The 63,442-nt window shown below is 37.2% G+C and overlaps 2 protein-coding genes across 2 annotated transcripts; both read right to left on the bottom strand.

Annotated features, from left to right (window-relative positions):
• Positions 1 to 8,298: 8,298 nt before the first annotated feature.
• LOC145936477 (uncharacterized) lies at positions 8,299 to 9,051 on the bottom strand. The gene has a single exon (XM_083038734.1). It carries the CDS (start codon positions 9,049 to 9,051, stop codon positions 8,299 to 8,301), a length of 753 nt encoding a protein of 250 aa, XP_082894860.1.
• A 1,229-nt stretch (positions 9,052 to 10,280) lies between these two features.
• Positions 10,281 to 13,335, bottom strand: LOC145936476 (uncharacterized). Its single transcript, XM_083038733.1, has 2 exons — positions 12,428 to 13,335; positions 10,281 to 12,210 (listed from the first exon to the last, which is right to left on the bottom strand). The coding sequence occupies exons 1-2, from the start codon at positions 13,333 to 13,335 to the stop codon at positions 10,281 to 10,283; spliced, it is 2,838 nt and encodes a 945-aa protein (XP_082894859.1).
• Between the last annotated feature and the right edge of the window lie 50,107 nt (positions 13,336 to 63,442).

Raw genomic sequence — 63,442 nt, 5'->3', positions numbered from 1 at the left:
ACAGTTTTATTTTAACATTTGTCGAAGTAAGAACATGCATTGAAAAATGATTGTCCTCACGATGAAAGAAGGGCTTATCTTATTGGGTGTTTTTTTTTTTTTTTTTTTTTTTTTAAGAAAAGGTGTATTCTAATGCACATAGAGCATTTCGTATCAAATATGAACCGCATAGAGTTGCAAGCAAAAATGTTCTAATAAAATTAAAAAAAATTACTTGTTTATATTCATGTAAAGTTATTGTGTATATAATTTATGTACAATACTGTTTATATTTATGTGCTCCATTTCTTTACAAAAATTTTAGTTCATTTTTAATCTTTTAAAATAACCCTACATGCATGTTTTGCAAAATAATTGACAATTTTATGCAATACGGCACTATTCAGGATCGAATTGCAAAAATAAATTTTTTTGTATTAATGGTATAACAAATGATGAAATGCCCGTCAATCGATTTGAAAAAATCGAATAATTTTTAGAAAAGTTCTGTCTAATTAATTTTAAACTCAATTATATAATATTCTGTTTAATCTGTAAACTTGACTTTATTAACATTTTATGTACTGTTTTATAACATAACATATCATCATTTAATGTTTATCCGCTCAGGGTTTACAAGGCGCTTTTCACAAGGAGCGTTCCCGAACCTTTTACAACACACTTCTCCCACCTCTCCATAACCTGGCTAAACCATAGCGACCTTACAATATGCTAACAACCCCTCTCTCCTTTTTCCTTCCTTCTTCCTCTTTCCATTCTCCTTTATCTCCTTCTCTGCCAACTCCTTTTTCCCTCTCTCCTTCTCCTTAAACTCATCCTGCTTTCCTCCTTCCTTTCACCGACTTCGCCTTTTTCCTTTGTCCACAGACCATCTTCCTTGTCTCCTTTTCTCCCTCCTCTCTTCCTTTCCTTTACTCATCCCTGCTCTCCTCCTCTCACACCATCTCCGTTTTTCCTTCCGGCGTTGGAAGAATAAAAATTTAGGAAGGATGACTCTGGCTCAGGCTGCAAAGCGGCTAATTGCGCAAAATTGCGATTTTAATAGCTTAAAGTCATCGGAAACGCAGAATTCTTTTCTAACATCTTGCGAGTCATCACGTTCTCCTTCTCCTTCCTCTTTTTCTTCTTCTTTCGGCCCTTCCTATTCACCTAGGCCCCTCTCACTCCCGCTTATAATCCTTGATGACTCCCCTCCAAATTCTCCTGAACAATTATGTATTCCTTCTCCTCCCCCTTCTCTTGAATATCGTTATTCCCTTAGGTCCCCTTCCCCTCTCCTTATAATTCTCAATGATACTTCTAATTCTCCTTCTCAACTAGAAGAATTTTCCGCGATCGAAACAATCGATCTAACAAACAAGTAGATATAAATATATGTATATGCAATATACTATGAATGTTCCTTTTCTCTCTCATGTTTATTATTGTAATCTATTGTAACGTTAGCTATTTCAAAATATAATCAGCGTATTGTCTGCCGACTAAAATTCAATGTTAACATTGTCAAATACATATATTTATTTATTTGTTCAAATATAATCAAATCTTAATGAAAATTTTAATAGCTGTCTTTTAACCTCCCTGCCTCTCTTCCACCCTCCTTGAGATCACACAAGCTCCTGTTCCGCATAAAAAGAATTAAATTCCCTTACCGAAAAATGATCGCCGAACGATCACTCGAATTAAACAAGGTAAAAGCGACTATCATAGTCATTGACCTGGTATTATGGCCCAACAGCTCGTTCGACCCGAAATCTGATTTCGGGAAGCGGGAAGTATTTGTTACGTTGTGCCTTCCTGGCCTATCCCTCGAAGGTCCTGGACGTAACACATTCTATATATGCGTTTTAAAGACAGAAGAAGATAGATGATTACAGAAGAGCGTTACAGCAAAAAAGCGTTACATTTTAAAGAAAAATTGTAATTTTTTTGCAATTACAGTTATAGTAATTATAGTTGATCATTGATTATTCTTTCAACATTGCTCAGTTTACATTAAATTTACGTGCAACACATTTCTAAGATTCTAAGAGAATTGTATAATTTTCATAAAAATATATATAATGTCAACATTTTCGTAAGTAAAATCTTCTTTTAGAAGAAATTCCTTTTTTTGCAGAAACATTAAAAGTTCTTTGATGCTGATGGAAGGACCTTTCAGGTAATGCATACCTGAAAGGTCCTTTATCAGACAAGGTCTGACATGCAGGTTATACATGTAATCTTATGTTGAATATGGTAGTAGTTTTATCTGTCTAAATCTGTGGAAAAGTGATCAAAATTTGCCTCGAAGAAATCGAAATAAGTCACTTTTGAGAGTAACTTGATTAATGACAATTTTGTTCCAATTATTTACTTACTTATTGTCTCATAATTTACTTTTATAACTTTTTTACTGAAAACTAAGGAAACGTTTCAAAATGAAATAAACAGAAATGCTAAATCTAACATAGCGAAATCGATATGATTTAAATATTAAAAGAAGAGTCAATTTCTTATTATAAAAATTTTTAATTTTATTAGATGTGTATCTGTATAGAGTAGCAAACTCAACATAATTTTGAAGGCAATTTTGCACAACTAATTAAAATTTTCAAGCAAATTCAATTGTACACATTTAAAAAGTACAAAATTGTTTAAGAAACTTTTAATATGAGTCGCTTTGTTTTGTCTTCAGGAAAGGAAAAGTAATGCGAAGACAAATTTTCACATTGAAAAATGCCGGAGCAAACTCGACATTCCACTAGAGCAAACTCGACACTTTGTCTGATTGATCTTTCTGATCGAACTTTCAATTATCTTCTTATAAATTCATATTTGAAAAACAATTAATGTAGATAAACTTGCAATTTTGTCTGATTGATTGTCGCGATTTGCCTTGTACGTTATATTTAAATTTCATCGAGCAGCTGTTATTGCGAGGGTTAACAGTTTGACAGTTGACAAAATAAACAAACTTTATATTATTTATGAAAAATTATATTATTTTTAACATAAAATCAGACAATGGCACCCATGCGTAGCGTTTTTTTAAATATAATTTTTAGTATAAATACATATACAGGGTGATTCTAAACAATCCTTAAAATGTCATATTCCTGATTGAATTCTAAGACGATTTTTCCTTTGCCAAAATTTGATCCGAAGCTTAGTTTTCAAATTATTAAAAGATATAGTTAGCGAATTACGGCACGAGTACGGGCGGTAGGCAGGAGCGGCGCAACTCATTATCCGATGCTGGCGACTGCGTGAGGCGCTCGCTGCGATCAGCTGTTCGCTACGCGATGTGTGTGTGTGTGTGTATGTGTGTGTCGCGTATGTGTGTACATATTATAATACGTTATAATATGTTTTTTTTTTTTAATAACTTAACATTATCTACTGTTTTGCCTTTTTTCGTAATCGAGACAATTATTTTTATGTTTTTGCGAACAAGATGTTCCACGTATGAATGTGTTGGTCGCTCTGAAAAGAGCGGATTGTTTTTTGGTCGCTCTGAAAAGAGCGGATTGACTTTGGTCGCTCTAAAAAGAACGGATTTTTAGTTTCAAAAAAATTTATAATAGGTGCTCAAAATGACCACCATCCATTCTAACGCAAGCTCTCATGCGTTTTAATAGATTTCTTTGAACTTTCTCCATTACTTCTTGTTCAATATTCCAAATCGCATGTTGCAATCTTGTTTCTAAATCGTCGACGTTCTCGGGAAGCGTTATATAAATTATTTCTTTACAATATTCCCATAAAAAAAAATCTAAAGGATTAAGATCCGGGGATCTTGCGGGCCAACGTATCGGGTCATACCGACCCATCCAACGTCCAGGAAACTGCTCGTTCAAATAATTTGTTACGATTCTGGCGTTGTGCGGCCCAGCACCGTCTTGTTGAAAAACAATCTTGTTTCTCTCTAATAGTGGGACTTCTTCTAAAAAATCCGCTATATTTTCTCTTAGAAATTCCACGTATGTTTGGCCAGTTAAAATATCTGGAAGAATAACTGGCCCAAGTATTTGATTTCCCATTATTCCAGCCCACAGATTTATCTTCCAGCGAATTTGGAAATTTCTGAGCCGCGTAACTCTTGGATTTTCTTTGCTCCAAAAATGCATATTATGGGAATTGAAAATTCCATCTCGTGTGAACAACGATTCATCGCTGAATATCACACGAGAAAAGAATCTGGGATCTCTATCCACTTTCCTCAATAAATTTTTCGCAAAACGTCCGTCTTGCATGATAATCTTCTGGTCGCAAATGTTGCACGCGTGTGTAATGAAATGCGTGCAACATGCAACCTTTCTTCTTTCAATATTCGTTGTACCGTTGAATATGATAAATTGTGTTCTCGAGCAACCACCCGAATACTCGTGTCAGGATTATGCTCGACAGCACGTACAACTTGCTCCGTGTTTCGCAAATTTCTTGCATCGCGATTTCTTCCAGTATCGTGTTTGTTCGGACGGACATTGCCAGTCTCGTATAATCTCTGAGCTGCTCGAAGTATGACGGGAGCCGACGGATGTCTTGCTCGATTTGTATATAATTCGGCGTATCGTCTTGCAGCTACGTGATACTGCCCGTGACACTCGCCAAGTGCCATCAACATATCGTAATATTCTTTGTTTTTGTACGTTGTCATATTGTCCTTTTAACGCTTGTAATAATCGAAGGATTATTGATTGCATTGTCGATCTGCATCTTATTTATACGATTCGCGGGGGGCCGATGCGGGTGTCGCGTGCCGCTATTCGTCGCGGGAGGCGTGGAGGGGGAGAACGCGACACCTACCGCCCGTACTCGTGTCGTAATTCGCTAACTATTTCTTTTAATAATTTGAAAACTAAGCTTCGGATCAAATTTTGGCAAAAAAAAAATCTTCTTAGAATTCAGTCAGGAATACGACATTTTAAGGACAAACAGTTGTTTAGAATCACCCTGTATAAAATGCATATCCCAGACATAAAAATGCTGTCTCTCGAAAATACATCAAGAAGATATTGTATCTCAAATATTATCGATAAACATGATAAGAAGAGCGCTGCTATAATTATATAAATATAAACGCGTTCTTTTTCTTATTAAATAATGATGAATTAAATAATTTTAATGATTTGATGATTTTGAGCCAGCATCAGTCTAACATCTTGAATATTTCTACAGCATGTTTCATTTGAATTTTTTCCTTTTTCACGGCAACTACGGCTTCTTCATCATTTCCTTATTTATCGCTAATCTTTTTTTTTGTACGTACGAACCATTTTGCTGCAATCCAAAAGCAAATGACTTATTTCTATAACGACTTATTTTTAATACTTTTCGTGTGTTCCTATGTCTTGGACCGACGCCGATTACAAATTTATTTATTGTATGATGTTAGTGCATACGGAGGCTCGAGCGACTCAGACATTTAAAAAAAATCGAAATATAGGATATAGGAAGACAATTTGAAGGAAATACATTCAATGTACCTAACGGAAGAAGACTGCCTAATGATGATGAGGGAAACATAATACCGTATTAGCTGATGAAGGTTTTGGAATGTCAAACAAAAATTTGAGGTCACTGAGGACGCTAAAAACGATTTAACAGATTGATATACGAATATTTAATTACCGACATACAAGAGCCCATCGGATGGTGAAATGCACATTTGGAATTTTAGCCAATACATAAATGGTGTATATTTCATAGACCACTGGATGTTAATATACATTTTTGTGCATCCTTAATAAAAGTATGCTGCATTTTGCACAATTACATACGTATCAAAGATGGAGTTCAATTTGAAGAGACACTTTATGAAAGTTCCTTAGAAAATTTTACGTATAATGGAGATAATAGAGGAAGAAATCCTCTTATTTTATGTTTTTTCAAGGCTCCGTACCATGGCAATATGATAAGATTTAAATCCACGTAATATTATACATAGTACATATATACATACATATATATATATATATATACAAATTAAATTAATATTGATTAATATTGAAAAGCTTTTAATAGAGATGTTATTTTTTTAGGGATATTCAGAAGAAGTAAAATTCTTTATGATATTTCTCTCTGAAATAATCATCAATTGCAATCTTTCTTATGATCAGTAATTGATATTGTTTTAGAAAATCAGTTTTGAATCGAATTAGCATGCAAAGCCGTCAACTAAGAACCTAAAGATAATTTTGAAAACACAATATTAATTGTTAAATCACATTTCTATTCAAAGATTGTTTCTGAAGTAGCTGTCAAAATTTTCTTTTTTTTAATTTGCTTATTTTATATTTCTCGACTTAAACTTACAATACATCATTGTCATCGTTATCTGGTCAACAATTCTTGTTGAATACACCATGATGACCTCGAATGCCAATTAGACGCTATAATATTAATGTAATGTGCTTGTCCATTTACAAACATGCTCTTTCTTGTCGGTGATTTTCTCAGAAAATAGAAAGTATACAGAGAAAAATACGAAATCTCAGTAGCCTTCGGCATATTCGTAGTATTTGAAGAGAGAACAATAAGAGCAACCTCATAACTATTGTGACGCATTTAAATTCGACTATGTCGCGATTGTTATAACCCCCCCTAACTAACCCCTTGAAACGTCTTCTACATCTTTCTAGTTTTTTTTGCTGCTTTTGTTAGATTTGTAATCAATGAAATAGTAAAAATTATTTTTGGCTATGTCAACGAAAGAAAGTATTGCGCATATAGCAGAGAGTGTTTTTGTAAAATATTGTACGTAAGAAAACACATTGAAATTAATATTATTCGCGAATCATGTCATCTAAGAATATAATTAAAAAATTATGTGTGATTACTAGAAATTAATATTTTATCAATTATTTTATAAATAAAAAATATATATATTTTTTAAAATGCTTTCTATTTGATGATAGAAGTAATATTTATTTATATATTTTGGAATATAGGAACAGTATTATCTTGAATAACATTTTCTAATAACAATTAATAATATAAAGAATAATAATGCAAAGCGTAAAAAGTTAACAGGAGACAGCATGTAAAATATTTTTAAAGTAATGTTACACAAAGGAATAAAATAAAACAATATGAGAAAACTTTCAAGTACAAGTTAAATATCAAACTTTAAATGTGCAGCAGTATGCACACAGATAATAAAAAAAACAATCTGAGATATTACACAGTTCTATTGTATACATACTAATGGAAAGTTGAGAAAGTAGATAGAGTTTCTAATGAGTGCATGTTCCAAAGTATATAAAAACACGTATAATAAAGAAGTTGAAAGTAACATCAATTTCTATGTTGAAAAAACATTTAAGTTATTAATTAATATAATATATAAATGAATATATTATATATACATATTGTCGCGGTAATGACTAAATCCGCGAGAGCGTGAAACTCGGAGAGGAACTAGTACTGATCGGGAATAGAGATAGAGAGAAGGTCGGAAAGAAATTGTCGTTGATAGCTTTTCACTAGTTTAGTTTTTATTTTCACGAGAAAAGAGGATAACACTTCCACTCGAATGTTTGAATCACGCGAACCGGGCGGTGACGAAGAAAAGAAAACGGGAAAGGGTAGACGAACGGAGATCTTGACTCTGGTCTCTCTTTGCTGCACGCGACGCGACGGAGATCTTCGGGAGAGCCCGGATTCGGACTCTACGCGACAGAAATCTTGACTCGAGGACGATCGGAAATGCAGCGACCAGATCGCGACCGCGAATAGTTAGGCGTTGATCTTTTCTAAAGAATAGTACGGAGAGCTCTCAACGAATCGATAGATTCACTCTTGTATTCTCGGTTAGACGAACAGCTAAGTGTGTCGATCGGTAGCTCGAATAAGACTGAGAATGGAATTTTGGTCATCGATGGCGAAAACGAGCCTTTCAACGCCGATCATACGTGATCGGGGTTGTTTTGATGCGTGATTATCACGTGATCGTAGCGTGAGGATCTCGATGGTCGCGAGAACTCTCCAAACTTTCGGCGATTAACAATAAGCATTGAAAGTCGCGAAATTCTCGTCCGCATTCCGAAACACACCGCCCGCCTCGAATGGTTACATTCGATAACAGAAAGTTATAATATCAATCGGTTACAATCAATAGATTTGCGAACGCGAACAATTTTTTTTTTTTGGACAATTTATTACACTAGGTTTTTTTTTGTTTGTTTCGCTATCCATCAGGGGGTCGGACGCTTGATCCGCCCGCCTTGACGGGATCCTCTCCGGTAGCGGTATTAATGTCAACCGGGAGAAAGCACACTTTTACAATGGGTCGCTTATATTGAGAGCGCGCCGTCTTCACGGTAACGACACGAGTAAGGCCGTCACGAGTAAGGCCGCTCCCGGGTGACACGCAATGATGCGGCCTAATTCCCATTGACAAGGGGGAGCCAGCGCGTTTCGCAAGAGTACTAGCTGTCCGACTTTCGCCAATTTTCGTACGACCTTCCACTTTGGTCTTTGCTGCAAGGTGAGCAGATAGTCATGAGACCATGCTTTCCAAAAACTCTCGGTAATTCGTTGCAACAATTGCCATCGTGATAATCGGTTTTCGTCAATTTCGAGAACGCTGGGCTCCGGGGTTGCTAGCAATGGCTCGCCTATTAGAAAATGCCCGGGAGTTAAGGCTGCGTAATCGTCGAGGCTTTCGGAGGTAGGAGCGATGGGACGTGAATTTAGGCAGGCTTCGACGCGACAAAGTGCGGTTGTAAGCTCCTCGAAAGTGAGTGTATAAGCTCCGATACAACGCTTTAGATGATATTTTACGCTCCGCACCGCGGCCTCCCATAATCCCCCGAAATGCGGGGCGGAAGGGGGTATAAATTTCCACGTTACGCCTTCTGAAGATAGTTGGTTGATGAAATCGTGATGTTCATTCGCGCTTTTAACCGCGAGTCTCAACTCGCGGTCAGCCCCTTGGAAGGTGGTTCCGTTGTCGGAGTAGATGGATGTCGGCAATCCGCGGCGCGAGCGAAAACGGTGGAATGCAGCAAGGAAGGCGCTGGTAGAATAATCGCTAACTAGCTCTAAATGTATAGCTTTGGTAGTCATACAAATAAATACGGAAATATAACCTTTGTATGATTTATGACCTCGGCCTTTCGTGGTACGAATCGAAACGGGACCAGTGTAATCTACGCCAGTATGAACGAACGCTCGGGTGGAGCGATTCACGCGAACGTGTGGAAGGTCGCCCATGAGCTCGGTGGGGATTGGCGCTCTTTCTCGGGTGCAAGCGACGCATTTATACAGGACGGCGCGAACGACGGAACGCGCGCGGAGAATCCAATATTTCTTTCGGAGGAGAGACAGGGTTAACTGGGATCCCGCGTGAAGCGATTTCAGATGCGTTTCGCGAATGATCAATCGTACTACTATGGATGACTATGGATGATCTTTGAGTACTATCGGGTGGCGGGTAGTTTCAGCAATACTTGCGTTACGAAGTCGGCCTCCGACACGAAGGAGTAGATGATCGTCGAGGTACGGATTTAACGGAAGAAGCGAGCTCGATTTTGGAATCGGAGTAGCATTAGATAGTGACGATAATTCGAGAGGAAAAACATCGGCTTGGATGGATCGTATCCAAAAGGTCTCGGCGGTTGTTAATTCGATTTGATTCAAGAGAACAAGTGAGGCTGATGATTTAGAGTTCGTTTCTGGTTTTTTTTGACGTGACTGTAACTTATTGATAAATCGTTGTATATATGCTGTCACTCGTAGTAATTTAGACCAAGACAAATAACGGTGCGATAGATTCCATTGGTTCGTTACTGTCGTCGTATGCGCTGGTTTAGATGTCCGTTCCTCGAGAGTGGTACATGGTGGTTGCGCAATTTCGTTTGGCCATTGCGCTGGTGGTTGAATGAGCCAAGCAGGGCCTGACCACCACAGATCATGGGAAGGTAGTTCGGCGGGAGATATGCCGCGCGACGCGCAATCGGCGGGATTCTGATTAGTTGACACGTGACGCCACGACGCGGTTGGGACTAACGTATGAATCTCTGCGACGCGGTTAGCGACGAATGTTTTCCAATGAGAGGCGAGGGATACTCATGGTTTTGAGCGGAGCGATTTTAGATTTCGCAGCAAGCATAGTCACTGTCACTGTGCCGTCCATCGCGACTACGCGACTGTAGACTACCGCGGCATAAGCTTTTGTTGAAGCGTCGGCGAACCCGTGTAGTTCTTGCTCGAACGAGTGATGGCCACATTGGATCCAGCGAGGAATTGTTATTTTTTTGATCTCCGGGAAGTCTTCATGGTAAGTTTTCCAGATGTTAAATAAATGCGACTGGTTCATCCCAGTCGCATTTTGACGCCCATAGTTGTTGCATTAGAATTTTCGCACGAATTATGACAGGAGTGGCCCAGCCTAGAGGGTCGAACAGTTTAGCGATGTCCGAGAGAATTCTTCTTTTTGTATCTCCTGGAGTTGTAAGCGTGTTCACCTGGAATTGAAATACGTCGCGATCTGGATTCCAAATGAGTCCAAGCATGTTGAGACGTTCGTCATTGCGTAACTCTCTATTTTGAGCAATGCCGTGAATTTTCGGATCGAGATCGTCGAGGAGATCGCGGGAATTACTCGCCCATTTACGAAGAGTGAATCCGCCTTTCTTTAAGAGAGATATAACTTGATTACGAGTTTGTCGTGCGAGAATTTTGTCATCGGATCCGAAGAGGAAATCATCTACGTAGATTTGACGGTTGGTCACTGTAACGGCTAGCGGGAAGGAAGTCCCTTCGTCTACGATCAGTTGATTCATCACCCTTAATGCTAAATAAGGAGCGGAGCTAGTACCGTATGTAACGGTCCGCAAGCGATATTTCTGGATAGGAGAGGCTGGAGTGGGTCGCCAAAGAATTCTTTGGTAATCACAATCGCGTTGGTCAACGAGAATCTGCCGGTACATTTTCTCCACATCAGCGGAGTAAACGTACCGGTATAAACGCCAGTGCAATATAACGGCGGCGAGATCCGTCTGGAGTTTTGGGCCAACGTGTAGATGGTCGTTCAGCGAGGTGCCGTTGGTAGTTTGATTCGAGGCGTTAAATATAACGCGAACTCTGGTTGTCGTACTACTGTCACGGACGACGGCGTGATGAGGGATGAAAACAATCTGCGTTGGATCATCAGGTTGTTCGGTGTCTGGTACTCGTTGCATGTGTCCGCGATCAACGTAATCCTGGAGGAATTCGTTGTACGTGGCGGCTTTAGAAGGATCCCGTTTCAGACGTTTTTCAGTACGAAGGTATTGTTGAAGAGCTGAGTTTCGAGATTCTCCGATGTTAATGGGAGGCCCGTTTTTAAAGGGCAGTCTAACGATGTATCGGCCTTCGCGGTCGCGAGCGTGCGTATGAAGAAAGTGTTCCTCACACGCTTGATCTTCGAGAGTTAATTTAGACGTACGGGGAACTTCCTCTATCTCCCAGAAGCGTCGAAGAGTCAAATCGAGATTCTCATTCGCGAAGGTATGATGAACTCCGATCAAAGTCTGTTTATCGAATTGAGCCTGTCCGGTCGGCCCGGAAATGATCCATCCAAACACGGTATTTTGCGCTATTGGTTCGTTCGCGGTGCCTTTACGAATACCGTCTAAAATTAGTGAGCCGAAAAGATCGGTTCCGATAATGAGATCGATGGGATCGGATCCGGTAGGATCAGGATCGGCTAATTTGAGACCGCTCAAATGTGACCAGTGGCATTGAGAATTCACTCGAGTAGGCATGTATTGTGTTAGAGACTTTAGAATTAACGCGGTGGTGGAGTAAACAGGGGTTTCGGAGGCACTTGGAGTGATCGTGATAACGGCCGCTTGCCGGGCGGAGGTTTGCGTTTCTCCGATGCCTGTTACTTTGATCGACGTTCGTATTTTAGAAATGCGTAATAATTGAACTAAATTCTCTGTCATAAACGAAGACATGGAACCTTGATCAATCAAAGCACGGATGTTTTGAAAACGACCGTGATTGGAGTAAACTCTTAGTCGAGCAGTCGCAAGGAGAATTTGCTGGGTTGGTAAAGTCGGTTGTGTGGCAATATGGGAAGTGACCGCGGAATTCGTCGATTCGAGTTGTGAGGTTGGCGAAGACGTCTCATTGTCGAAATGTTTCGAACTTTCAGGAAAGTGAAGTAATATATGATGCCTTTTTTGGCATTGTTTACACGCACGTTGATTCGTACATTCTTTCGCTTGGTGTTTCGAGCTAAAACAATTTATGCATCGTTTGAACTTTCGAATTAATTCATATCGCTGAACCGGTGGTTTATTTAGAAATTCGGGACATTGATACAAAAGATGTTGCGCGGAACACACTTGACACGACAATTTGATTGCGCTAGCGGTATGTGACGCGGTATGTGATCGCTTTAATTTTTGTTTTTGGTTTCGCTGCTACATCGGTTGATTTTTCGGTTGCGCACGGTACTATTGAATCGAGAGCTCGGATACGTGATTCGATGAACACATCTATTTCGGTGTACGTAGGATAATCGGTGTTGGAGCCTAATTTGAGCTCCCATGCTTCTCTCGAAAACTTATCGAGTTTTTGAGTTAAGAGAAATACAAGAATATCGCTCCATTGATCGACCGGACGCTTCAAATTTTTTAGTGCAGTTATCGCGGACTTTAGCTTGTCTCGCAACGCTCGCAATTCTTGCGCCGATTTCGCAGTGACGGTAGGCAGTGTGAATAGTTTATTGAGGTGTGTACTAATTAAGCGTCTTTTGTTTTCGTATCGAGACGAGAGTGTTTCCCACGCAACGGTAAAATTCTCGGACGTTACGGCTAAATGATCGATTGCTGCGCTCGCGTCGCCTTTTAAGCATGAAAATAAATGATGTAATCGTTGAACGTTAGATAAACTAGTTTCGGATATAATCATGGAAGTAAACTTATCGCGGAAGCTCTCCCATTTCTCGTATGATCCGTCAAATTGCGGCAATGTGATCTTCGGTAAGTTGAGCGTCGAGTGAGGCGGAAGGTCGGATGTACGACTTACTTGAGGAGAGAGCGCACCTGGAAAGGGTGGAGCTTCATCGAGAGCTTCGTAGAGATAATCCAACGCAGCGTCGTGGGCGTCCTCGCACTTTGCGAATTCGAGTTTGGCGAAATACGGATGCGATGTGAGGGTAGCGTCGTCGACGAGGACTCGCAGTTTGGCGTCCAATGATCGACACTGTTCAAATCTTTCCTTTGTCATCTCAATTCGAGCTTTAATCAATGCATACGTTTTCTTTTCCGTCTCTAATTTCTTAAAACTCGCAATAGTGTTCGTGATTGACGCAATTACAGAACGTTGCTTGTAAAGCAGCTCTTCGAGGGATGGCATCGTGGTCACAATTAGCACTGTTGAGTTGAAGTATCACTTGACCGGTGTGGGAAATCACCACTTTCAATGTTAATAATTATTCAAACGGAAAGAAAGTCCTCAATCCCGATCCGGCTCGAAGGACCAGAAATGTCGCGGTAATGACTAAATCCGCGAGAGCGTGAAACTCGGAGAGGAACTAGTACTGATCGGGAATAGAGATAGAGAGAAGGTCGGAAAGAAATTGTCGTTGATAGCTTTTCACTAGTTTAGTTTTTATTTTCACGAGAAAAGAGAATAACACTTCCACTCGAATGTTTGAATCACGCGAACCGGGCGGTGACGAAGAAAAGAAAACGGGAAAGGGTAGACGAACGGAGATCTTGACTCTGGTCTCTCTTTGCTGCACGCGACACAACGGAGATCTTCGGGAGAGCCCGGATTCGGACTCTACGCGACGGAAATCTTGACTCGAGGACGATCGGAAATGCAGCGACCAGATCGCGACCGCGAATAGTTAGGCGTTGATCTTTTCTAAAGAATAGTACGGAGAGCTCTCAACGAATCGATAGATTCACTCTTGTATTCTCGGTTAGACGAACAGCTAAGTGTGTCGATCGGTAGCTCGAATAAGACTGAGAATGGAATTTTGGTCATCGACGGCGAAAACGAGCCTTTCAACGCCGATCATACGTGATCGGGGTTGTTTTGATGCGTGATTATCACGTGATCGTAGCGTGAGGATCTCGATGGTCGAGAGAACTCTCCAAACTTTCGGCGATTAACAATAAGCATTGAAAGTCGCGAAATTCTCGTCCGCATTCCGAAACACATATGTATATGAATTTTATATTAGTTTTATATCAATTTTATATTTTATATTTGAGAGGTTGCATCTTATTTATAAATTCTTTTTTCTTAATTTTTCTTATATGCTCAAAAATTATTAATTAATATTATTTTTAATTAAATATATAAGCAATGCAAAAAACTGGAACAAATTTTATATTTAAATTTATTATTAATGTCATTTTTAAATTCACTTAACATTGCCAAGCTCAGAACTAATTAAAGTTGATAAAGCTCCGGACGCGACGAAGTTTAATCATAAGATTTTCATGTGACGGTACTTGTCCGACAAAATCTGGCTTATTCCTCAACCTATCGAGAACCAGTTCTCCAATGTTCGTACATGTCGGATGAGTTTCCTCCGCGCCAATCAATACGTTATCTTCAATTCTGAACGACGTACATATTAGTTACTAGAGAAAAGCGAAGGTACATCGTGACAATGATTCCATTGATGCAAATGTCAATTCGCCAAGTCTATCGATAACACATTTTTACTTACTCGTCGGCTTTTTCTCTCGTCACTATGTCTCTATGAAATTTCAATCATGTGAACAATCACAAAGCATCGACATTTTACGTGAACTTTTATAATCAGGCTTTTATCTCTCAGTCTCCTATCATACCATAAATAATTGAATTTTCTATTGAGTATAACGCGAATCTAATTAGGATGTTTACATTCGCTAAAAAATGGTATGGATAGGCTATAAGAAATTCAAACTTTTTGATAAAGAATTTAAAAAAGACACACTAAAACTAATTTATAAAAAAATTAATAAAAGTAAAGAAATTTTATAAGTACAAAATAAAAATTGTTATTGTCATGTCTTCTAGTATATATAAATACATGGTAGTTTTTGTTATGTTATTGTGTCGTATAATGTAAATCCATTTTTATTCGAGAAATTTTATTCAATGATATAATAAATTTATAGTATCGCGCAAGAAGAAAGGAGAGGGGAGGGATTTCTGTTTGGGCGCGAGGACGGCATGGGACACCAGCATCCCTCGCGCCCCCGAGCATCGCCCGAGACAGGACACCTGCTGGGGTTTTAGTGAGGTATACACTTGGGCCCCCTGGCCGAACCTTTCGAGGCTCGGTCAAGGGGAACAAGGACTCCCACATAACCCACGGCCTCATCCCGGAGGCGTGGGTATTCATAAAGGATTTCCCCAGCGCATCAAAAAAAAAAAAAAAAAAAGGGATTTCTGTTTGGCTGTCTGTAAAGTGCATTTGCAAGCTATAAAAGTACGCTTATCAAAACGAAGTTGCATTTGGATGCTGCTATACCTATGTATCGCGCCTATTCGATGCCATGATAATTTATTGCAGCTGCGCGAAATAATGAAATTTTTCCGCTGCATTCGCGAACTACTGTCTGCCCTGACAACATTGAAAAATGTCGTTTCGGATGCTTCGCAGAACTGCTCGATGTCCATTCTCAAATGACATCCTATCCGACACGCATAAAACGCAAAATCAACGCGTTTCTGTTTAATGTTAAATAACACATACAGTAAGAACACCTATCTATCTATTTATATTTATTTATTTAGCGAGTCGATCGTAATACAAACTATATATCAAAAAAACTAAGTATTTTAATAAATTTCTCGAGATAGCTAGATAATAATGGAGTAACTATCAATTCGTGAAATTGATCTAATCAAATTTAATAAAGTTCAATAAAAAAAAATTCAATAATATTATCTAGATTTTAGAGAAAAAAAATTCATACATATTATAATAGATAGTGACTTGATCGATATAAATTTCAGTTTTTTTATAAAATTATTTTACGTATCTTTTTATTAGATAATCTATCTTTTCGTAAAACTTGTATACCCCATTACTATTTCGTATCATGCCGTTACTCTTTTCGTAGTTGATAAAGAGTTGCACAATGCATTTAGATAGAGATGGTGAGTTTCTAGATTATAAAGAATCGATTTCACGAGAGGCTCCCATCTGAATAGACATGACAATTTCTCGACGACACAACGCCGTGAAATTTCATATTTTTCGCACTCGTGACCGCATCCTCCCTTGGCTCTCCAATCTTCCGCGGTTTCTATTCTTGCTTCGTAATTGTCACGTTCTTCTTTCCCTGAGCGACAACCAAGTAAATAATTTTAGTTAGGTCAAGTATTATATATCTGCCGTTGCACGCGTGAAATGTTTCGATCGCACAGCTAAAACAACTTCGCTACAAATATTCAGAATAGTACAACACTTATCGTGTCATATAGAGAACATTTATTGGAACATTTAGCAATGAAATAGAGATGAGAATACGGGCCAATGTCTCGGCAAATTTAACGTTCTCGCGAAGTCTGCAAAAGTCTTCCCGATTTCCCTGCATCGGCTCCATCAATTTCTCGGCTGTCACTTGCAAAAGATAAATTTATCTTAAAGAAGACCGATCGCGATGCGATTTTCTTGCGGAAAATGACGTGTCTTTCCACATAATAACTAAAACACATTATCGTTTCACTCTTAATCACGAGCAATCGTGAGTAGTAATATGGGCCACTATAGCGAATCAAAACAAACCCCCACCACTCGGCCACTGGCGCCAGAGGGGCGTGGCTAGACACGGCTTTTCGATCGCTGATTGGTCTATTTGTTTATTGGGGTCATTAGACCCAGGGTTCTGATAGGCTCTCTCCATAGTGGCCCAGCATTCTGATTGGCTGATTTTTTTGGAAAGATGGTGGGTGAGTAGGGAGGGTTTTGGAAAAAGCTGACAAAATGGCGATAAAAATCGAGGTATAGCGAAGCCGGCGTGGGGGTTTATGACACCCCGACCGTCTATGATAGGCTCTAACTATAGTGGCCCAGCACGCTGATTGGTTGATTTTTGTATTTGGTGGGGAAGGGGGAGAGCGGACAGGGTTTCTGAAAAAAAGCCGACAATATGGCGATAAAAAAATGAAGGTATAGCGCTGCCGTCGTGGCGTTTATGACACTTCGCACGTCGCACGTCTACCTGTAGCGATAGAGCGGATAGGCCCCGGTGACTATGTATAGCGCTGAAAAAAGATAAAAAATATGAGCATGCACTAATTTCGACTGACCGCTTACTCAGTGTCGTATTGTCAAATATCGTCAGCACCGTCGGTAACAAAAGAAACAAAAAATAAATAAAAAATACAACTGGCCAGCGTCCGTTTACAATTTCGACTAATCGCTTACTCAGCGTCGCATTGTCGGATATTATTGGCAGCTCAGGTCACAAAGGAGGCCTAAGAGAAAACACGTGCGTTCGAGTTCGTATTTAGTAACGCTATGTCCAGGTTTTATTGCTGAAAAGAATAAAATTATTTCGAAGTAAAGGGAGGATAGAGAGAAGGAAAATATTAGACAATTTGAAGTACAAAATTTTACTTTATGCTACTTTTTAAATAAAATTGATATTATTACATAGACGTAATACATAATATATATTTTCTTTATAGCTTATTACACTTAAAATTACAGGAACAAAACATTTTATAAATGTTACAATTATTGTTACAATTATTACTAATACTATATACAAATACTACAACTATTACAATAATTTACATTACTTTCCTAAAAAATGTATAAAATCTTATATCCTACTTTGAAAGAAAGACGTGGAAGACCGAAGAAAATACGCGAGAAAAGAATATTATTATTCCGATGATAAATAACCGTACGGAACTGAGTAGCGGCTATTAATAAATCTACGTTTTACCAATACTGGTGCGCATATTTTCGTCTCGTCCCTCGTTACAATTTCATGAAACGCGGTGCGTCGAATTGCTCTAAAACGTAGATTTATTGTAGTTTAATTTTCTTCTTCTCCTTCGTCATCTTCTTTTTCTTTTTCTTGATTCTCTTCTCGTGCTAATAATAATTTTTTAATGCTCTTAAAATTAACGTGCCGCGAATTCTCGTAATTAAGGGTTATTCCTTTACAAGTCTCATATTCACAGCCCCCGGGTGTTCGCACAATGTAGGCGTAAAATTTTGGGCCACCGGACACGAACTCTTCGATGTAGCTACCGCGACCGTAGCTCTCGAGCTCGTTGGTCATATCGCCTAAAAAATTACCCGTGCACGGCTCATATTCATGCGGATCACCGGTGCTCACATAAATACAGGAATCGGTATCGTAATATAACACGCGGCGATCTAAACGCTCTAAATATTCGTATAATTTTAATCGTGCTTGCGCGGTCGTATATGCAGCTATTACTACGTTGGTTATCGGTGAGGGTACGACAGCCTCTTGACGCAATCGCCACGAAACATATATTACCTCGTCGTTTACAGGTAATATATCGGTTATCTCGTGCTCGGGATTTGTTAATAATGACATAAAACGCTGCTGCGTTTTAACGACTTCGGTGTTCGACAAATTGGATCGCTGGCCAAATTTTCCCCAGAATGAATTCAAACAAAGCTTCGCGACCGAACGTAAACCAGGGTTTCGCGCTATGTTACGCTTATATACCCTCGGTTTCCCCGTACTCCCTCAGATATTGCTCTTTAGCGTCATCGTCCTCGCATTCGCTCGGCCACCCACTTGCTTCCTGTTTAAGTTGTAGAAATGAGTAGATATACTAGGAGAGTTCTAACCCATGGGGCTCCGAGGGGGGTGCGGGGCGCGGGGGCTGACGTCACGCGGGTGGAGGGGATGTTTCGATAAAGGAGGGGGAGTTTTCTGAGTGCAATATTTGTAGATGGATATCTTTATGACTTTTTTTTATGAGGGATCCTAGACATTTTCCCAAAAAGGTATAGTACAAGCGCCGATGATCGACAATTTTGTACCCTCATTAGTATAATTTTATTACGGAAGCGCCGATGTCCGGCTGCTGGAACTTGTCAACGGAGCGTTCTAGAATCCATAAAACTATGTTTTTCATTTTATGGACATTTTATCATTAGGAAAGAAATGAAGATTTTAGAGCCAACGCTGCGACGAACATGTTGAAACGTGATTAGGTGCAAAAGCGTTGACGTTCGGCAGCTTTGTACCCTCGCGGAAAATCTCCCATAAAAACGAGAGCGAAACATTTTTTCTTAATATTTTTTAAGGAAGAATGCAACGTATCGGCGCCAACGTTCGGCTGCTTTGTACCCTCGCAGAAAATCGGTCGTAAACGAGAGCGAAACATCTTCCTTAATATTTTTAAGGAAGAATTGCGATAATTTTGAGAGGAATGGGGGTTGAAACTTATGGAGAGAGTCTGTCTCCGCGTCAAAAAGTCTTCAGCATTCATATAGTAAAGAGCTAAGTGTCCTGTGCGAAGTGTTAGTGGCATAGTAGTGAGAAAAAAAATGGAAAATGATAATAATTTCGAAGCGATATTAGACGAGTCGTCTGTCGAAGATCACGCGCTGTCGGATGACAATAATTATATTAGTGATCGCAGTGAGGACCTTACGGATATTGACGACAAGGTAGTGGACAATTCACAAATCCTTGCGCTAAACGGACGTACAAAAGTTTGTACCTTATACTTTTATTATTATTCGACGGGTACTGATCTAGCTCTATGTACTACATGTATGATCTCTATTCAAGACTTTGGACACATGTATGCTGTTCGGAAGCATGTGATTCAATTACACGACGCAGTGGAGAGTCGATCGTGCTGCAATTGTAAAAATCCATTGTATATAATAATTCCATGCGATATGTGTCCTATTTGCACACAATAAACTTTGGGAGATTGTGCTGGGACACTTAAAGTGAAAATTCTAATAGACAATGAACATGTGGGACTGCGATGCAATGGTACCAATAAACAACCTTGGGCAATGGTATCCACATCTCAGAGACAATGACGATGTGAATGCGGAGTCAGTTTTTATTCCTTGTGAAAAATCGAAGAACATTCCAATGTCTTCGGTGATACAATTTTTAAGAGATCGAGAACTAGGTACACAAAAATGTGCGGATAATGTGCGAAATTTTCTACGAGGTTATAAATGTCGACTAAGAGATACACACATGTGTGGTGGAAATAATTGCAAGCTTTCAGATTGGCCTGGACATAGTCGAGCGACATGTTTTGAGAATCGATTGCACGCCGGTCTTGATTTAATGTATTCAATTTATAAAAGTTATGGTGAAGGGTGTTATAGATATAAATCTACGAGATCAATAGAATGTAATACACCATCATCATCCGAATCGGAGGAGTCGCCAGAACATAATATTCTGAACTCGGACTTAGAAATCGATGAGCCGGATGTGAGGGACGAAGATTGAGAATGTGTTGTAAGTATTTCTTTTAATTTAAAAATTATTAAAATAATTAATAAAAAATTTTTTCTGTCACAGAAGGGACCCCTCGCATCCACTTGGCCACCCTACTGCCACCCAGTCGCACCTCCGCTTACCACCCGGCCGCCCCATCACCGTTGCCGCCACCACTGCCCAGCCGCTGCTCCTCCGCTTGCCGCCGACGCATTTAAAATTTTTATATTTTGTATTTTAAATTTATATTGTTTATCTATTTATCTTATTTGTATTTTTTCTTATATATTCATATTATATTATTATATTCTTATATATTCTTATATTTTAAATTTTAAATTCACATTCATACCCACACACACACACACACACACACACACACAAAATTATAAATATTACACATACCTATTTTATGAATTAAAAAAAAAAAAAAAATATTATTTTAAATATAAAAACACATATTTTACTTTAGAATAATTCCTCTCTTTCCTCCCATTTATATTAAGAATATTATAAAAGAATTATTATTATTAATATTGAAAAAAAAAACATTATTTAAAAAAAATTCTCTCGCGCTCTCCTTCGCTGCATCATCTCTCGCGTGCGCCTCTCGCTATCTATCTCTCTCTCTCTCCTCGCTGCGCCTCGCGTCATCTCTCTCTCTCCTCGCTACGTCTCGCGTCATCTCTCTCGCGCAATCTCTCTCGCGCAACCTCTCTCATGGTCCCTAGCCTCTCGGTCCCTAGCCTCTCGGTCCCTAGCCTCTCGGTCTCTAGCCTGGCGTACCTCCTTCCCCGCATGACGTCATCCCCCGCAAGGACCTTACAACGAGCTACGTATGAGAGCTGGGTGGGAGAAAGATGGAGAATGGAAATGCATGCAAAGAAATTACATCATAATTTAGACTTAAAAACTCTTTATTCTTCTTTTAAATATTTTTTTCTTACATATTATGGACTAAAAACTAAAGCTGCCAGCTCGCAATCGATGAGCTGATGCTTGTTGAAGGCGTCGCTCGCGCGTATTACATTTGATACTTCTTTAGGATTCGTTACATTGAACGCGATATTTGAAAATTGCGTAAACTTGATATCGACTGTATTGGTAATTTTAACCAATCGGTCAAAAGTTACATCAATGCATGGATCGAGATCGAACATACAGTGTAACGTCGATTCGATCATCATCATGCATACGTTTGAAAATTCAAGACTTATTAACTTGGCGTCGTTAATCTTACGAACTCGCACTGTTAATGGTCCAACGCTTATAAAACTGTAGGCATCTTTAGAATCGTTTCGAAGCAGATTCTGAATATTGTGACGTTGCTTGTAGAGTCCTTTCCACGCTTCGAGAGATAGTATCAGTTCCTTTCCTCGATGATCTCCTATGGCGATTTCCACGTAACTCGGTGGATCCACTTTGATACCAATTTCGAGGAATTTAAATTCCGTAGCTGTCAATGCATATCGTCTACCTAGTATACGAACCGCACGAGGCTCCAACGAAATGCTGTAAAAATGAAATTAGTTTGAAAAATAATACAATTTGTAAAAATATAAAGACATAAAAATAGAAAAATAGAAAAAGTTAAACTTACTTGTCGCATTTGTTCTCAAACGATGGAGTTTCATTACAATTCGGTATGTAATTATTCGCATATCTGCCGGAGCCGCTGCTTCTTTCAGCGTAGTACATATTTCCAGATTTTAAAAGTGAAACCACCAGCACGAACAGTTAACGCTATACTGATCGTATAAAGAAATTAATCGAGTGTTGTACATGACGCTTACTTTTAAAAGTAGTGGGGTAAATGTGGTGGGAGATTCTAGAATACTATTGGCGCTATGAAATTTAGGAGAAGGGGAAACGGCGCTCGGATAAAAAGAATTCTTAGAAACGATTCGTGAGGAAAGGATTGGGGAAGGGGAATAAGAGATAAAACACATTAATGTTTAAATATTTTATTTTTCCAAATCTTTCTGGCGTTGCGACCACCAGTTACATATTTTGAATACATTTTGTAATGCGCAATTCTTAACATGTTTTCCACATCGCATAGTGTTTTTAACATCTAGATTATTTAGAGACTCGATATCGTCGTAATCAGCATCCAAGGTCTCAATAATGAAACCGTTTCCCGCTTCATCCAATATATCGGCTAACCATTCTCGCTTTTCAAGTCCTTTTACATATACGAGAATGGATTCTTTTTCTTCTTCATGTGGTCCACCAACGATAGCTGTTGTAATCAAACGCTGAGCCATGCTGTATGGAACGTTTCCATCTATCCATTGTAATCCATGATGATTTCGAGTCAACCATGAGGCTTGGTGTCTCTCAGATTTTATGAACACACCCCATGGTACAGGACATGCCAAAAAATAATGTGACAAAATAAATCCTCTTCTCAGGATTGCCGCTTCCTTTACAATGAATTGTTTATTGAGGATAAACCCCTGTAGATCCACAAACGTTGGTACGGACATGACGAGATCTCTCTCTTCGATGTATCAGTTAAAAAGAAGAATGACAACTATCTCATAACACTTTGATTTATATTCTGCTATGCTTCCCCCTCTCTCTAAATTGTTGGTGTGTTTAGGTGATTTTGCGCACAACGTTGGTCAACGGGTTGTACTGGATCACGCGATCATGTATGATGAGACAGTACGCAGTGGTATTCATCGGCACATTCTCCTTACACTCGAATTCCAATCTCACATCCACGGTTGCGCTCTTGACCGATTCGTTTTGTCGAGAACAATCGATGATCACGAACGGACCGTTACGTAGAAACATTGAGACGGTGAGACTCGGCTCGAGATACTCGTATCCATAATAGTTCTTGCAGAAACGCGCATACGTATCGTACAGAATCGACCATCTGTTTTTATCGAAATCCAGATTCATATCGTCGTACGGATAACATTCCGAGTTCAGATAGAGTTTCACATTGGTCATCTTGCAATCGTCGAATCGACTCATATCCTCAGACATGATGTTTTTCCGACCTGTCTGCAGAGCGAAGATAACATATCGTGGCTTCTCCAGCTGAGTCGCTGTCTTAATGGCCCATGAATGCTTGGTTGTACGCTGCAATAGCGGATACTCATACAGATCCCACGAGCGAAAACCCATGCTGAGGTAATGTCCGCTTTCCAGAGCGCGCAGCATCGACAGCTTCTTAATCTCGCTCAACAACACATGTGGCATTCGCCATTGTATCTTGAATATGTTGATCACAGGCTCCAGCGTCGAATCTCCAACCAGACAATTGTTGTCGTTGCGCGATCGTATTAAGATTAACTCATGACGAGCGTTAATCACCACTCGTCTGTAATCCTCACAAAATCCCAATAACATGTAGAGCGGTACGCAAAAATTGAAGTTTCCATTCGCAGTAGTCGGATCAGTCCAGCCGGCGTTTCTCATAATCACGCTTCTATCGGATGATATCGTTACATAGTTTTTGAGCAAACTTGTTATTCCCACGTTTCTATTGCGATCAATCTCCACGCCATCGAGTTCGTATCGAATCTCATCGAACATGAATGCGACACAATTATTTCCCAGTATCACAGCAGATCCTTCGGCTGGTTTATTTATCTTTAGTTCTCCCTCGATGTATAGGAAACTTTCATACGGCAACGTATACAGATCCTGTTGTTGTATGGGTATTCATATCTCATCACTGTGTCCGAATGTTGTGTTAGCGAACGGGTTGTACGTGTGAGTCTCGATCTTGACGATGCGATCGTCGAAGATTGGCTCGTCTCCAATGTTGAGGATGTCGGTCATTGTTCAGATGTTTCGCACCACGAATCCCAAAGATTGTAAAAACGCAACGTTTGATGCGTTCAGTTTCTTTTTCTTACCGGATGATTGGATATTAGTGAATGTCGACGTTGTTGTTGTTGTCGCTGGCTCTGTAAAGATTGTGTTATCTCTCGTATCTTTCGATCCGTCCAACACGAGCATCTCATACGCTGCATACGTACGTTATCGCTGTCGTCGTCGTACGTGCAATCTAATGGTGATCTCTTCTCCTCGAAAATCGAGCAATCGTCTGTCCTGGTCGACAACGCGTAACGTTAAATCCGTAATGCTCCGCACGATGATCGGCAGGTAAATGATGTGCGCCGGTGTTTCCGATATCTTATATCCTGGTGGTACCCTCGGTGAAAATTCATGTATCGTATGAACGAGTTTGCCGTTGCTGTACGCGCCCGCGGTCACATTACATTCTACGCGGATAATGTTCACGTTGATAATATTAATCGGCATGTCCGACTTGTTTCGCGGCTGCAGTATACGGTTCGAGAATCCCAGCAGCGATCCAATGTTGTTAGGCTTGCTAAAATTCATTCTGTAGGCGCATTTGATCTCGCTCCTCATCGTATTATAATTAGGGCGGAGCACTATCGGATATTTTCCATCTTCAAAGTCACCGTCGTCATTCGTCCGAATATGCGTGGTGTCAGCGTGTTTTTTATCATCGTCACGAACAGCGTGTCGCGGACGTTTTCGTAAAATTGCATGTTTCAAAAACTCATGTATCGCTTGCAGCTCGTACGATCCCTCGGGAATCGTAATTTCCACGTCATCTTTGCCAAAATAAAATTTATTATTCGAGGAATTCACGTTCGATATCGTATGATAAGTCTCAAAATCCGCTAGACCTAGCTCGTATTCATCGTCGCTCAAATCTACGGCGGGAAAGTAGTTTGCCGCGAGGACGCTACTCTTTCCAATCAGCGTGAATGTCATAGACATATCGGCAAAACTGTTTAACGAATACTGAGTTAAATAGCGCAATATCAGTCTTTAAATTCACATGCATCGACCGCTCGGAGAAACTGTAAGCACAATTGTCCACAGATGCTTTGATTGTAAGTTTGAACAGGTGTGTAATTGTATTGTATCTTTGTTACATTTAAATATCGCACCAATTCATTCGGCGGTCGAAGATTGCCGAAACTGTCAAAATATATAGCGCGATCCCCCCTCTTTGCATACGCTACCCAATGAGTACCCGATCCTTTAGCGTTATCCAAATTTACGATGCCGCTCTCGTTTCGATATATACCACCGATCGGTAATGAATCACGCATGAAAACACCTCTAAAATACGGAATGTGCATACGTTTTGCCAGTTGTAACAATTGTATGTTGATAGTTAGGCCCTGTGGCATTTTTAGCGTCTCTTTGACGTTTTCTTTTTCCCCTTTTTTCTCGTTGAAACTCCTCGTCCGTGTTTGTATGGAGCGAGATACAATCCGTGACCTTCCATGGCGCGATTGTGACGTAGCATCTCTTGCAACTGACGTTGTGCGGCTTTTCCGTCGTTCACCATCTTTGCTACACCAGCCGCTCCACCGACCAGAGATCCGAGCGCGCCCAACATTGGTAGAATCGGCAATACACCCCCACGTTTCGCTACCGGAAGTATTCGCTTCTTCGCCATCTTTTTCTTCGTCTTTGTCGTCTTCAGGCCCATACCGAACTTCGTCTTGGCTTTCATCGCTGTCCAGACAGCTGTGGCGGCGGCTCTCTCACCGAGAGTCGAATCTCTCGCAACGATGCGAGTTTGCGCTTCTTTGGCGAATATTCTATCTGCCGCGTGTCTCTCGATGAGATCGTTGCTTCGAGAGTACGCTATATCGTGTTCACGGCACGCTGCGTCCAATGGGTTGATACCTCGATCGCCTCTGGCTAATCGCTTTTGTAGTCGCGTGCCCGGACCGCAAAACTGATAGCCGGGGATATGGAATTCGATCGGAAGTGCGTTTATCGCGAGATTTAATAGGCCTTTATCTATTTTCGTTGACATTCGCTGCAATCCTTTATCATCGGCGCTGGACCGTCGATGTGCGTTCGCTGCCACGGTCGATTGTAATGTTCGAAACAGCGGCGATAAGTTTGAACCTCCAAATCCGCCTTTATATGTTCCGGAAGCTTGTCCCACACGCAGTGGACGTAATTGCCGCACATTCGCAATAAAACTGTTTTCGACACAAATTGTAGCTGTTCGGCGCTCAAATTACAAATATCGTAAGGACTTGATAGCAAGACAAACATTTTTTCGTTACTGAGCGATTCGTGGTTCCGCGCAGCTATAAATGGGCAAGCGTTCGATTCAATCGGGGAGCGGGAAAATGAGATTCGTGCGACAACCTTTCGCGATACGCGTGACGAATTACGACGCCAGATTACGATCGATGGGGGACAACGCGGAGATGCGTAGACACGGTACGATACTGCCGACTACTATACGTGCGATCGTTTGCGGCCCCTCGAATTGCGGTAAAACTAACGTTTTGATTAGTTTGATAGAAAGCCCGCACGGCGTCCGCTTTGAAAACGTGTACGTGTATTCAAAGTCACTGCAACAGCCAAAATATCAGTATCTGGAGAATTTGTTGACGTCGATCGATGAAATCGGCTATTTTACATTCTCTAATAACAGTGACGTCATTCCACCGAGCGAAGCATTTCCAAACTCGATTTTCGTTTTCGATGACGTGGCGTGCGACAAACAAAATACGATAAGAGAATACTTTTCAATGGGACGCCACTCGAACGTCGACTGCTTCTATCTCTGTCAAACATACGCAAGAATACCGAAACATCTTATACGCGACAACGCAAACCTGCTAATCTTGTTTAAACAGGATGGTACCAACTTGAAACATGTGTACAATGATCACGTGAATACTGACATGTCATACGAGGATTTCAGTGAATTATGTCGTACTTGTTGGCAGCAAAAGTATGGATTTCTAGTGATAGATAAGGATAGCTCGCTTACGAACGGCCGATACAGAAACGGATTTAACGTGTTCGCGATACCGCAAAACAATTAGTCGTTGCCGATGTTCTGTCGAGAGAGGTGAAACACGAGCGTTCGACACTCTACCGACATGGTTGAGAACGATAATATTCGCGAGCGTGAAAAGATAGCGAAGGAGATTGCGAAAACGAGTGAATCAATCCGCAAGAAACATCGCTCTTTGAAGACCGGTAAGATCGATGACGATATCGCAGTCAAGACCCATTTTAGACCTATTATTGAGCCGCTACAAAAGATTGTCGACAACTCGATCGCGGTGAAAAACGAGCCGGAAAGTACCGCAAAGATTAAAATCTTACCCATCAAGCGGTACAAGGAGGAGTAGGAGGAGGAAGAGGAGAAGGATGATGATGCGACACCGAAAAAGAGGAAACGGTCAAACCCGAATCGCTCATCGACACCGCGTACATCGGATGCTTTACTGGATGAACCGCTGATAACCTCTACACCGTTCGCGACAACGAGAATCATACAACCTATACCCGAAACACTCGCAAACGAAAATGTTTTCGAAACCTCAGGCAGCACGCTCGAAACATCGTTTGTTCGAAACACATTACAAACGCTGGAAGGTCAAGAAATGTTGCGAAAGCACTTGGGACCACTGGTACAAGAGTACATGAGCACTCTCCTCGGTGGCGACAAAGAAAGGAAAATCGATCACGTGTACGGTGTCTATTTCGACAAGGATGAAATGCGTCTCGGTAACAAACGATTCGACATTGACAAATATGACTCTATAATTATAGACAAAGTGAGGTACATTGGTACACCAGGATTATACGAGTTGATCTTCAAGAGAATTCCCGATGATGACATTTACACGGAGGATGATATGCATAAATACAAGAGCATATTATTGGCAACGAACGCGCATGAACGCAATTATGACACACAAGGCCAATTACGAAGCAACAGCGGATACAAGTACAAACATATAATCGCACCATTGATATCGATTGAAAAGAAAAAATCTGGAAAGGGAGTATTCATGCCTCACGCGATGGCGCTAACCGACAATAAGATCGATTACATACACTGGGATGACCCCAACGAGCTAGTGGATCGGGTACGATTGCTGGACGCTTCGCGCCGAGCTGGCCACAACGCTCACGACAATGAGATCCTGTCGATCATCGAGGAACTTCGCGAAGCAGGCATTATTATAAACTGAATGGTGTCTCGACAAATCTAATCAGTCGATCAGCGTCACTCGTATCGGAAAAAAATGCCTATCAACAAATTTGGATTATTCGAACCAAGAAATGATGCAACCGGCACAAGCGGTTCTTGGGATAGATTGGTGAAAAGTTATGTGCACGAAAACGCTCTGTGTCGCATCGTTACGGACTATGACGCAAGGTCGCGGAAGATTCGTCGTGTAGCGCAACCTCAGGCTGACACCGATGCCGTCAACAAACTGTATGTGGAATCCTGCGTTAAAAGATTGATGAATCAACAGAAAGAATCAGATGAGAAGCTGACTTCGTTCGAGAAGGATGTGCGGGCAATACAGATTGTGATAAACGAACTTCAACGCGCGGCTAACGCTAACTCAGAAACGGCTATCAACCTGAATGAGCAGCAGTGAACGGGTTAGGAGCGGCTATCGAAAGGTTATCGAACATCTACGAAGGGTTATCGAACGGCTACGAACAATTATCGAACAGATACGAAGGATTATCGAACTACTATCTAACTACAATGAGTGATACTGAACGGCCTAGCAACAGCTACGAACGAAGCTATGAACGGCCTAGCAACAGCGAACGAGGCTACCAACAACTCAAGCAGGGCTGCGAACGAGGCTACGAACAAGTCTTTAAAGGCTACATGCAAGGCTACAAACAACTCAAACAGGGCTGCGAACGGATCAGTAACGGCTGCGAACGGGTCAGGAGAGGCTACGAACGGGTTAGAAACGACTGTGAACAAGGCAGGGAACGAATCAAGAACGATTTTCGAATGGGTCAAGAACGGATGTAAACAACGCAAGAACGGTTCAAGAACGGCTCAAGAACGGCTACGAACGGGTCAGGAACGGCTCAAGAACGGGTCAGGAACGGCTACGAACGGCTCAAGAACGGGTCAGGTACGGCTACGAACGGGTCAGGAACGGCTCAAGAACGGGTCAGGAACGGCTACGAACGGGTCAGGAACGGCTCAAGAACGGGTCAGGAACGGCTACGAACGGGTCAGGAACGGCTCAAGAGCGGCTATTGAAGAACGAAAATGAATCATAAAACGAGCGACAAACGGCGATCGAGAAAAACCGACGAAGCGATGAAACAACATAGTTTGGAGAAACGGCAGTTGGTGAACGAACTGCACGCGCCGGCAAGGAAAAATTTTCCCCAAAGACACGTCATAGTGCGGGGATACGATGACCTTTGGCAAGCTGACATCGTCGAGATGCGTCCGTACTCTCGTTTCAACAGAGGTTACCACTACATACTCACCGTCATCGATGTGTTGAGCAAGTTCGCGTGGACCTTACCACTCAAGAGTAAAGGTGGAAGCGAGACGGCTGACGCTATCGCCGAGATAATTCGAGATAGCAAGAGATGCCCGAGAAACATGCAAACCGATATGGGGAAGGAATTTTATAACGCCGACGTGCAACGGCTTATACGGAAACATAACATCAATCACTATTCTACATATTCAGTAATGAAGGCATCGGTCGTCGAGCGATTCAATCGCACGCTGAAGAACGACATGTGGAAGATATTTACGCTGAACGGAACTTACAAGTGGATCGACGCGTTACCATGACTCGTATCGGATTACAACGCGCGCAAGCACCGAACAATCAGCATGCGACCCGCCGACGTCACCTTCGCGATCGCTGATAAACTTTTAAAAACAGTATATAGTAACATAAAGATTGCCGCTCCGGCAAAGTTCAAAGTAGGTGACCCGGTACGTGTTAGCAAGTACAAGAAACTTTTTGAGAAGGGTTACACACCAAATTGGACAACCGAAGTGTTTAAAATTGTTAAAGTGCAGCGTACTAATCCCGTAACCTATCTACTCGAGGACTATCGCAAAACATCTGTCGCTGGAGCGTTTTACGAGCACGAGTTGCATAGCGCGAATTATCCGGACGTATATCTCGTGGAGAAAGTACTGCGCAGGAGGGGTGACGAGGTTTACGTAAAATGGCTGGGATTTGACAATTCGCACAATTCTTGGATACATAAGGACAATGCAATTTAATTCATACAAATTGTATTTATTAATTACTCAAAAATTAAAAAATATATAATGTGTACAACATATAAAAGTATTTGAAATATTACAATATACATGAAATATGTGAAATACAAAATCTTTATTAATACATCCTTTCCGTTCCAATATATGAAATACATACACATATGTTACATTATATTAGATTATATTTTATAAGGGTATCTGGTAATGTCCCCATGGTAATGTGTCAGTCGAATCAGGTATGATATACCGCTTATCGTTGTACGGACTTAGAGCAATTTTTGTCTCGCAGATGGTATACACTTCATGCAATTTCGATCTTATACATGACTGCTGACGTGTCATTTCAATCTCGTCATTCAAGCACCGCGTATAATCGTCGAATGTTATCGTTCTCGCGACAACGTTACTTTTGACACCTTTTGCTTTTTTAGTGTCCTTTTTGCCATCCACTCGCAAAGCGTACATTTTTGCTCTGAGCCCGACGAATTCGATCATTATCGAGCCGTTATTCTCGTCTTTCATCAAGCCTGGCACCTTTTTGTTTGCATGCGCTATACCGTACGCGTTGTCAATTGGATAATCGCTCGTATCGAATCTAGCGATATCGCGTTTCATATTTTCACGTCTTCGCATTTAATATGGTATATTAAACTGTCGGTGTCAGTGTACATTATCCGGCATCTGTCACGATAGAGCGGTGACATGTACTCGTAGTGAAATTCGTACAGACACACTTTCGATATGTCGAGTATACACATACCAACATAGATTGGTTTGTTAAATTTTACTTCGTTTACGTAATTCTACGGCAATTAAATTTTCCGAAAAGATGCTTCTACTGTGAAAATTTGGTTTAGCAATCATCGCCTCTGCTCCGTATCGTCCGTCCCACTTTGTCAATAATTTTACATCTACATGATTTCGAACGTTTTCCATAGTTTTGCCGAATACCGCGTTGTTCATCAATTTGTACAAATTTTTCTCAAAATCATTTTTCGCTTGTGTTCTAAATTTTGTATTTAGTTCAATGTAATCGCGGAGCCATGCGGATTAAGTAAATTGTAATACGCGATGTATCTTTACGATACGAAGACCGTGACGCGTGCACTGCTGCAGGTTGCGGTAGTGTATGACGTAACGCTTCTTATCATATAGCGTTGCGAGAAGCTTATCTTCCCGCTTGTAAGGCGGTTTGTCACGTGTCGGGCAAAACGGTAGGTCAGTGTGCGTGTCGTGAAGATGTTGTGGATACTCTAAATCTACTTCGAGGATATAGCCTGTAGGTGAATCGAGCGCTATTGACGAGATGTCAAAATTAGATACGTCGTCGACCCATCGAAAATCGGCATATGGCAATGGTTGGCACATTGCCCATCCGTATAAATTATTTACATCAAAATACATGAGATATGATGGTTTCGATGGATCATATGACTGCATGTACTTGTTGTTGGCCTGCGCATATCTTCCTGAACATTGACTTAGACCGCCGCGTATACCCCGTTCAATAAACATAACTATATCGATATCGGAAAGCAGTTCGAAATTTACACGTGTATGTTTTAGCATCGCGTCCCATGTATACCCAGGAAGAGTATAATAATACGCAGGATCGAGTCCATAACTCGCGATACAAGTGTTGCGAAAGTTTTCAAATATATCTGCCAACAACAAGACATCAGTTTTTAAGTACAGATCGCTGTATTCACCCAAGGTTTGAATGGAGAACTGCTGCCACACGTTGACGGCGTGTGCGTAATCGCTCTCGGATACAGTGTCACCGGTTAAAGAACTGTAAAATGATTCGCGTGGTGGTAAACGCGTGTCCTGCAGCCTGTCCACGCAGTCAATGTACTCGTACGGAAAGACACCTTTTCGCGTTAATAATTCAAAATTGTTAGCGGATAATGCGGAAAAATTGGAACGCAAAATTTTTAACTTACCCTTATCGAGGAAGGATGCCAATTTGTCAAGACTAGCACTGAGAAATTTATATGAATCGATGAATCGTAATTTCACGAAAGTTTTCCAATCTTTGTTGTCGTCGGTACTATTGACAGTCTTCGTAAATGAAATGTATTTTTCTTTTGTTATTGGAAGCACATCTGCGCGTCCTTTATACGCGGTAGCTATTTCTTTTATTATGAAATGTGCGTCATAGCCGGATAGATTATGGAAAACTACAGGAATGACATAAGAGTCTTTGTAATTTATATTACAGTTTGAGTGTGCGGGACCCCTGTATCGCCCGGTCAGATGACAATGATCGCGTACGCGTGTATCGTCTTGTACGAACAGTTTCTCGCATATATGACAATGCGTGGCGCTATGAAATTTTTCCCATTCATCTTGCGTTAATTTTGTCATGGGGACATTATCAGACAAAATACCCTTTACGCGATGCGCTAAATTTTTAAGTTCTTCGGCGAACCACGCGACACAATCGACGCCTAGTTTAGAGTCTATCTTTTTCCTTTCAATGTGGAGTAAGCCATTTCAATTAAAAAGAACACATCTATTGATTAAAAATAGATTAGGTTTGGTTAGGTTATATTAATTTGTATTCTATTTTAACGTTAAATATATAACAAACGAAATGGCATAGTAATTAACGAGCAGAATTATGGGAGGTCCTTTACTTTGTTCGCCGATAGGTCGAGACGTAACTTTCATGAATATCAAAAAGATAATTGTGATTGACGCGTGACATTGTAGTCACACACACACACACACACACACACACACACACACACACACACACACACACACACACACACACACACACACACACACACACACACACACACACACACACACACGCACGCACGCACGCAAATTTATTTATTTATTAAATTTTTCTTTACTTTGTCGATCATAACCTTATTTACATTGCATACATTAATACAATTTTTATTTTTATTAAATTAGAAAAATAATTGCTCTAAATATGCTTCTAGCATCTTGCTAATAAATAAAGTAAGTTTGTTTTACATGTAAAAGTCCCGTGATTATGTGTAATTGTTTATTTGTAAATTTTTATCTGTTATATCGTTTTTTTGCTTATCGCATTAACTTAATTTTTCAAATAAACATCTATCTAGAATAATTGAATCTTCCTTTCTTAAAAAACTATGAAAATATAAAAGCACGCATTTAGCATTCAGATCGTATCCTTTTTTTACGCGCAATACATTATGAGGGATGAAAGTGATGTCACTATTAAAAGTGTTTATCTATTTACAAAACACGTAACCATTTACATAATTTTTCTCGTTACGGCCGCTTTTTGGTCAAAATTTTAAAAAATGAAACTTAAGGTACATTTTATGAGGCAGACACACTTGAATGAGATGCATAGAGTGCTTTTCTTCAAATCCAATTATCGCACAGCACTTTGACTCAATGGTTTTTAAAATGGTTTTAAAATAAGAATACCTTTTTTATTAAAAAAAATTTTTTTTTAAATTGCTTACAAAAATTATCAAACTGATTTCGATTTTTCTTATTTTGGTTGCAATTATGACATTTATTTTCTTATAAAGCTCATTGTGCGCGTTAATGTGTATTAAATGTAAATTTTATTAGAACTTTGACATGTTTTATTGCCTTTTTACAATAAGAAAAATATATTTTACCTATAAGTTTGCTTAATTAATGATCAATGGTCTTACACAATAATAATTTTAATTAATAATTATCCTGCCTTCTTGCTTATTAACAATAAATTCTTTCATTAAATTAACGAAGTCTGTATTGTGATACAGAATCACGCGAATGTTTTACGTGATAGTAGGAATACAAGGAGAGTTCTAACCCATTGGGCTCCGAGGGGGGCGGGGGGACGGTCTCCACGGCGAGGGGGTATGACGTCACGCGGGGGGAGGGGGGGTTCACCATTGCGAGGGGGATGACGTCACGCGGGGCGGGGGCGCTTATCGCTGTACGGGAGACGCTTATCGCGTATTGTTTTTCATAAACAAAACAGCGTATTTTATTACTTTGAATTATCTAACATGTTATTATAAACAAAACACCGCAAAGTGAGCGCCGATATTCGACCGCCCTCGCGGTTCCTTCCCTCCCCCGCCCCTGCCCGTAAGGCTGCGGCGTTTCTTCCTCATTGTTTAGGAAGAATTCTTTTGCGATAATTTTGCCGACATTCGGCCGCCCTCGCGGTACCTCCCCCTCCCCTCATCCATTTGAAGGGATCGTGGGACATGTGTTTTCGCGGTAAAAGACCGTGTTGCATTACTTCTTCAGCGTACGATTGAATCGCTCGACGACCCATGCCTTCATTACCGAATATGTAGAATACAAGAGAAAATGTGTGATTTTTATCTGCGTTCGATCGATGCTATGGAATGTACCCGATCTTCCGAATGGAGAGTGGGTCTGTCTCCGCGTCAAAAGTCTTTAACATTCGTATAGCACAGAAGAAAGTTAAAGTGTGTATAAGACATGGATAGAGACATTATTATCGATAGTGATAGTGACGAGCAAGTAATGATAGTCGAAGAAATTAATAATAGAATTATAAATGTGATAAATGAATCGCGTTCCCCTTCCCAATCTCTCGCTCTCTCATAAAACGCCTCGCGCTATCTCTTCTAAGCGCTCTCGCGATCCTTAAAATTTTATATACTCATATATTCATTTATATATTTATTTATATTCACATTTATATACATTCATTTATATACTCATATCCATTTTATATTATAATTTTATATCCATTTTATATTCACATTTATATACATTTATATTCTTTTTAAATTCACACACACACACACACACACACGTAAATACACATTTATAGTAATGAAAAATTAATGTCAATATTAAAGAAAATGATTTTAAAATTCCTCTTCTTTTCCTTTGCAAACCTCTCTCGTAGTCTCTAGCCTCGCGCTATCTCTCTCTTTCATGTTTCTCGCCGTGACACCTCTCTTGCGGTCCCTAGTCTCTCTTCTCGCGATCCCTAGCCTCTCGGTCCCTAGCCTCTCAGTCCCTAGCCTCTCATGTGGGAAAGGGGACCGCGAGGCTTGAGACCCTAGGTCTCAAGGGTCTCAAGCCTCGCGGTCCCCTTTCCCACATGACATCATCCCCCGCAAGGACCCCACAACTATTGGGAGCTATACGTATAAGAGCTAGGGAACTGTTTACGGGTGGGAGAGAGTGCGGATTAGAAATGCGTACAAAAAAATTACATCATAATTTAAACTTAAAAATTCTTTATTATTCTCTTTTACATATTTTACATATTATTAACTAAAAACTAAATCTATTTGCGCGGGCCTAATATGAGTTATAATAATTTTGGGTTCAAATATCACAGATCTAATTTCGATTTTATTTATAGAACATTTGGTGAGCGAACAGCTTAATGGGTAAAAAAAATGGATTGATGTTAACTACAAATTAGTAAAAACTACATCAAAACTAACTTTTTTAAGGTCATGCAAAAATTGGGATTTATTTCCCAAACATCTAATGAATCTATGTAACTTTGAATTTAATTTATATCATCATAGATCAAAAATTATTTATTCATTAAAAAGAAGAGACAGAATGCTGCATAAATTCAAGGTTGATTCATTAAAAATTGAGATTTTTGATCTTCACAGATTAATTGAAGTTACATAATGAAAAATACACCATAAACCAAATTCTTTCCAATAGTTTTCCTACATACATATGGTCTGACATAACAAAACATTACATGAGAGCTTTTGATAATTACCATAAAAAATTTATTATCTACATATGAAAAAATTTCAAGGTTTACTAAAGGAAAAAAACAAAGCATATATTAAAAACATCAAACCAATAACCTTCAGTTATAACTTAAATAATAGTTTAAAACATAAACCAATTACTACTATTAATAACAATCTTATTATCACAGATATCAAAGCATCTGATTTCCTAAAAAAAACCTGTTCATCCTTTAAATAATACTAATAAAAAATGATTCATAAATTTATCTGGTCATGAAATCCCGGGAGAGGTTTCTAATTTGTTACAATTAGGCAGTAATTTCAGCCTCCCGATCACAAAAAATAAAAACGGCCATACATGAGTTTATTAATGATATTGAATTTAACACCAACAATATCAATAACATTACAACTATCCGCAACATTATTCCATACCACAGTTCCATCATTTTATTCGGAATAATCATCATACGAACCCTATTCAATCAAGATTATTGTCGATGCTTCATTTATAATAACTAAACAATTTTGCTCTCATAATCCTAACATCCTTTTCACGCGTGCTGATAAAGGCAATGTAACGGTTGCACTAAACAAAGACAATTACATCGAGAAAGTGGAAGACCTACTAAATGATAAAAAAACCTATACTTTGATCAACAAGAACCCCGCATCAAAAATTGAAAGGGAACTTAATGACATATTAAAGAATTGATTAAAAAATGAGCACATTACCAAAAAGGAATATTATTTTTTGCATTCGAGTGACTCGATACTACCCAAAGCTTACGGTCTACCTAAGATCCATAAAGACAATGTACCGTTCAGAATTATTGTATCTTCTATCAGCACGTCTTTATATAATATAGCCTCATTTATTCACAATATCTTAACAAAAAGCATCCCGAAATCGGCTACCTACATAAATAACAGTTTTGAATTGTACAGCATTCTGTCAGGAAAAACATTAAGCGAACAGGATGTTTTAATTTCACTTGATGTGGTTTCACTTTTTACAAATGTACCTCTAGATCTTGCAATTGGAAGTATTATTAACAGATGGAATTATATTAAACTACACACAAAAATTCCAAAAGAGAAATTTATTTTCATGGTTACCCAGTGAGCAATATGTTATCAAAAGAAATTCATAAAGTACTCAAGTTTAAGAGTCGGACTTCCGATAACTCCATCAAAATGATAATATTGTTACGTCCCTGGATTACATCCCCTATGCGTTTCCAAGATAACATCGTCAAGGAGATTATTTATTAACAACCGACACGAGATTGTTTCTGGACGCCATGATTTGGACTTGAGTGACAGCTGTCAAACTGATCGGTCGCGCGGTCTCTTGTTACGTTTATTTAACGTGCTCTTGTATTCTAATTCCATTAAAGTTATCGAGTTCTTTTATATATCGTCTGGTTCATTTCCCGGCGCGAGTGTGTGTGAGAGTGTGACGTTGCGTTGCGCGCTTCGAGCTATCGCGAAACTATCGCGCGAACGTAACATTTTGGGGGCTCAGCCGGGATTGTACGACTTCGAGGAAATCATTATGACGACGACGCACGCACCGAGAGCTACCCGATCGCAGGCTTCATCTCAAGCGACTGCGAGCGAGGAGTCGACGGATCAAACGTCGACGGAGGCTCTCTGCAAGCCGAGACTCTGCGAACTATCCTTCAGGAGCTTAGTCAGCTTCGACAGGAGCAGAGAACGGAGCGACAGTTGATGCAGACAGAGCTGCAGAAAAGGGACGACATATTACAACGTTTGGAATAGGAAATCGTCCAAATAAATCAGCTAAGTCGTTCCAATAATATTCCGGTTTCCGCGAGCGCGAGCGATCGTGATATGGTTCCAAATCGCAGCAATTCGTGCGCGACAATTATTACGGGAAATTTAGGATTTAAATTAAAACCTGACACCTTCGACGGAACAATCCCTTTAAGAGAATTCTTTTCACAATTCGAGTTGATTGCGCGAGCAAATCGTTGAGATGACGAAACTAAGAATGTGGCATTAATTTCATGCTTAAGAGGGAAAGCGCGCGCGGTATTAGAGTGCATAGATGATACTGAAAACCTCAATTACGACGAATTAAAATCTAAATTAGAATTGAGATTTGGGGAAGGACATCTTTCCCAGTCTTATTATTCCTTGTTTACAAATAGAAAACAAAAAGCGGGAGAGGATGAGGCTACTTTGGGTTCGGAAATTGAAAGATTGGTAAAATTAGCGTATCCCAAATGTTCGCATCATATCCGCGATAAGATCGCTTGTGCGCAATATATCTCTGCAATCTCGAATAGACTTGTGAGAAGGACTCTTCAATTAGAGGCTATCACTTCCTTGAAAGTGGCCGTACAAAGAGTGATGACAATTAAAGTCATTCAAGAAAATAATTATGAAGGATAGGGAGATTTTAACGAGAAATATAAAAATGAGGATGAATAATGCATCCAAAATCCAATTTTGTTTATTATTTAATTTTATGTGTAATTTAGTGTAATTGAATATTATTAGTTTACTCGTTTATCTTTGTTGTAATTTCAAGGGATTTGAAAAAGAAGACGCAGGAAAGTTATTAATTTATGAAGTTTTGAACGAAAAGGAAAGGAAGACTGGAGGAGGAATGATTTGAACGAAAAGGAAAAGGAAAAATTATAAGAAGACTGTCTCACCCACGGTTTTTGACCGTGGTTTTCCCGTGGATCGTAGGGCAAATGTCGAGGCAGGAACTTGGGCATGGGTCCACGGAAAAGTTACCCCACCCTTGTTCGAAGACCCCTAGGATGCCGGAAGTCGCAGCCAAAGGATGCGCAGAACGTGTCAAGAGAAAGTCGCTGAAAGTCGATTGGGTTCAGGATGGCGGATTGCTCAGTAACCTGGACAGGAGTCCAGGGTAGAGCAGGGAAATTCGTCGGTGCCCTGGAGTTGACATTGGAGCACAAGAAACGATTCAGCGAAGAAGAGACTCCCCATTGTTGATTGTCGGGACGACAATCTTGAAGAAGGGGGGTAGTGTTACGTCCCTGGATTACATCCCCTATGCATTTCCAAGATAACATCGTCAAGGAGATTATTTATTAACAACCGACACGAGATTGTTTCTGAACGCCATGATTTGGACTTAAGTGACAGCTGTCAAACTGATCGGTCGCACGGTCTCTTGTTTATTTAACGTGCTCTTGTATTCTAATTCCATTAAAGTTATCGAGTTCTTTTATATATCGTCTGGTTCATTTCCCGGCGCGAGTGTGTGTGAGAGTGTGACGTTGCGTTGCGCGCTTCGAGCTATCGCGAAACTGTCGCGCGAACGTAACAATATTATGATATCAATAAGTCCTCCAATGCGTCGATTTTAGAGGAAAGAAAGACATCACATAAATGACATCTAAAAGAATTCCACAATCTGACTTCTTTTAAATATCAAAGAAAGGTTACCGTTAAGAATTGCTATTTGTAGTATTATATTTTTACATATTCTTTTTAATATTTAAAAAAATATAACTCTTAGTATACATTTCTTTTATAACATTTTATTAAAATTAAAACAGGTTTCAAAATGCCCATAGACTTTGAATAAAACAAAAACTTTATGATTGCAACGTGCTTTTTGCAGACATAACCCAACTTCTTTGGTTGGATATATAGGCAACATAGAACAAATAACAAAAATATATATATGAAAATATATAATCTCTATTTTATGCTCAAATACATATTTAATAATATTTATAATTTAAGAAAGAAAGATTAAACGTTAATATCGAAGAACGTAAATGCTATCTCCTTGAAATTCAACTCAGAGCATGCAGTTCACACACGTATATATGAGGCTTGCCCATGTGCGGCGTTCGTAAAATAGCACGCTTGCTAGAGACTCTACAGACATCTATGAATAGACAACATAAAGAGCTCTTCTGAAAGATATCTTACAAAAAAATAACTTACTGATATCATTTTTAAGAGAAATTAATAAGGTCTTCAAAAGTTCTCTTAAAGAGCTCTTCTGAAAGATATCTTACAAAAAAGAAAACTTACTGAATGAAACAACATAATTTGGAGAAACGGCAGTTGGCGAACGAACTGCACGCGCCGGCAAGAAAAATTTTCCCCGAAGACATAGTGCGGGGATACGATGATCTGTGGCAAGCCGACATCGTCGAGATGCGTCCGTATTCTCGTTTCAACAAAGGTTATCACTACATACTCACCATCATCGATGTGTTGAGCAAGTACGCGTGGGCCATACCACTCAAGAGTAAAGGTGGAATCGAGACGGCTGACGCTATCGCCGAGATAATTCGAGATAGCTAGAGATGCTCGAAAAACATGCAAACCGATATGGGGAAAGAATTTTATAACGCCGACGTGCAACGGCTTATGCGGAAACATAACATTAATCACTATTCTACATATTCGGTATTGAAGGCATCGGTCGTCGAGCGATTCAATCGCACGTTGAAGAACGACATGTGGAAGATGTTTACGCTGAACGGAAATTACAAGTGGGTCGACGCGTTACCACGACTCGTATCGGATTACAACGCGCGCAAGCATCGAATGATCGGCATGCGACCCGTTGATGTCACCCCCGCGATCGCTGAAAGACTCTTGGCTACCGTGTATAACCGCGTAAATATCGCGTCCACTGTAACGGATAATAAAGAAGTATCAAATATAATACGCGCTAGCAACACCTTCAACAAGCATCAGCTCATCGATTGCGAGCTGGCAACTTTAGTTTTATATAAAAGGAGACATTAAAAGGCCAAAAAAGAGCTAAATATGGTTTGTTGTTATTTTGTGTTAATAATTGATATTTAATAAAATAGAAAATAAAAAATAAAAATAGACGTTTCGACTGCCACAGCAGTCTTTATCAATACATTAGTTTAAAAACAATTTAATAATTACGAGTTGACATGTGAAGAGTGTCATAATATAATGAAATAAGAGTTAACATTAAATAGTTAACGCAATCCATACTTATTGTAGCGAAATTAACATATTAATATAAAAATTAAATCCTTAATGATATGAGCTTGATGAACAAAAAAACATGTAGTATATATTGATTTGCCAAAGATGAGTTGTAATGGTCCAAGAAGTAACTTGATATATTTGAGATGGAAAACATATTCATCGTTGGAGGACGAAAAGATGCTTATCAAATATTACATAAATTGCTTTGATGGGTGTTGTTATTTTTGGAAATCTTCTGTGGATTAATGTTAATTTGATTACTAAAAAGTGATTGTAAGTAGTAATGATTGGCAAATTAATTCGATAACTTACATCACCCGCCATGGTCAAATAATTTTTTTTATTGTCTAGAGGTATAGAAAATACTGTGTCGCTGACCTCGCACTAACAACTAATGCTTTTTCTCAAACTCATGCGTGGTACATCAACTCGGTTTAAATATGTAAATAAGCTAATCATAAACATATAACAGATTGAAACAAATATAACTGTAAACAATTATTTATCTGTTATGATGTCGAGAATGTCAAAGTATGACCCACCCAATAATTTCGTATCTTTGTTTAGATTAAGACCGTTTTTTGTTGTTTTATATGTAACATCTCGGAAATTAGTCTTTTGTGATAATTGCTTTCGCGGTCTAAAATTTTAACATTATTCCAATCAAAAGCATGGTTTTGATTTGTAATATGTTCTGAAATCACTGACTGCTTTGTTGGATCTAATTTTATATTTCCTATGTGTTCTTTGATTCTAGATCTTAACTGTCTTTTTGTCTGTCCCACATAGGAAGCGTTACATTCTGAGCAATTTATTTTATAAACTACATTATAAGATGGATTCCCGTTATCTTTATATACTTTAATAAATTTATTAAGTTTATTAAGTATTCTGTATCCCACATTATGTTTCGATTTTCTCATTGAATGAGTAATCAATTCGGAAATCGAGTTGATGTATGGTATAACTAAGAACTTATTTTCAGCATTTTTTTGAGTCAACCGTGATGAAGTTATTTCATTGTTGTTGTTGAATTTGTTCTTAATGAGGTATTTTATCCTGCGATTGATTTTATCAAAAAATGAGATGGAGAGGAAAACCGTTGCAGAGCAATATATTTATAATTTTCTCTAAATTCTTTTTATGGAAAGTATGATGTGATAATAGCAATGCTCTGTCAACTAAATTATAAATCGTACCTATTTTATGACAAATAGGGTGATTGGAATAAAAAGATAGTGATCTTCCTGAAAAGGTTTTTTTTCTGGAACCAATCTATATATATTTTGTTGTTATTAACTATGATATTTAAATCCAAAAAACTCATGCAACGATCGGCCTCCCATTCAACAGTGAATTTTAATCTATTGTTACAATTGTTAAATCTTTCAACGATGTCTGTTATTGTATTCGCTGGTGCTGCTAATATGATATCATCTACATAGCGATAGTAGAATGATATTGCTGTATCTAATGTGTTTATAATGGAATTTTCTAGATCTTGCATAACTAGGTTTGAAATTATTGGCGATAACGGAGAACCCATGGGAGTACCATAAGTTTGTTTGTAATTTTTTTCATTGAATATGAAATAAGTAGATGATAAAACAAAGTTACCCAGTGAGCATAATTGAGAGGAAGAGCTCTTTAAGAGAACTTTTTGAAGACTTTATTAATTTTTCTCAAAAATGATATTAGTAAGTTATCTTTTTTCTAAGATATCTTTCAGAAGAGCTCTTTAAAAGAACTTTTGAAGACCTTATTAATTTCTCTTAAAAATGATATCAGTAAGTTATCTTTTTGTAAGATATCTTTCAGAAGAGCTCTTTATGTTGTCTATTCATAGATGTCTGTAGAGTCTCTAGCAAGCGTGCTATTTTACGAACGCCGCACATGAGCAAGCCTCATATATACGTGTGTGAACTGCATGCTCTGAGTTGAATTTCAAGGAGATAGCATTTACGTTCTTCGATATTAACGTTTAATCTTTCTTTCTTAAATTATAAATATTATTAAATATGTATTTGAGCATAAAATAGAGATTATATATTTTCATATATATATTTTTGTTATTTGTTCTATGTTGTCTATATATTCAACCAAAGAAGTTGGGTTATGTCTGCAAAAAGCACGTTGCAATCATAAAGTTTTTTTTTTTATTCAAAGTCTATGGGCATTTTGAAACCTGTTTTAATTTTAATATAATGTAAAAGAAATGTATACTAAGAGTTATATTTTTTTAAATATTAAAAAAAAATATGTAAAAATATAATACTACAAATAGCAATTCTTAACGGTAACCTTTTTTTGATATTTAAAAGAAGTCAGATTGTGGAATTCTTTTAGATGCCATTTATGTGATGTCTTTCTTTCCTCTAAAATCGACGCATTGGAGGACTTATTGATATCATAATATTATCATTTTGATGGAGTTATCGGAAGTCCGACTCTTAAACTTGAGTACTTTATGAATTTCTTTTGATAACATATTGCTCACTGGGTAACCATGAAAATAAATTTCTCTTTTGGAATTTTTGTGTGTAGTTTAATATAATTCCATCTGTTAATAATACTTCCAATTGCAAGATCTAGAGGTACATTTGTAAAAAGTGAAACCACATCAAGTGAAATTAAAACATCCTGTTCGCTTAATGTTTTTCCTGACAGAATGCTGTACAATTCAAAACTGTTATTTATGTAGGTAGCCGATTTCGGGATGCTTTTTGTTAAGATATTGTGAATAAATGAGGCTATATTATATAAAGACGTGCTGATAGAAGATACAATAATTCTGAACGGTACATTGTCTTTATGGATCTTAGGTAGACCGTAAGCTTTGGGTAGTATCGAGTCACTCGAATGCAAAAAATAATATTCCTTTTTGGTAATATGCTCATTTTTTAACCAATTCTTTAATATGTCATTAAGTTCCCTTTCAATTTTTGATGCGGGGTTCTTGTTGATCAAAGTATAGGTTTTTTTATCATTTAGTAGGTCTTCCACTTTCTCGATGTAATTGTCTTTGTTTAGTGCAACCGTTACATTGCCTTTATCAGCACGCGTGAAAAGGATGTTAGGATTATGAGAGCAAAATTGTTTAGTTATTATAAATGAAGCATCGACAATAATCTTGATTGAATAGGGTTCGTATGATGATTATTCCGAATAAAATGATGGAACTGTGGTATGGAATAATGTTGCGGATAGTTGTAATGTTATTGATATTGTTGGTGTTAAATTCAATATCATTAATAAACTCATGTATAGCCGTTTTTATTGTTTGTGATCGGGAGGCTGAAATTACTGCCTAATTGTAACAAATTAGAAACCTCTCCCGGGATTTCATGACCAGATAAATTTATGAATCATTTTTTATTAGTATTATTTAAAGGATGAACAGGTTTTTTTTAGGAAATCAGATGCTTTGATATCTGTGATAATAAGATTGTTATTAATAGTAGTAATTGGTTTATGTTTTAAACTATTATTTAAGTTATAACTGAAGGTTATTGGTTTGATGTTTTTAATATATGCTTTGTTTTTTTCCTTTAGTAAACCTTGAAATTTTTTCATATGTAGATAATAAATTTTTTATGGTAATTATCAAAAGCTCTCATGTAATGTTTTGTTATGTCAGACCATATGTATGTAGGAAAACTATTGGAAAGAATTTGGTTTATGGTGTATTTTTCATTATGTAACTTCAATTAATCTGTGAAGATCAAAAATCTCAATTTTTAATGAATCAACCTTGAATTTATGCAGCATTCTGTCTCTTCTTTTTAATGATCTATGATGATATAAATTAAATTCAAAGTTACATAGATTCATTAGATGTTTGGGAAATAAATCCCAATTTTTGCATGACCTTAAAAAAGTTAGTTTTGATGTAGTTTTTACTAATTTGTAGTTAACATCAATCCATTTTTTTTACCCATTAAGCTGTTCGCTCACCAAATGTTCTATAAATAAAATCGAAATTAGATCTGTGATATTTGAACCCAAAATTATTATAACTCATATTAGGCCCGCGCAAATAGATTTAGTTTTTAGTTAATAATATGTAAAATATGTAAAAGAGAATAATAAAGAATTTTTAAGTTTAAATTATGATGTAATTTTTTTGTACGCATTTCTAATCCGCACTCTCTCCCACCCGTAAACAGTTCCCTAGCTCTTATACGTATAGCTCCCAATAGTTGTGGGGTCCTTGCGGGGGATGATGTCATGTGGGAAAGGGGACCGCGAGGCTTGAGACCCTTGAGACCTAGGGTCTCAAGCCTCGCGGTCCCCTTTCCCACATGAGAGGCTAGGGACTGAGAGGCTAGGGACCGAGAGGTTAGGGATCGCGAGAAGAGAGACTAGGGACCGCAAGAGAGGTGTCACGGCGAGAAACATGAAAGAGAGAGATAGCGCGAGGCTAGAGACTACGAGAGAGGTTTGCAAAGGAAAAGAAGAGGAATTTTAAAATCATTTTCTTTAATATTGACATTAATTTTTCATTACTATAAATGTGTATTTACGTGTGTGTGTGTGTGTGTGTGTGAATTTAAAAAGAATATAAATGTATATAAATGTATATAAATGTGAATATATAAATGTGAATATAAAATGGATATGAGTATATAAATGAATGTATATAAATGTGAATATAAATGAATATATAAATGAATATATGAGTATATAAAATTTTAAGGATCGCGAGAGCGCTTAGAAGAGATAGCGCGAGGCGTTTTATGAGAGAGCGAGAGATTGGGAAGGGGAACGCGATTCATTTATCACATTTATAATTCTATTATTAATTTCTTCGACTATCATTACTTATTACACCCAAGGTCAAATGAATATTACTATGTTATGTTCCCCTCGAAACCCTACAACTTTTGTAGGAAACATTTTTCGATTTAACGCAGTGTTTCTGACAATGAGATATTTGAGTGGATCCTTTAAAATGGAACCTGGTATATATATCGAATGTTTTATATATATCGAATGTATATATATATATATATATATATATATATCGAATGAGAATGCACACGCAATATACTTTTGTGATATCCTTTGAACATTATAAGAATCTACATGTGCTGTTAGGATTTCATTACAATTTTATATTTATATTTTAGTATTTTATATAATATAGGAGAAAAGCCTGTCTACGCCAGATTTCAAGAATTTTTCCATTACCTGGGGGTGGACCCCTATCACCATGCGAAATTTGGTGTTTCTAGCATGTCGGGAAGTACCCGATCAATTCAACGACAGACAGAATAGGGATTTTATATATATAGATAATTTTATATTTTATATTCATTATATTTTTATAAAATATATTGTAATGTACGGGACTGAGGTTCTGAGTTCCGTGCTGGAGCGGCGCGCCTGCGCAAGCGGGCGAGAGAGACGAGAGAAATCGGGAGATTAGGCTGCACGACACGTGCCCGAATTAAGTGTATCTAATTTAGAGGAATAAACGGTAATTAAAGAAATAGCAAACACGATCTCCATACCCGGTCCTCCGACAAGGCACAAAACACGACAAATATCTTTCGTAGAAAAGTGTTATATAAAACGATAAGGTGTAATTATAAAAAATTAAATTACAATAATATTCATAAACAAACTCTTCATAAACAAATAATTACCTCTGCAAATATTTTGTTTGCCAAACCTTCTTGGATTTGACTGCCCACCGGAATTGCGTGCACGTGTGTCTGAAGTTGCCAATATCCTCGATACTTATATCATCGTAGCTAAAAATGATGATTATCACTTCTTCAGATAAGCACATTATCGAAGCCATTACACCATTTCCGTATAATTAATTTCTTATTTGAAACGTTTGTGAAATCTATCGTAATACTAATTTTTACACGTTTGCTGATTGCAGACAGCACAAATGCAAATCTTATGTACACTCTACAGAAGCTCTCCACACTATGTCCATCCTTACTCTGAACTGTAAATCTATACGACCTATAGAATCGATGAGAGTTTTAGACTTTCTCCCACCATATAGTTGTCACGTGACTATGCGTACAAAGAAAACACGAAAATGGGAAAGAAAACACAATGTTTTCCATTCTATATATGCGCCTTTAGAACAAAAGAAGATAGATGATTACAGAATAGTATATGCAAAATGTTATACAGGAAATTATTGAAACTAATTAACTCTTATTCTGTAACGCAATAGTACGAGTATCGGAAAAAATAAAATTGCGTTTAATAGAGGACACTTGACAGTTTTATTTTAACATTTGTCAAAGTAAGAACATGCATTGAAAAATGATTGACCTCACGATGAAAGAAGGGCTTATCTTATTGGGTGTTTTTTTTTTAGAGAAAAAGTGTATTCTAATGCACATAGAGCATTTCGTATCAAATATGGACCGCATAGAGTTGCAAGCGAAAACGCTCCAATAAAATTTAAAAAAATTACTTGTTCATATACAGTTATTGTGTAATATATGTACAATACTGTTTATATTTATGTGTTCCATTTCTCTACAAAAATTTTAGTTTATTTTTAATCTATTAAAATAATTTTACATGCATGTTTTGCAAAATAATCGACAATTTTATGCAATACGGCACTATTCAGGATCGAATTGCAAAAATAAATTTTTTTGTATTAATGGTATAACAAATGATGAAATGCCCGTCAATCGATTTGAGAAAATCGAATAATTTTTAGAAAAGTTCTGTCTAATTAATTTTAAACTCAATTATATAATCTGTTTAATCTGTAAACTTGATTTTATTAACATTTTATGTACTGTTTTATGTACTTTCTACAAAACATGATAAATATATTGATAAAATATTTTTATTAAAATCGTTACTTTATCAAAAAATTGAAATTTTTTGGCATTTAAATATTTAAATATTTGACCATTAATTATTGATTTAACATCGCTTAGTTGTGAGACTTATGTGTAACATAACATATATAAGATTCTATCCCGTAGTAAAAAAACTCCTTTATCGCCATTGAAAAATTGCCATTCATTCGCCATTGCCGAAAATGCTAATAGCGATAAATGGCGAATTGCCAAAGGAGATTTTCTCCATTAAATTCCCCATTCAAAATGGAATGGGGATTTTTTAATGGGGATTTAATAGAAAAAAATCTCCTTAGGCAATTCGCCATTCATCGTCATTGGCATTTTTTGCAATGGCGAATGAATGGCAATTTTTCAATGGCAATCAGTGGAGTTTTTTACTACCGTAAACGACCGAGATACACGAAACGATCTTTCTACATTACTAATGTTTATATTTAATAGACTTAATTTATAGACGAAATCGATAAGTTCTCGAGAAAAAATCTAATTGTAAGTAATCTAATTGTAAGTATACATTGGGTTTGTTGGTAGTACATTTTATTTACTTATTCATATGTTGTCTTTTATGAATTTACGAGACTATTATTTTTATAAACTCATTGTACATTGCATATCGAATATGTTAAAAAAATATATATGGATGAGATAGAAATAGTTAACTAGCAGTATACCATGCCGTTGCTGATGGTTTTGCAGTCTGCGAGTTCGTAGATTTTTTAATTAGGCTTCGGCATCTCGGACTTCCTAAAGCCAACTCCATGTACACGAGTACTTTCGTATTTAAGTTTCGAACGAATAGCTTCGAGGATTTTTTTCTCCTCGTTACCAGGCATTTCTTTTTTTATATACTCTGCAATAAATTATTTAATTGCATTATTACGAAAAATGAATTATAAAAATAAAATAATTAATTTAGTTTATAATAAATATAAAGTCAAAATAATCAATTAATTAATTAATTAGAATAAATATTAATTGACTTAATCTGATAAAAATAATTTATATCATGCATTCTTTCTTTCATCATTTATGAACATATGCTCTGATTAACATTGGCTGCTATAAAATAAAATAAATGTACCGATCAGAGCCTTGACTTTCACTGTATCCAATTGCTTTTTCTCCCTGATTTCGTTGACATCTCGATGAATATGGATATTCGCACGTTTTCCTGAAATAGATGAATCGGCCATTTCTTGACGAGAAAATATCAAAATCATCACATCGTTGACAAATTTCGATAATTTTCCATGTCTGTAGCACAAGCTCAACTTATTTTGACTGACGAGAACTCCTCCGAAATTCACAAAATTCTGGAAAGTAAATTATTATTAATATTCATTGCAATAAATAATTCTTTTTGTTAATATTATTTCTGAAGAGTTTAACATAGTCCATTAAAGAGATTCCGTGGCAGAAAAGCCAGAAATCCGCCGGCCAGCGGTTTTTACGCACACATAGAGGCACCGCACGTACATGAATGTTCAGCAGCACTGATCTGCTGAACGCTCATATACATGAGCGTCTCTATGTGTGCGTAGGAACAGCTGATCGGATTTCTGGTATCTTTGCCACGGGACGTACCTCCTTAATATGAAAGCTTCATTATTGTATCTACCGAATTATCCAATTCCGTCTGAACATTTTCCGCATCCTGCACCTTGTCTGTCTGCTCGTTTGGAGTACTAGAAGCAGCAGCTTTTGTTTCTTCGGATTTGTTTGGATGATTCGCTGATGGAATTGACTTGATTGGCTCTAGATTCACTGTCGAATTGATCCCATTCTGAATAATTTTTGTATCTGCCACTTGATTTATCGGTTCTTTTAGAAGAGTCTTAGCAGAAGAGTCTTCTGCTTGTGCGGACAGCTTGTTTGAGCAATCCGTTGGCAGACTACTGCACTGTCCCGGTTTAAGATATACCGTTGTCTCATCAATCGATGAAATTTCGATGTCAGTCTTTGTCGCGTGTCTCACAGGCGTATGTTCCGAGTTTGAAACTGAAATTGAAGTTGTAGATTGAATTAGTATAAAAAAATAAAGTTTAGAATTGTACTTATTGATATTCTCACCCTCGTGTGACGTAGATATTGCAACTGAGTGATGCATTTGCATATAAGGCGATTCAGAAATTGGGTCAACAGTTTGTGTAGTTGTTTGTAAAGCTGACAATACATCCGGCTGAAAATTCGCAGTACTTGTGTCTATCATTTCTATGTCCATATTTACAATATCCATTAGCGAATCAGAGAGCAAAGGTGTACTGTTGCAAATTTTTTCATTCTCATCAAGTGATAAGTTGATTTTTTTCGCAGTTGGAAGGCCCTCTATTGCATTAGATTGATGAGCAGATCCAGAAGACAATATGTCGAGCGAAGATTTGAGAGACGATGAAATGATAACTGATGACAATTGCGATCGAAGAGATGCAATTTCTTTTTCAACTTTAGTTACTTTTGAAGCGATAATATCCATATTTTTTTCCACAGTTTTTTAATACTGAAATGTTGATCGGTAATGAGCTTACTCAGTCTCTTGTATAATTCTTGTTTCTTGTATAATTCTTGTTTCTTGTATAATTCTAAAAAAAGCAATATCAAATCAAAAATTTTATCTCCAACTAGTCATTTATATATTCATAATTTTACCTGAATTTTTGGTTGAATTTTGTTTCTTTCGATTGTTGATGCTGCGAATGGTCGTAGAATCATCCGAGCTAGTGTTTGATACCTCAATTCTTCTCCGCTTACTACCTTCTTCTTTTACACGAGACATCAATTTTTCTTGCGATGCCCGAATCGAAGCTTCCTTTTTTTTCTGGTCTTCTTTCTGTGAATATAAACCATTACAGATATATTAATATATTCTCGAATGTCGCATGGCTGAAGAAATCATGTACTTACTGAATTTGTTTTCTTTTTTATTGTTGTTTGTGTAGTATTTTCTGCGGACTTTCGTTTACGGATATCGGAAAATGCTCTGCGGTCCTCTTTCGATGGCTCCAAAGTATCATATTTATCAACGTTATCGCGAAGCTCGCACATAACCTCCCATTCTGCAAGAGCGGCACAAAATTATCAAAAATTAAATTTTTCAACAATTCGAGAAATGTATGAAGATACTTACTGCCTGTTTTTAGGAGAATTGCGGGAACAGTTTCTTTTGCTTCATTTTTATCATTTGGCCATGAAACTCGAATCACCGTTTTTCTCTTAATAATTTCGGTAAGATTATCGAAATTCTTATCTGATTTCTGCCAAAATACATCTTGGATTTGGCTTAAAAAAGCAACCCCGACTTTCTTCTCGTCAACAAATTCGAAGAGGCCTGCTACTTTATCTTTCATTTCTTTTGATGTTGACATGGCTGACTTTTTTTCCGAAATTTATGAAGAATTGATCAAGAATTTCACTCTGGTTTCATCCGTGAACGAGCCGATATTTAGAGCACAGATGAAATGCACGATATCACTTTTGAATCACTTTCTATCAAAACTAAAAAGCGGATTGAAATACACAACATACAGTGTATGCCCGGGAATACCGGCGAAGGAAGAGAAAACTCGGGAAAGACGCAAGAAACGCGCGGTCTCTACCAAGCTCACCGGCTCACGCAGTAGAGGGGATGACGCACACAAGCGAAACCGCGTACATATGTGCGCAGAGCGCTCTGCGCCGGTGAGCCGCGACCCGAATCTGGCATATCACTCTACGAGTGATGTCAGGAGGCTTATTCTGTAACTTTATAACAACGATTCCATTATAGTTACGTGTCGTTGCGCATATATTTTTACATGTAAAATGTTTGCTTACGTATCGAACAGCAGCCAATATGAAATGCAACTCTATGAGATTATGTTGTGTTTGAAATCACACACATGCATGTCTCGTAATAAGTAATAAGCATATGTCGTGTAAATAGATAATAAGTATTGTGTGTGCAGATAATATTTTACAGCAGTTTTTCTGTGAACGATTTTTCAAGAGGATTGCGGTACGCGTACAAACTGATATAAATTGATATAGGTTTACATTTAATATTCGACTTCCATGTGCCTCTACTTTTACCGGAGTCAATCATACATATGTGTCGTCTTCACAAATGCTAAAATTAAATGCCAATGTTAAAATGAGTGAATAATAGTTTCATCGTATACATGTATATTTATATAGCAATTATGGCGGAAAAGAATAAGCGATATAAATCTTTTCTTTATGGGGAAACTCCAATGCCAAAAAGAACAAAACAACGAAGAGAAGTCCCGGTACAGAACGATAATACAAGTGAAGATGAGTTAGCGCAGGAAGAAATTTCTGACTTCTCTGCAATTATAAACAACAGCACCAATAGTGAATCAGATCGTAGGGAAGATGTAGTAACAAGCGATGAGGAAACCAGCCATGAGACAGTGCAGTCGAGTCCTATTACTCACTGTTCTGAAGTCCGCGACAGCAGTATGAACTCAGTAAATTCTTCGCAGCGTCATGAAAATTCTACATCAATGCACTCATCAGCAGATTTGGAAGATATTGATTCAGGTCGTGCATCAGAGAGATTTTTAAGCGAAGACTCATTGTTATTCGATTCCGAACTTTCAATACATGAAAATATACAGGTAAATTTCGGGCAAACACTAAATGGCCATAAAAATATATGTTAGAAGTATAAATAGAAGTTTGAATGCTAATATATGTACTACACATATATGACTCCTATAATGAAACCATTCTAATTTTACTTCGCAGTGGAATAATAATTATGAACAAGCAGACGAGATTCACGAGGCAGAAAGACAAAGTGGGAACGAAACTGCTGACGACAATGAAAATGTGGGTATATATATATATATATATATATATATATATATATATATATATTCAATTAAAGATATACATTAAGCCGGTTTAAATAGAGCTCCATTTTTAGATTACATTGCTCATTAAAATTATTCTATATCTTACAAAAAAAAACTGAAACTCTCAGAGTCTTGAAATTTCGAATAAGGGCATATAGTCGAAAATTTTAGAATGCATTTATCGCGAAACTTTTCAATATGTTTGCTTGTTTGTGACTAAACGAAAGTTTATCTATAAAACTTAGGGTTTTTTTTTCAACTTCTTCTATATCGAAAACATTTTTATTGTTTGAAAAAAATCAAATCGATGGCTTAGAAAATTTGAATTTATGTTAATTTGCCTTGTTTTTCATTTATTTCAGGATGAAAAACTATATAATAATGCCCGAATTACTTTTCGAGAGAGCGAGCTGATGATAATGGCATTTTTATTACGTTTTTCTCTTCCGATAAAATGCTTGGAATATCTCCTTGAATTAATAAATTGTCATCTGCCGATATATACTCTTCTACGTACAAATTTATGAAAAAATTTCCGGCAACCGATGATATCAAGAAGCATTTTCAATGCCCATCTTGCCAAGAATACTTGGAGTTTGCTGAAAATGAACCGGAAGTGACTTGTACATGTCTATTAACGAGTAAAAAAAAAAAGTTGCACAAAGATGGCAAATATTTCTTGACGGGAAACTTGTCTAAAAAACTTAAAAACATTGTAACCAAAACGAACGTTGCCAAGCATCTCACAAAAAATAGTGATTTTAGCGAAGTAACATCAGGGAGAATCTACAAGAAACTCATTCGTGAAGGAGTCATCGGACCAAATGACATAACGCTGCAGTGGAATACCGATGGAGCACGCGTTTTTAACTCGTCAAAAAAATCAATGTGGCCTATCCAAGTTTCCGTTAATGAATTGCCATACAGCCTTCGGAAAAATAACATGATCCTCGCAGGACTTTGGATTGGGGAGGGATCCCCGAGAATGGACGTCTTTTTGAAACCATTTATTGAAGAACTTATAACGTTGCATAATAAAGGAATTACTTGCTCATTTTTGAGCAAAGAGAATGTAAATATCAAAGTACACACTTTAATAGCATCGGTGGACTCTGTTGCCCGACCAAAGGTTTAATGTCGAATTAATATATTAATTTATAATATTGTCTCCTGATATATTATTATACCAGGTGTCCCATTTTAATGGACCCACTCAAATATCTCATTGTCAGAAACACTGCGTTAAATCGAAAAATGTTTCCTACAAAAGTTATAGGGTTTCGAGGGAGACATAACATAGTAATATTCATTTGACCTTGGGCGGCATCTCCAAGGTCAAGTAAAGGTGAAAATTTGAAGGTGAGAAGGTGAATTTTGAAGAAAATAAAAAAATGCTTCAGATAAAAGTTGTTCAAATTTATTAGTAGAAAAAGATGTTATAATAAAAAATATGGGTTTCCATTTAAAAAATTTATTCTCACCTTCACTTGACCTTGGAGACGCCGCCCAAGGTCATGAATATTACTATGTTATGTCCCCCTCGAAACCCTACAACTTTTGTAGGAAACATTTTTTGATTTAACGCAGTGTTTCTGAGATATTTGAGTGGGTCCTTTAAAATGGGACACCCGGTATATTATAGTTCTAAATAATTTCTTTTTATGAAAATACAGATTCAAAATATGGTTCAATACAATGGCAGCTTTGGATGTTCATTTTGTCTCAACGAAGGCGAGACTGTGCCTAAAGGGAACGGTCATACTCGCATATACAGACCTAATATTGAACAATTACGAGATGCAAACCAAGTGTATGCTGATGCCGAATCCGCCCTTTTACAAGATAAGCCAGTCAGAGGTGTAAAAGGATTCTCGCCATTGTCAGAAGTATCGATTTTTGATGTCGTACAATCATTTGTTCCCGATTATATGCATGTCCTTTTGTTGGGGGTCGTCCGCACTTTCTGCAATCTTTGGTTTGATTCGACGAATTCTGATGCTCCGTGGTATATAGGTTTTCGGAGTGAGGAAATAACTCGACGTCTATTAGGTATCATGACATCTTGCGAAATAAATAGAACCACGAGGGATATAGACATGCGAGCATTATGGAAAGCTTCTGAGTGGCGGTCGTTTTTATTGTACTATTCATTGGCTGTTTTACGAGGAATTTTACCAAAAAAGTACTTAAAACATTGGTTTTTGTTAGTCTTTGCTTTTCAAACTTTATTGAAGGATAAAGTTACCGCATGTGACATTTCCATCGCAAAGGTAGCTTTGAATAAATTCGTTGAAAAGGCAGAAAGTTTATATGGAATAGAAAATCTATCTTTTAACATGCATTTATTATTACACATGCCAAGAATGTGAAAGATTGGGGCGCGCCATGGGCAAGTTCTGCATTTACTTACGAGCATGGAAACGGTCTACTTGTCCGGCTTTTCAATGGTACACAAAATGTCATTGATCAAATCTTCCGATATTACGAGCTGAGTTGTTATATTGAACAAACAGCCTCGTCTGTTTTTAACGAACTTTCATTTGAATCGTCGACGCAATTGTTCGGTAAGCTTGTATACAATGACCGAGACGTTCAAAAATGCACACACAAAAACCAAAATTTAATTGTACTTGGTATCGCCGAATCTTACACACCAAGTCCAGAAACTGTTGTAAGAATAGAAAATTGTTTGGATCCAAATTTATATGTTGCAGAAGATCTGGGTGCATTTGAAATTAAAGTTTGTTACCGATTTATATGGAAGAACGTACTGTATAGTACTACATTATACAATCGACTTCAGAGAAGACATAATTCTATACTGAAATTAAATGACGGCAGATTTATGATACTTGAACGGTTGTTATGTTTACAACAAGACGAAACAAAAATATTCCTCATTTTAGGCCGTCAGCTGACTGTGAGCAATGATATTGTTGTCAATGATGCGATCTTAAATATATGCAGTTCTGCTTTTCTACCAATTGTCCACGATAATCATTTACCGATATGTTGCGAAATTGAAAAAATAGATTGTAAGTGTATTCAGATAATAATTGATGAAAGCATGTACGTTTCTCCTCTCACAAATCGAGTTGAAAAGGACTAGCTGTAATAAAATGATATATGTGATGTACGCAAAAAGACGGTATAATAAATCATATTGCAATCCTGATACGTGTATATATAATGAATAATTATTATCCTTTTTTCTCCAATGATGATTTTTAAAAATTATTTGTAATTTGAACAATTTTTGAGATATATTGATAATTGGTCATCATCGGCATTTATTACCACTGAATGAAAATTTTTGGTTAATGCGCATCAGAGACCTACTCTCGCTCAATTGACATTCACCGTACAAAAGATCATTGACAAATGCTCATCATTCGGTTGTTCAGTATTTGACCTGAAATGGATATCGTTGACAAATGTTGACCATTGAATCAATCGCCATTCATTATTCAATGGACATCGTTAATAGATGATGATCATTCGGTTCAACTGCATTTGGTTTTCAATGGACATCTTAGGATAATACTGATCATTTGGTTCATCCGCATTTGCTTCCCAATGAATATCATTGGGTAAAGCTACTTTTTCAATGGATATCCATTGACTACTTAATGGTCATTTCTATACGCCATTGACAAATGCGGAAATCCCAATGGATTCATTATCCAATGAATTCCTTTTTTTAAAATTAATTTTATAAAATATATAGTATGAACCAAACTATTACTCATGTAAGTGAGTAATACACGTTGTGCAAGGGAAAAAACACCGAAACCTGTGACTATAAGTCACAAGATGCGTCCTTGCCCAAGAACTGTCCTTTGGACTACAGGTGGGGCAGACAACCTGTATAAAAACAGAGAAACAGGAGAAGGGAGAAGCGGAGTTAACTATCAACAATCAGGAGCTAAGAGTCAAGAGTTAAAAATTAACCATTCAGTACTGCTGAGAAAGGACCACTCTGCCGAAGCCATCTCCGACCCACAATCGCAAAGTGAGATATCCAAGACGAAAATTGACTTGATCTACGCTGAGGAATAAGACTCACTGCACTGGCCTGACATCATCGTTCGTGCTTACTTTCTTTCACTATACACCGCTCAAAAAAAAAGTAAGTAAACAAAAATTATCCTTGCGCATACGCATAACTTAAGAGATAGATAAGGGAAATCGTTACATAATTAAAACCGCGAAAATTCTTAGTGAATTACGCCGCCCGCAACTCAATTAAACGCGCCCGGCGTTGGAAGAATAAAAATTTAGGAAGGACGCTGGCTCAGGCTGCAAAGCGGCTAATTGCGCGAAATCGCGATTTTAATAGCTTAAGGTCATCGGAAACGCAGAATTCTTTTCTAACATCTCGCGAGCCATCACGTTCTCCTTCTCCTTCCTCTTCTTCTTCTTTCGGACCTTCCTATTCACCTAGGCCCCCTCACTCTCACCCCCGCTTATAATCCTTGATGATTCCCCTCCAAATTCTCCTGAACAATTATGTATTCCTTCTCCTCCCCCTTCTCTTGAATATCGTTATTCCCTTAGGTCCCCTTCCTCTCTCCTTATAATTCTCAATGATACTTCTTCTAATTCTCCTTCTCAACTAGAAGAATTTTCCGCGATCGAAACAATCGATCTCACAGACAAGTCGATATAAATATATGTGTATACAATATACTATGTATGTTCCTTTTCTCTCTCATGTTTATTATTGTAATCTATTGTAACGTTAGCTATTTCAAAATGTAATCAGTGTATTGTCTGCCGACTAAAATTCAATATTAACCTTGTCAAATACATATATTCATTTATTTGTTTAAATATAATCAAATCTTAATGAAAATTTTAATAGCTGTCTTTTAACCTCCCTGCCTCTCTTCCACCTTCCTTGAGATCACACAAGCTCCTGTTCTGCATAAAAGGGATTGAATTCTCTTACCGAAAAATGATCACCGAACGATCGCCCGAATTAAACAAGGTAAAAGCGACTATCATAGTCGTTGACCTGGTATTATGGCCCAATAACAGCTCGTTCGACCCGAAATCTGATTTCGGGAAGCGGGAAGTATTTGTTACGACCTTCCTGGCCTATGCCTCGAAGGTCCTGGACGTAACACATTCTATATATGCGTTTTGAAGACAGAAGAAGATAGATGATTACAGAAGAGCGTTACAGCAAAAAAGCGTTACATTTTAAAGAAAAATTGTAATTCTTTTGCAATTACAGTTATAGTAATTATAGTTGATCATTGATTATTCTTTCAACATTGCTCAGTTTACATTAAACTTACGTGCAACACATTTCTAAGATTCTAAGAGAATTGTATAATTTTTATAAAAATATATATAATGTCAACATTTTCGTAAGTAAAATCTTCTTTTAGAAGAAATTCCTTTTTTTGCGGAAACATTAAAAGTTCTTTGATGCTGATGGAAGGACCTTTCAGGTAATGCATACCTGCATGTCAGACAAAGGTCTAACATGCAGGTTAGACCTTTCGAGACCTATAAAAGGTGATGGGTAAAATGAATCGATTTTGGCCTAAAAAGTGTAACGTAAGTTATACATGTAATCTTATGTTGAATATGGTAGTAGTTTTATCTGTCCAAATCTGTGGAAAAGTGATCAAAATTTGCCTCGAAGAAATCGAAATAAGTCACTTTTGAGAGTAACTTGATTAATGACAATTTTGTTCCAATTATTTACTTACTTATTGTCTCATAATTTACTTTCATAACTCTTTGACTGAAAACTAAAGAAACGTTTTAAAATTAAATAAACAGAAATGCTAAATCTAACATAGCGAAATCGATATGATTTAAATATTTAAAAAAGAGTCAATTTCTTATTTAAAAAATTTTTAATTTTATCAGATGTATATCTGTATAAAGGAGCAAACTCAACATGATTTTGAAGGCAATTTTGCACAACTAATTAAAATTTTCAAGCGAATTCAATTGTACACATTTTAAAAGTACAAAATTGCTTAAGGAAGTTTTAATATGCGTCGCTTTGTTTTGTCTTCAGGAAAGGAAAAATAATGCGAAGACAAATTTACACATTGAAAAATGCCGGAGTAAACTCGACATTCCACTAGAGCAAACTCGACACTTTGTCTGATTGATCTTTCTGATCGAACTTTCAATTATCTTCTTATAAATTCATATTTGAAAAACAATTAATAGATAAAATTGCAATTTTGTCTGATTTATTGTCTCGATTTGCGTTGTGCGTTATATTGAATTTCATCGAGTAGCTGTTATCGCGAGGGTTAACAGTTTGACAGTTGATAAAATAAACAAACTTTATATTATTTTTGAAAAATTATATTATTTTTAACATAAAATCAGATAATGGCACCCATGCGTAGCGTTTTTTTAGTATAAATACATATACATATAAAACGCATATCCCAGACATATAGAAATGCTGTCTCTCGAAAATACATTAAGAAGATATATCTCAAATATTAACGATAAACATGATAAAAAGAGCGCTGCTATAATTATATAAATATGAACGCGTTCTTTTTCTTATTAAATAATGATAAATTAAATAATTTTAATGATTTGATGATTTTGAGCCAGCCGTGCAGCATCAGTCTAACACCTTGAATATTTCTACAGCATATTTGATTTGAATTTTTTCCATTTTTACGGCTACTACAGCTTCTTTCATCATTTCCTTATTTATCGCTAATCTTTTTTTTGTACGTACGAACCATTTTGCTGCAATCCAAAAGCAAATGACTTATTTCTATAACGACTTATTTTTAATACTTTTCGTGTGTTCTTATGGCTTGAATCGACGCCGATTACAAATTTATTTGTATTGATGTTAGTGCATACGGAGGCTCGAGCGATTCAGACATTTAAAAAAAATTAAATATAGGAAGACGATTTGAAGGAAATACATTCAATGTACCTAACGGAAGAAGGCTGCCTAATGATGATGAGGGGAACATAATACAGTATTAGCTAATGATGGTTTTGGAATGTCAAACAAAAATTTGAGGTCACTGAGGACGCTAAAAACGGTTTAACAATTGATAAAAGAATATTTAATTACCGACAAGAGCCCGTCGGATGGTGAAATGCACATTTGGAATTTTAGCTAATACATAAGTGGCGTATATTTCATAGACCACTGGATGTTAATATACATATTTTTGTACATCCTTAATAAAAGTATGCTGCATTTTGCACAATTACATACGTATCAAAGATGGAGTTCAATTTAAAGAGACACTTTATGAAAGTTCCTTAGAAAATTTTACGTATAATGAAGACAATAGAGGAAGAAATCCTCTTATTTTGTGTTTCCTCAAGGCTCCGTACCATGGCAATATGATAAGATTTAAATCCACGTAATATTATACATAGTACATATATATATACATATATATAATATTATAAACTATATGTTAATAATAAAGTTCAAACAAATACTTACCTTGCTTACTCTTATTTTCCGCATCGAGTCCCCCCCCACCCCCCAGCCCGGAATTATTTTGCTGAAAACCTTCTTCCATAATTTTCTTTTAAGATTCACATTAGAATAATCTTTCAAAGATTTTGCGTAAAGTTTAGATTGCTTTTCAATTAATTCTATAAATCTTCCAGACGCCAGACGTCCGTCGTTCGTAGCAGCAAATTGCAGACAACCGACAGTCTTTTTTTGGTCGATATGGTCAATTGATAGTCGATCGACAATTTTGTCAAAAAGCTATCGAGCTGACTTTTGACTTTTTAGGGCCACCGCACAAGCTTTTCCGTAACGCGTTACGTTATGTTAAGTACTAACTTGAAACTTAAATTCGTACGTAATCTTAAACTTTAGTCAACGCACAAAGAAAAATCGTAACGTGATTACGCTTTTACGGTTACGTTTTTCTTTGTGCGTTAACTAAATTCATTCGTATTTTTTTCCTTTTGTAAAGATTTTTGTAATTACACTGCTTTTTGTAAAAATTAAAAAAAATTATTGTTACATAAAAAGTTATTTAATTTTAAAATTAAACACAAGAGTGAAACAGCAGAATATAATTAATGCATATAATCTGAGGAAAATAGTATAGAATATTAAAGCAGATTATATTTTTTGTGGAAAAAATATATATATGCAATTTTCGCATTTCGAAGCACCTACTGGATTTTACCACTTTCAAATCATTTATTGATATCCATTCAGACACTTTAAGCGTTCACTATGTTTATGTAATGTCCATTAGTTATATATTTTCACAGTAATGAAATATTGCATTAACCATTTTAAATGAACTTTTATTTCAGTCTAATGCAGCGATTTGTTTTATTCGAATTTCGCATTTTAAATCAATTTGATTTTAATGATAATCTATTTCCCGTCCCAAGGAGCAAATACAATACATGTATTCGATTTTTATTGAATGAGTGAATCAATATACCAACACTTATTGTCTTTGGTATTGAATTATTAATGTGTATTTATTAAAAGAATGGTGAAACTAAACACTGTAATACATATAAATGAGGTACAAAATTAATCTCGAAAAAACAATGCCATGCTTGAACAACAATACAGAGCGCGTGCGCATAAAGAAGCATCTCTACAGGACTGCGCGAAGACAGATGCGCCACAAGACAAACTTAAAAAAAAAACAAATGAAAACACGGCACTCTATATAAACTTAGCATATAACGACCTAAATACTCTATTTCTAACAACATGATATTCAATATTCAATGTATATGTATGTGCATAGAAAACATTGTCCGTCTTAAAAGAATGTGTCTTATAATATTAATGTACAATAAATTTAAAAAATACATAAAAAACGATGTAATAAATAAGCATACATAGGAAATGGAGAATAATACAAAACACATAGAATTATGATTTATACAATATTTTAGGAAAGTTCGCATAGCATTACATCCCACATAGCACAGAACGTCCTAATACATCCGTATATCCATGGATATGAAATAAACATCCATGATATATCCAGTTTGAGACATCCATCAGTGGACAATATTTAGATTTCCACAGAATGTCCACAGTCTTTGGATGTCAAATCCCATATAGCATAAGATCTCCGTAGAATATCCTTAGTATATAGCGATTTAGCCTAAATTTACCTGAGAATTATCTGAGGATTACCTGAGAATATTTCTAATTGTCATAAATACACACACACACACACACACACATTATATAATGATGTAGAAGGTATATGTAAGAATCTAACTCATTGTCAAGTAATTTTTACACATGTTTGTGTTAGATCTTTCGAAACCTTTCGAATTTTCTTTTTTTCGGTAATAATAAGATTTCTTTGAATATCTTTTATGTAATGTATACCAATGTCGAGCAAAATAAACAAATTCTATTAAGAGAAAGCAAATTTAAATCTGCCTCTTGTTAATTACATAAAGTCCTGCCAGAGATGTTGAGTAGAAAAGAAAATAAAACGATTTTAAGATCTGTCGTATTTCTTAATTTCTTCGATATCGTAAAATTAATAATATATTTTTCTCACACTTTCTAATATCTTGTGCACTTTTTGTAGCAATTGAAAAATTGATAAATAGATTAGAATTTTTTAATATTATATTTTTTTTTAATTGGTAATATAAAACGGCTAAGGAGAACCACACAAAAGTTATTGTTAAATAATAATTTTATTTTCTTTAAAACGTATAAAATTAACTCTTGTGTTCACTTTATTATTATTCAGTGGATAAGATGACGAAAGATCAAATTAACATTTTCTTAGACAAAGTTTTTTCCTAAAAAGAAATGTATTTTTATAAAATGTACATTAAAAATAATTAAGAATCATTAAATATGTTACTAAAAATATTAAATTCTGAACATAATATAGCGTCATAGCGTCATCAATTTTTATATCATTTAAATACAGTGGGATAAAATTTGATATACTATCCAATTTAATCTAATTTAATGTATCTAGATTAATAATAGGGATTTTTATCTTTTTTTTCATGTATGTATGTAAGTATTGTATCTGTTCAAAAGTTTAGACATTTTTTTTGTTTTAAATTGTCCACTTTTATATTGAAAAATTATTTTGTGATTAATTCCCTTTTACGAAATAATGTCCTCTTGATATTGCATTTTTTATATACGTGCATAGAATTATGATTTATACAATATTTTAGAAAATGTCACGCAAGAACATTAGATAATAGAGATCTAATTGTAATTTGAAATAGTTCATGATCAATTTCAATACTATTCCTTAATATATCATTAAGCTCATGCAGATCTTGTAAATAAAAATCAATAGATTCTGGCGTTCTTTTGCCAGTAAATAAATCTAAATTATAGATGATTTATTTGAAATTAGTATTAACGCGCGATTAATAAAGAATTAACTATTCCACTATATTGTTACTTTTAAACAAAGGTAAAGAGTCAATATTAAAATCTAAATTAATAATTTTGAGACCTGGTTCTTTATTTAACAGAAGATACAAGTGCTTAAACAGGACTTCCGTTTCCGGTACTAACGGTGTTGGTCGCTGTGTGGAT

This window comes from Prenolepis imparis, unplaced genomic scaffold (genome assembly GCF_030444845.1).
Source record: "Prenolepis imparis isolate NDT839.2.m4 unplaced genomic scaffold, iyPreImpa1.0 SCAF_5, whole genome shotgun sequence".
Lineage (NCBI taxonomy): Eukaryota > Metazoa > Arthropoda > Insecta > Hymenoptera > Formicidae > Prenolepis > Prenolepis imparis.
Note: the sequence above shows the minus strand (reverse complement) of the source record. Positions and strands in the feature narration are given on the sequence as shown.

What these genes read in the sequence shown, in the direction of transcription:
- LOC145936477 (XM_083038734.1), bottom strand. Translation starts at nt 9,051, where the DNA reads ATGACTACCAAAGCTATACATTTAGAGCTAGTTAGCGATTATTCTACC.
- LOC145936476 (XM_083038733.1), bottom strand. Translation starts at nt 13,335, where the DNA reads ATGCCATCCCTCGAAGAGCTGCTTTACAAGCAACGTTCTGTAATTGCG. An exon ending in GCTCTCGATTCAATAGTACC is followed by an intron (nt 12,211 to 12,427) that starts GTGCGCAACCGA and finishes AAATTGTTTTAG; the next exon opens with CTCGAAACACCAAGCGAAAG.